Genomic DNA, 72,089 nt, shown 5'->3' on the forward strand with positions numbered 1-72,089 from the left:
CAGAAAGTAAGAAAGTCAAGTTGGCAGCAATAGAGTTTTCTGACTACGCAAGCATTTGGTGGGACCAACTCACTACCACCAGAAGAAGGAATGGTGAGCGCGCTATCAATAGTTGGGCCGAGATGAAAGCAGTTATGCGAAGGAAGTTTGTTCCTGCTCATTATCATAAGGACTTGTTCCAAGAGCTACAAAGCCTAACTCAAGGTAGCAAGAGTGTGGAGGACTACTATAAAGAGATGGAGATCGCAATGATCCGAGCTAACATAGAAGAAGATCGAGAGGCCACCATGGCTCGATTCTTAGCCGGGCTTAACCGAGAGATAGCCAATATAGTAGAATTACAACATTATGTGGAACTTGTGGACATGGTTCACATGGCTATCAAGATTGAGCGCCAGCTAAAGAAGAAGGTTCCTTTTCGGGGTATCCAATCAGGTCCTCCAACCAAGTGGGGGCAAACGTCAAACAAAAGGGAGCCTTTCGTATGCCCCAAGGAGACTCCCATCCAAACAAAAGCCAATACGCAAACTAGAGATTCTAGTAAAGGTAAAAATGAAGTTGTTCAAAATAGGGCACGGGATGTAAAGTGTTTTAAGTGCCTGGGAAGAGGTCACTTTGCTAATCAATGTCCAAATAAAAGAACTATTATGTTGATGGCCAATGGTGACATAGAATCTGAGTCAGAATCGGAAGGTGAACCAAACTTGCCAAAAGAGGATGATGAAGAAGAGTTAGAATTTGCTGTGGATGGAGAAGCACTTGTTGTTAAAAGAAGCTTGAGTGCTCAAATTACCCATGAAGAGCCACAACGTGAAAACCTTTTTCACACGCGTTGCCACATCCAAGGCAAGGTTTGCAGCCTTATTATTGATGGCGGTAGCTGTACCAACGTGGCAAGCACCTTGTTGGTGGAAAAACTTCAATTATCTACTATTAAACATCCACGTCCCTACAAGTTGCAGTGGCTAAATGACGGTGGAGAAATAAAGGTGGTCAAACAAGTGCGGATTCCTTTCTCCATAGGGAAGTATGAGGATGAAGTGATATGCGATGTTGTTCCCATGCATGCGAGCCATTTATTACTTGGAAGGCCGTGGCAGTTTGATCGCAAAGTCATTCATGATGGATACACCAATCGCCACACTTTCAAACACAACGGTCGAAATATCACCCTTGCTCCCTTAACCCCTAAACAAGTTTTTGAAGATCAAGTGAGGTTGAGAGATTCTTTTGAAAAAGAAAAATTGAGAGTTCAAGAGAAAAAGAAAGAGAATAAAAAAGAGCGAGAGAAAAAAAATGAGAGTGACAAAAGATTGCAAGAAAAAGTGGGTGACGAAAATTTGAGTGGAAAAACAAGTGTTTATGCGAGTATGAGAGATGTGAGGCAATCTGTTTTGATGCAACGTCCCATACTTGTACTTATGTACAAGGAAGTTTTGTTAAATTCTAACGAGCTTTATGAAGCTATTCCATCTGTTGTTGTTTCTCTTTTACAGGAATTTCAAGAAGTTTTTCCCGATGAGATGCCTAGTGGGCTGCCACCTTTTCGTGGGATTGAGCATCAAATCGATTTCATTCCTGGTGCCACTATTCCAAATCGGCCAGCTTACCGTAGCAATCCAGAAGAGACAAAGGAGCTTCAACTACAAATAGAGGAATTGATGTCAAAAGGATATATACGGGAAAGTATGAGTCCATGTGCTGTGCCAGTGTTACTAGTGCCCAAAAAGGATGGATCGTGGAGGATGTGTGTGGATTGTCGAGCCGTTAACAAAATAACCATCAAGTATCGACATCCTATACCTCGCCTCGATGACATGCTAGATGAGTTGAGTGGTGCACAAATCTTTTCAAAAATAGACTTAAAGAGTGGCTACCATCAGATTAGAATGAGAGAAGGGGATGAGTGGAAGACTGCGTTTAAAACTAAGTACGGGTTATATGAATGGTTGGTAATGCCATTCGGACTCACTAACGCCCCTAGCACTTTCATGCGACTTCTGAATCATGTGCTTCGAAATTTTATTGGGAAATGTTGTGTAGTTTACTTTGACGATATTTTGGTTTATAGTAAGTCATTGGAAGAGCATGTGAGTCATTTACGAATGATTTTGGAAGTGCTGAGAAAAGAGGTTCTTTATGCGAACTTAAAAAAATGTTCTTTTTGTACTAACCAAATTGTGTTTTTAGGTTTTGTGGTTAGCTCAACAGACTATCCGTGGACAAAGACAAGGTTAAGGCTATCCAAGAATGGCATGACCTCGAACATCGACCAAGTAAGGAGTTTTCATGGCATAGCAAGTTTCTACCGTAGGTTTGTACCTAACTTTAGTACCTTGGCCGCTCCACTTACAGGTATAATTAAGAAAAACTCCACTTTTATTCGGGGAACTGAACAAGAAAATGCTTTCCGTTTGATTAAGGAAAAGTTATCTAACGCACCTGTCTTGTCCTTACTTGATTTCTCAAAAACTTTTGAAATAGATTGTGATGCTTTAGGTATCGGAATTGGCGCGGTACTATCTCAAGAAGGCAAGCCGATTGCCTACTTTAGTGAAAAGCTTCATGGTGCTGTTTTGAATTACCCCACTTACGACAAAGAGATGTATGCATTGATTAGGGCCTTGGAAACATGGCAGCATTACCTCTGGCCTAAGGAGTTCATCATCAACACCGACCATGAGTCGTTAAAATACATTAAAGGCCAGCATAAGTTGAACAAACGGCATGCGAAATGGGTGGAATTTTTGGAATCATTTCCTTATAACATCCGATACAAGAAAGGTAAAGAAAACATTGTGGCTGATGCCTTGTCGCGAAGGTATGCACTTCTTAATATTTTAGACGTTAAATTGCTTGGTTTTGCTCAAATAAAGGAGTTGTATGGTAATGATGAAGATTTTGGCCAAGTTTACAAGGTTTGTGAGAAAGGGCCTTGTAACAACTTCTATATCCAAGATGGGTATCTTTTCAAGGAAAGAAAGCTTTGTATTCCCCAAGGATCAATTCGGGAATTGTTGACAAAGGAAGCTCATGGAGGTGGACTAATGGGTCATTTTGGAGTGGCAAAAACGATGAATACTCTATAGGAACATTTTTATTGGCCCAGGATGCGTAGAGATGTCGAAAGAGTTTGTGATAGGTGTATAGCATGTAAGAAGGCCAAATCACGCGTACAACTTCATGGCTTGTACACACCTTTACCTATACCTGAGACACCTTGGACTGACATCTCCATGGATTTTGTACTTGGTTTGCCTAGGACTAGGAGTGGAAAGGATTCAATTTTTGTTGTAGTCGATCGATTTTCGAAAATGGCACATTTCATACCATGCAATAAAACTGATGATGCGACTAACGTGGCTAATCTATTTTCGGGGAAGTTGTTAGACTACATGGAGTTCTCGAACAATTGTGTCGATCGTGACACCAAGTTCCTTAGCCATTTCGGAGAACATTATGGGGAAAGCTTGGGACTAAGTTATTGTTTTCAACAACTTGTCACCCTCAAACAGATGGACAAGCGGAGGTAGTTAATCGGGTTTTATCTACCTTGTTGCGTCATCATCAAAAGAACTTGAGGATATGGGAGGAGTGTTTGCCACACATTGAGTTTGCTTATAACCGATCGACACATTCAAGAATTAAGCACACTCCATTTGAAACGGTTTATGGTTTTAATCCTTCTTCTCCTTTAGATTTAATTCCATTACATTGATCGGTTTGTTCATATTGAAGGAAAGAAGAAAGTGAATTTGTTAAGGACTTACACAAGAAGGTTCGGGAGAATATTGAGAAGCAAACGGAGCGCTATGTGGCCAAAGCAAATAAAGGGCGTAAAAGAGTCGTATTCGAGCACGGAGAATGGGTTTGGGTACATATCACGAAAAGAGAGTTTCTGTCAAAGGACGTCAAAGCTTTTACCTCGAGGCGATGGCCCATTCCAAGTGCTTAAACAAATCAATGACAACTCTTATCAGCTAGCACTCTCAGGTGAGTATAATGTTAGTGCTACATTCAATGTTGCTGATCTTTCTCCATTTGATGCAGAAGACGATTTGAGGACAAATCGTTTCGAAGGGGGAGGGGATGATACGAGCCAGCTTAGCAAAGACATACAAGCTAGTGAGGATGCCGATTTGATGATTCCCTTGGGTCCAATTACTCGTTCACGGGCAAAGAAACTCAAGGAAGCCCTTTCGGCTGGTGAATCAAGCATGGAGCGAATGCTTGAATGTTACCCAAAATTCGTGCCCAATTCATCTTTTGGTCCAAGAACCTTGAGGGAGTTTAATATGATACCATTATTTATTTATTTATGTTTTCCCACACTCAATTTGGTGTTATTCAATTCTCTTAGTCCATATTTTAATTCGGATGTTCTTAGATTAGTTATTGGTTATATTAACTACTTTCTTGCATGATAATTATGTCTTAAAACTAGTCATTGAATATGTCTATTTTACTACAGCATTATTGGTATGTTTAATGTGTCCTAATAAGTCGTTTAATGTTTCCTAATAGGTGTCTTAAAGAAGCTGATTAAATACTTCCAGAATATTCAAGAGACAAGCCATGAATGCGATGCATGTAAACAACCTTTGAAGCTAACAAGGGGGCATGAAGGTGTCCATTCGTGAAGGATTAAATACCAAAGGATACATGCACGTTTTTGGGGCAATGGAGAGGATAAATCTTGCATTCATGGAGCCTTAAAGATTCATGCACACCAAGGGGGCTTAATGTGACCGTTAAGTAAGATGCATGTTTGTCCAAAATGCATGTACGTCCAAGGGGAGTTTAGTGATAAATTTGGCACAAAGAATCGCCAATGCAATGAACCAAGAGTTTTCTTCAAGGCTAAGTGTTCATGTACTCATCAAAGGACATTTTTGGCCATGCATGAATCCATCACATTCGTGCACCTAATTTAATGTTGTGTGTGAACAGTTTATGTCTAGTGTGACCAATTAGATTCCAAAACCGAATGGTCATTTTGTGTGCCTATATAAGGCTTTGTAATAGGACATTTTGAGGTTAATGAATTTTTATCTAAGTGAGATTATTAAAGAGTTTTCACTCTTCTTTCTTTTACAAATTCGAGTTGACTTATCAACACTGTTTGTGGCGTCAATCCGATTGTTAACTATCCCTTGATATTGCCGGTTCCTAACTCTTTGTTGGTTAGTGGGTCGCAATCCCGAATAGAACTATCCTCAGCCAATTTCGAATCTAACTCTGCCCAACTTAGTCCAGGTTTCTCATTTCCCTTAGCAACGATCAATTACTTATCGAACACCTTGTCCAGCCAACGGCCTTGTTCGTATCATCCGTACAAACTTCAATGGCTCAACGATGGAGGAGAGTTAAAAGTGACAAAGCAAGTTCTAGTATCCTTTTCCATTGGAAAATATTCCGATGAAGTGCTATGCGATGTTGTTCCAATGCACGCAGGTCACTTGTTATTGGGCCGTCCATGGCAATTCGATCGTCGAGTTATGCACGATGGTTACTCAAATCGATATTCATTCAAACATATGGGAAGAAATGTAACCTTAGCCCCATTGACGCCAAAGCAAGTCTATGAGGATCAACTTAAGCTGAAAATTTTCGTAGATCAAATGAGAGAAAAAGAAAAGAGCAAAAATACAAAAGAAAAGAAAAATGAAAAAAAGAAAGAAAATGAAAAAAAATAAAATGAAAAAAAAGCGAGAAAAGAAAAAGATGAAAAAGAAAAAGTGAGTCAAAAGTTGAATGTATTTGCAAAAGCAAGTGATGTTCGAAAAGCGTTTTTGGCAAGACAATCGATCCTTGTACTTATGTATAAGGAAAATTTGTTTAATACTAACGATATATCCGGAGATCCCCCTTCTTCTATTTTGTCTCTTTTGCAGGATTTCCAAGACGTTTTTCCGGATGAAGTGCCAAGTGGGTTGCCACCACTTCGTGGGATCGAGCACCAAATCAATTTTGTGCCTGGAGCCGTTATTCCAAACCGACCGGCATACTGAACCAATCCTGAAGAGACCAAAGAGCTTCAACGTCAAGTTAACAAACTCATGGAAAAGGGCTACATTCGAGAAAGTCTTAGTCCATGTGCCGTACCGGTTTTGTTGGTGCCTAAGAAGGACGGAACTTGGCGCATGTGTGTCGATTGTCGCGCCGTAAATAAAATAACTATTAAGTATAGGCATCCCATACCGCGATTGGATGACATGCTCGATGAGTTAAGTGGTGCAAAGTTGTTCTCGAAAATTGATCTCAAAAGCGGATACCACCAGATTCGTATGCGAGAAGGTGACGAGTGGAAAACTGCTTTTAAAACGAAACATGGTTTGTATTAATGGTTGGTAATGCCATTCGGCTTAACCAACGCCCCTAGTACTTTTATGAGACTTATGAACTATGTTTTACGAAATTTCATTGGCAAGTTTGCGTTATGTATTTCGATGATATCCTTATATATAGTAAATCGTTAGATGAGCATGTAATTCATTTGCGAACTGTTTTAGAAGTTCTTAGAAGAGAGACTTTGTATGCTAATCTTAAAAAGTGTACATTTTGTTCTAACAAAGTTATCTTTTTAGGTTTCATGGTTAGCTCGGAGGGCCTCGAAGTAGATAGCGAAAAGATTAAAGCGATTCAGGAATGGCCGAGACCGACAAGCATAAGCCAAATGCGAAGTTTCCATGGCTTGGCAAGCTTCTATAGGCGTTTTGTGCCTAATTTTAGCACGTTAGCCGCACCGTTGACAAGCACCATCAAGAAGAACTCAACCTTTTATTGGGGCGAAGACCATTTCTTAATTAAACCTAAATCGAACTTGATCATTCTAGTCATACCATTTCGACTTAAACCAAATCCACATCCAACTTTGCACGAACTTACTTTACTTATTTGAACACAAATATATTCTATCTTCTTCTTGTCTAATATACTTCTTCGTTTACGATCAGGAACTAAACGACTCGGGCTCAACTACTAAACCGAGGTCGTATCAAACTCAAGAGAAAATTCTTGGAGAAAAACTTAAGAGAATTTGCAAGCAATCAAAATCTGATTTCAAGTGTATTGTTGTGTGTATTGCCGGCCAAGCCTTACATATATATACGCCTATAATATTTTCCTAACCCTATTAGAAAACTAAAACTAAAAAACTCCTAATTATTTAATTTAAAGAGAAATTCGGCTAAGGGCTTTTAATTGGGCCTGTTGGACTGAATATTTACATAGTAATTAATTTATAAAGTCTAAAATTGAAACTAAGTATTTAAAGAATTAAATTTTTAAAAATTGGGCCACTTTGACAATTTGGCCTGATTTTCAACTAAGTCTCATTTAACTTTCTGGATTGGGCTTGGAACATCTTATTGGGCCTTGCCTTCAAGAACTTGGGCTTGTAGTCTGTTTCCTACCGATATTGGTTCGTTGATGCTCGTAACGGACATCCAATATTTGGTTTATTGGACCAAGACTTCCAAGATTTGAAATCTTGATTTTCTTGATTCTTGAAATCGCTCCAAAAGAGCAAAATTGGACCAAGATTTGATTTCTTGATTTTCTTGAAAACAAGAAAGTGAATCTTGATTTTCTTTTTCCTTCGTGTACACATCTAAGGCCTTGCTAATAAATTCTTGAATGGTTCCATTTAGTTTTGAACACATTTGTCTGGCCTTTGACCTCGTTATTGGGCCTTGTGGTAATTTGAGCCCATCACGTTCCTGAGCTTAAATTGGGCCTTTGTGACTCTTATCAAATTTGATCATTGACTATCATCCTGGAAAAGCTAATGTTGTTGTTGATGCATTGAGTAGAAAATTTTTATTTACTTTGTAAGCATTGAACACGCAATTGACGTTGATTGACGATGCTTCATTTTAGCCAAATTGAAAGCTAAACCGACGTTTTTGCAATAGATTTTTGAAGTTCAAAAATATGATGATGTGTTGATAACTAAACGAAAATAGATTGAGACGACTCCTAATTCAGATTTCCATGTTAGTTCCGATGATAGTTTGTACTTCAAAGACAGAATTTGTGTATCGAGAAATTCTGATCTTGTTCAAAAGATTTTACAAGTAGCTCACAATAGTAGCTTGTTTATTCATCCTGGTAGCAATAAAATGTACGGTGATTTGAAACAGATGTACTGGTGGCCAGGTATGAAACGAAAAATTTCAGAGTTCATATCAAGATGTTTGGTCTGTCAACAAGTTAAAGTTGAACATCAGGTACCTTCAAGTTTATTACAGCCAGTGATGATTCTAGAGTGGAAATGAGAACGTGTCACAACAGATTTTGTGTCAAGATTGACTCTATCTCTGAGAAAGAAAGATGTTGTGTGAGTCATTGTTGATTGTTTGACGAAATTCGAGCATTTCATTCCAGTGCGTACGGATTTTTCACTCGAGAGATTGGAAGACTTGTATGTTGCTGAGGTTGTTAGATTACATGGTGTGTCACTTTCTATTATTTCAAATAGAAATCCATAGTTTAAGTCTCGATTCTAGAGTAAATTACATGAAGCTCTAGGTACTTGATTGCATTTTAGCACAGCGTTTCATCCACAAACCAATGGTCAGTCTGAGCGAGTAATTTAGATACTCGACGATATGCTTCAATGTTGTGTTCTAGAGTTTGAAGGTAATTGGGAGAGATTTCTACCGTTGGTTGAATTTGTGTACAACAACAATTATCAATCAAGCATTAAAATGGCACCGTATGAGACTTTGTACGGTTGAAAGTTTCGAACTCCATTATACTAGACTGAACTCAGTGAGAACAAGTTATTTGGTGTTGATTTGATATGAGAAACCGAAGAAAAAGTTAAAGCGATACGTGATAGTTTGAAAGCGACTTCAGATCAATAGAAAATCTTACGCAGATTTGAAAAGAAAAGACATTGAATTTGAAATCGGTGACAAATTGTTTTTGAAAGTATCGCCTTGGAAGAAAGTCCTTCGGTTTGGCGGTAAAGGAAAGCTTGGTCTGCGATTTATCGGGTCGTATGAGATCATCGAGAGAATCGAGGCAGTAGTTTATAGATTAGCTTGCCGTCAGAGTTAGAAATGATTCATAATGAATTCCTTGTATATATGTTACGATGGTATCGATCAGACCCTTCACATGTGATTTCACCTGTTGACGTTAAGATTCAACCATATATGACTTATAGTGAAGAACCGATCAGAATTCTAGCTCGAGAGGTTAAAGAATTAAGAAATAAAAGCATAGCTTTAGTGAAAGTTCTCTAACAATGTCATGGTATAGAAGAAGCTACCTGGGAACTGGAAGAAGTTATGAAAGTGCAGTACCCGAACCTCTTTTCTTGTAAGATTTTTGGGGACAAAAATTTGTTTAGGGGAGAGTTGTAACTGCCCGTTTTCAATGAAATTGGAACATTGGTTTCAAGACAACAAATCTGACTAGTAAAATTATTATTTTGTTTTTATTTTATTATTTATGAGACGTTAGTAAGGTCGTATTAAAATTTTGTTAAGAAATTTTAATGTTTGCATGCTTAATTACGTAGAAAGGACTTATTTGAAAAAGTAGTAAAATTCATGGTAAATTTGTGAAATAATGGTTTATATGGGTGGATATAGGTCCCTAATGAATTCGGCTAGCATGAAATAAGGATGAAAATGCTTAGATTTTAAATTATGAGCTTAAGGACTAAATTGTGAAAAGTTAAAATATTAGGGGTAGAATTGTAATTATGCATAAAAATGGTTTGTGGATTGAATTAGATGTTCGATATTGATTGAAACACTTAATTGAATATACTTATTTATTTAGACCAAGATAAATCTCAATCGGATTTAAATCGAGGAAAGGCTAAAATCACGGATTAGCTCGATCGTATTTCTACGCTCTAGTTGTCAATGTAACTTCATAGTATTTCAATGTGTAATTGAATTTCTACTTGTATAGTTTTACATTATAGTTATGTACTGAAATGCTTATAGTTAATTATTCCCTGAATTCCACATATGTGCCCATGTTTGTACTTTGGTACCTTGAATTGCACATACGTGCCCCTGATTGTACTTTGATACCCCTGAACTACATATATGTGCCCCTATTTGTACTTTGGTACCCCTAAATTACACATATGTGCCCCTGTTTGTACTTCGATACCCTTGAATTGCACATACGTGCCCCTAATTATACTTCGGTACCTCTGAATTGCACATACATGCCCTTATTTATACTCCGATAACTTTGAATCGAGTACAATATAAGTTGTATTCAATTTTTGTTAAGTTTAATGATATACTATGTTCTTACTAAGCTCTATAACCTTATTCATTTTTGTGGATTATTTTGTAGATCGTTGTACCTGACTTTTAGACGGATCGAACCTTTGGTTCACTCTATCCATCGATGTTGGTAGTTCTTGTGTCCCTTAGGGTGGTGGCATGTATATGTGGCTATATAGCTTGTTTAGGTACAATATGACAATATACTAAACTAAGTTGTTAGGTACTTTATTAATATTGTAAATAGGTATCTTATTGGTACAATAAGAATGGTATGAAATTGAACACTTGTGATTTGTTTTGGCTTGTGAGTGAATTAAGTGCTATTAGAAATGGATCAATGGTTACATGTTTTAGTTGTTGATGTTGGATATAATTGTGCTGTCTATGATAGTCACATTGGTTGGTTGTTTCTAGGACATTAAAATGGTATGTTATGTTGAGTTACTTGTGGTCTCAATTGTGGTAATGCATATGTTAAGAAAAGTTTGTTTGATTAAGATTAAGGTGCCTTATACGACATATTGGTTGAATGGATTTGGTCATTTGAATTGGTTAATTTAAGTATGTTTTGGTATGTTTTTGATGCCTTGGTCATGGGGGTAAATTACTTGTAGGTACACATTTAGTTTAGTGATAGAAATGGCTTGATTTTGGCCAATATCATGTCCACACGGCCTAATACACGGGCGTGTGTCTTAGCCGTGTGTGACACATGGCCAGGTGAGATGGCTGGGTGTAACACACAGCCAGGTGACACGGGCATGTGTCCCCTATAGGTTTTAAAGGCATTCAAGTCAGGCAGTTACACGGCCTAGCACACGACCTGGCAAATGGACGTGTGAGGCCATTTCGAGTGTTACACGGCCTGGCACATGGGCGTGTGGCTTAGCCGTGTGGCCCAACTCAGAGAGTTACACGGGCATGGACATGGGCTAAGACACGGCCGTGTGTCCCTATTTTGATTGTTACACAACCAGAAACACGGACGTGTGTCTTAGCCGCGTGAGTCACTTGGCCGTGTGACCCCTGCAGTTTAATTTTTCTAATTTTTTTCTTAAATGTTCCAAATGTTTTCGATTTAGTCCCAAATCGTTTCTAAAGTGTTTCTAAGGCCTCGAGGGCTCAATTAAAGGACATTATGCATGTATATGTATGAATTATGCCATGTTTATGCAGAGGTACTAAACGTATGTTTTAAAGTTATGAATTTACGGTAATGCTTCATAACCCTATTTCAACGACAGATATGGGTCTGGGGTGTTACACCAGCAGTCAACAGAAAAATTTTGTCTACAATTATAGGGTTATCAACCTCATGTTCAACGTCAATCTCCTTAAACTTGACCCAAAAGTCTAACATAGCTATGGTGGAAGTGTCATCATAAATCACCCTTAGATTATTTTGTAACCATTATGTACCAGGCTCATGAAAATATATTAACATGACAGTGTTAAACCCTATCCCAATTTTCACTATTTTACATAATTCAAAATAAGATATTGTGTCTGGGTCCTCTTTAAGCCTAATCACTTCCCCACCTACATATCTAACATATGGGTCCTTTGCAAAATGCCCACCCACGTGCAAAATAATATAATATTCCTCATTTGATGACATCTGCGAAGCATAAACAAACAATTTTCTAAGAAAAAACATTAAAAGAAAACAAAACTCACTACCTACATTTGGGACAACTTATTTCAATACAATACAAAATAGTAACACATGTCTACAATTTTAACGATATCTTTTTGGTTGGGTAATAGAAATCAACAACATCGAGACCACTGCTAATCGACAAAACAAACCTTACATTGTGGCACTGAAATTGCAATAATAAATCACAAATAACCATTTACAATTTTAACAACAGCTTTATCAACAACATCAGGACCACTTTTGCATCACAAATCGACAAAACAAACCCTACATTGTGGCACTAAAATTGCAATAATAAATCACAAATAACCAACAAACCAAACCAAAAATGGAATTTATTTTCCCAACAAACCAAATAAGAAAGCATCTACCTTTCGATTTTGGGTTACAAAAAGCTTTTTTGTTCCTAAAAGTTTTAGGAATTCAACGATTTGGTTTGTAAAAGTTTTAGGGATTTCAAGAATATTTCAGAATGCTAATGATTTAGGGATTTCGGGATTTGAGGATTTCAAGATTTAGGGATTTTAAGATTTTAGGGATTCAATGAAGATTTCAAATGTTATGGATTTGGGAATTTCACGATTTGGGGAATTTGACGAGTTGGGGATTTTAGAATTTGGGAAAAAAGTTTCAAATTTGGGGGTTTGAGATGATTTAGGGGATTTAGGGTTTTTTTTGTTTTATGTTTATTAAAATTTTAAAATTTTTTTGCCACGTCAACGTTATTATTTAAATGTCTGCCACATTATCAATCAATTGGAGCACCATATACCAATTTTTTTTGACTTCTTGTTGACTAAAGAAAAGGTTAGGGGCATATATCCAAAAGCCCCCAAAGGTTGAGGGCTTTTTTGCAATTATGCCTTTCAATAAACTATATTCAATTAATATTTTGTATGAATCAAATTCATATATTAATTTTATCTATTTTCTCTATTTGTGTATAACAAGCTTGTACATATAATGTGTTCAGTATTTAACTATCAAATTAAATTAATTCAATAATTAATTTAATTCATGTGATAGCTAAATACAATACAAAAAGTATTTGGAATATGTTCGCTTCAAGTATAGGGTGTGATCTTGTAGGCTCTTGTAACTTGTAGGCTCTTGTAACGTTAGTAGTAATACTAGAACGTTTCTAATATTACAAGCAATTAAAGGCATCTAGCAATGCATCATTGCTAACCAAGTGACAAGAAGTCGTGATTAGACCTAACCTTTTTGTGATAATTTTTTTCATGTATTATATCCTTTTATCCTTAATATCTAGATTTGATACAAGTCATGGAATAGTCACACTTGTATTATCCAATATCATATTTCTAGATATTCTGAGTAGACTACTGATACGATCTGCCTCGGTGTTGAGTCGAGTCGTATTTGAGTTGCCCGATCGTCTACGATGAAGTAAGGAACAAATGAATAGCTAACAAATAAAATTGAAAAAAATAGCCTCAATATTGTGTTATAACAATAAAGGTTCAGAAAAAATGGCTAAAAATGGATGGGTTCGGTTATGATAAAATGAAGGAAAGAAAAATGGCTCAAGAAACAAGTAAGAACCAACACTAGTAAGTGTCGACCCAACACTTATACGTTTAATGAGATGGATAGAAAATTCAATCAAAACCTTGACCCACTATCTAGAAAGATAGGAACCTCAGTATAGGGTTCGAACGCCACACTTGCCAAAGTGATAAGTTCGGGATAAAGCAAAGAACGGGTTGACACCACTAGCTTTGTAGATAAGCCAACAAGTCTTTGTACAAAATCGGAGAATCCCTTGGCCAGCCGAATAGACACCAACTTATTAATCAACTCCTTAATGGTATCTGAATGCTTGAATTAACCTTTGAAATGGCAAAAACGGGCTGGTAGTTTAAAAGGTTGCTGCCAAAATTAAATAGATGATATAATGCTCCTTAAAACCTCTTTAAATGATGTATAAAGCTCCTTTGTAACAGCCCCTTTACTTTGTAACTGGAAATGACTTGAACAACCACTTTATTTAATTTGTAACAGCCTTGAATTGTAACGGTTATAAGCTGAAGAGACACCTGCAATAAACACATTAAAATGAACTTATTAAACATATTTAAACACTAATTAAACATATAAAAGATAAATACTTAACTTAAATAAATGAGCTAAACATATGCATCAATTATTCCAGCAATTAGTTAATTAAAGATGCATAAACTTAAACTCATGCATCAATAAATAATCCTAGTAACTAGATTAATTAAGAGCAACACTTATTCAAGTTCAACAATAAAAACACTTATTAATTAAACTAAAATGAGTTGAATAAATATCCAACAACTCAATTATTAATCCTTTCATGATGAATAGATTCGGCTTCTTGTTCATCCCAAACTCGATCCACATAGCTTGCCAATGCATCTTTAAAATTCTTAGCTCGTGACCTAGTTATAGGCCCTTGTGGCAGCTTAATGGATTCAATAGAAACATATCGGGCTGAGGTCGTATCATTCCCCCTTCTTGAAGGCAACTTGTCCTCAAGTCAGAACCTGTATCAAAAGGAGACAAATCAGCAACATTAAAACTTGCACTAATGTTATATTCACCCAGTAAGTCAAGTCGATATGAATTTTATTGATCCGTTCAATAACTTGGAATGGACCATCTCCTCGTGGTAATAGCTTAGATCGACGTTGGGCTGGAAATCGTTCTTTCCTCATATGAACCCAGACCCAATCACCGGGTTCAAAAATAACTCGTTTTCTTCCTTTGTTCGCTCTTTTAACATAGCTTTCGTTATGGGCTTCAATGTTAGCTCGCACTTTTTGATGGAGCTCCTTGACATATTCGGCCTTTTTCTTGGCATCTACATGTACAAATTGATCATTAGGCAATGGCAATAAATCAAGGGGGGTTAATGGATTAAAGCCATAAACTACTTCAAAAGGAGAAAACTTAGTAGCAAAATGGACAGAACGATTGTAAGCAAATTCGATGTGAGGTAAACATTGTTCCCACAACTTTAAATTTTTACGAACGATGTCATACAACAAAGTAGTCAATACTTGGTTTACCACCTCCGTTTGTCCATCCGTTTGTGGATGATAAGTAGTCAAAAACAACAGCTTCGTTCCAAGCTTTCCCCACAATGATCTCCAAAAATGGCTCAAAAACTTTGCATCACGATCGGATACAATCGTTCTTGGGATTTCATGTAAACGAACAACTTCCCTAAAGAAGAGATTAGCTACATGAAAGGCGTCATCAGTCTTAGCACATGCAATAAAGTGAGACATTTTTGAAAATCTATCAACTACGACATATATAGAGTCTTTTTTCGTTTTTTTCGTGGTAATCCAAGGACAAAGTCCATGGATACATCTCTCCAAGGGAATTCAGGTATGGGCAGCGGCATATACAGACCATGTGGTTGAATTTTGGACTTAGCTCTTTTGCAAGTCACACAACGCTCATAGACACATGCAACATCTCTTTGCATTCTCGGCCAATAAAAATGTTCTTGTAAGGTTGATAGTGTCTTACTTATACCAAAGTGGCCTATGAGACCTCCACTATGCACCTCTTGCGTAAGCAATTCTCGAATCGAGCCTTGTGTTATGCATAACTTGCTTTCCTTAAAAAGGAATCCCTCGTACCTATAAAACTTCTCAAAAGATACGTTTTCACAAGCAGCAAAAATATTACCAAAGTCATCATCAGCAACATACAATTCTTTCAAATAAGAAAACCCAAGTAGCTTAGAATCAAGATAAGATAATAAAGTGTACCTCCTTGATAGGGCATCAGCCATTATATTTTCTTAACCTTTCTTATACTTGATGAAATATGGGAAAGATTCAAGATATTCAATCCACTTTTCATGGCACTTGTTTAACTTATGTTGACCCTTGATCTATTTTAAGGCTTCGTGGTCGGAGTGAATCATGAACTCCTTCAACCACAAATAATGCTGCCACGTCTCAAGGGATCGAATTAAGGCATACATTTCCTTATCATACATGGGATAATTGAGAACAGTGCCACTTATCTTCTCGCTGAAATATGCCCCCGGTTTTCCATCTTGTGTTAGCACAATCCCAATTCCTACACTTGAAGCATCACATTTGATTTCAAAGGTTTTAGAAAAATTAGGAAGTGCTAATAAAGGTGCTTGAACAAGACATTGTTTAATTTTATTGAATGAATTTTCTTGCTCATCTGTCCAATAAAATGCTAAATTTTTCTTAATAACACTTGTCAATGGTGCAGCAATTGTACTAAAATTAGGTACGAAACATCAGTAGAAACTAGCCAGCCCATGAAAACTTCGAATTTGACTAATGCTAGTCAGGCGCAGCCATTCTTGAATTGCTCGAACTTTCTCTTGATCAACTTACAATCCTTCGGAACTCACGACAAAACCTAAAAACACAATTTTGTTAGTGCAAAATGAACACTTTTTAAAATTGGCATAGAGTACCTCTTGTTGCAACGTTTCTAACACCACCCGCAAATATTGAACATGTTCTTCTAATGACTTGCTGTATATCAAGATATCATCAAAATATATGACACAAAATTTTCCAATATAAGCACGCAACACATGGTTCATTAATCGCATAAAAGTACTAGGAGCATTTGTAAGACCAAATGGCATTACCAACCATTCATACAAACCGTGTTTGGTCTTGAAGGCAGTCTTCCATTCATCGCTTTCTTGCATTCAGATTTGATGGTAGCCACTCCTAAGATCGATCTTTGTGAATATTTTAGCACCACTTAATTCGTCGAGCATATCATCGACTCAAGGAATAGGATGTCTATATTTGACGGTGATCTTGTTGATGGCACGAAAATCAACACACATTCGCCACGAACCATCCTTTTTGGGCACAAGTAGAACCGGCACCACGCAAAGACTGAGACTCTCTCGGATGTAACCCTTATCCATAAGTTCAGCAACTTGCTTTTGCAACTCCTTGGTTTCTTCCGGGTTAGTTCGATAAGCAGGCCGATTAGGAAGTGCGGCTCCAGGCACTAGGTCAATTTGGTGCTCGATGCCTCGAATGGGAGGCAATCCACTATGCACTTCATCTGGGAAAACATCCTCAAATTCCTGTAAAAGAGACAATATAGAAGAAGGTAGATCTTTGGGTAACTCGTTAGTGTTTAACAAAATTTCTTTGTACATGAGTACAAATACAAGTTGCCTCAAAGTTAATGCTCTCCGAACATCACTCGCTCTTGCAAACACACTTATTTTCTCAATTTTTTTCTTCTCCATTTTTTTCTTCTTTTGCTTCCTTTTCACTTTCTTTTAAAATTTTACCTCAAGCTCTCTCATTTTTCTTCTTTTTTCCACTCGCATTCTTTTTCTCTTTTTCTTGCATTTGTCCAACAGAAGTTTTGAGTTTGAGTTGGTCCTCATATACTTGCTTCGAGGTTAATGGTGTAAGTGTGACTTTCTTGCCACAATGCTTGACAGTATACCTATTGGTATAGCCATCATGAACCACCCTCCGGTCGAATTGCCATGGTCGTCCTAACAGTAAATAGCCCGTATGCATAGGCACCACGTCGCATAAAACTTCGTCAAAATACTTTCCAATTTTGAAAGAAACAATGACTTGTTTCATGACTTTAAGCCACCACCATTGTTGAGCCATTGAAGCTTGTACGGGCTCGGATGTTTGGTGGCTGGCAGTCCTAACTTCTCCACCAAGAAAGTACTTGCCACATTCGTGCAACTTCCACCATCTATGATAATACTATAAATTTTACCTTGGATTTGGTATCTCGAATGGAAAATATTCTCTCGTTGTTGCCCGTTCTCCACTCCTTGAAGGCTTAAGCTTCGTTTGACTACAAGAAACTCTCCTTCAATAGGGTGTTCCAAATCCTCTTCTTCATTAGAATTCAATTCGGCCTCATCTTCCTCTTCATCCTCCGTTTCAATTTCACCATCGACACGCAATACCATGGTGTTCCGGTTTGGACACTGACTTGCGATATGCCCTCTTCCCAAACATTTGAAGCATTTGATATCTCTTGAATGGTTGGACGAACTCTCAATGGCTTTACCTTTACTTGATTCAGCCAAAGACTTATTTGTTTTGGGCAACACCATAGAATCCTTTGCTCGGTTTGATGGAAAACTTTTTGCTAACACCTTGTCCCCATCTTGAAAGATTTGTAGTGGAATAGCCTCGGGTAGCACCTTTTCTCTTTATTTATTTTTCCACTTTGATGGCCATGTGTACCATGTCCGTCACCACGATGTAATGTTGAAGTTCGACGACATTAGCAATATCACGATTGAGACCTGCTAGAAAATGAGCCATCATTGCCTCACGGTCTTCTTGCATATCCGCCCAAATCATCGCCACCTCCATCTCCTTGTAATAATCTTCTACACTCTTAGTTCTTTGAAAAATATTTTAGAGTTGTTAATGGAGTTCCCAATGATAATACGAAGGAATGAATCGTCGTCGCATTGCCGCTTTCATCTCAACCCAAGTGGTAATAGGCCTTTCTCCATTGCGTCTTCGACTAGTGGTGAACTGATCCCACCAGATCATCGCGTAATCAGAAAACTCGATTGCGACTAATTTGACCTTCTTATTCTTGGAATAGTTATGGCAATCAAATACCAACTCAATCTTTTTCTCCCACTCTAGATACGCCTCAAGGTCAGATTTGCCTTGAAAATGAGGTATTGATAGCTTTATATTCTTGAGATCATCATCTTCTTATCTTCGATCTCTTTGGCCACGATTCCATTGTTCCCTTCGTTGAACACTCACATTGGACCCTAGGTCACTTTCAGCCTCACTAAGATCAAACGGATCATCTTCGTTAAGTTGTTGTCGGCTATAATTTCTAGGGCAACTTTGAGGTGTTCTTTTCCGACGTGCTCTCTCTTCAACCAAGTCCAATGTTTCTTGTATAGGCTCAAGCTTCTGGTCAAAGAGTCGCTCCACCTCGCGTAGTATGGCTTGAAGATTAAGGTCCGGAACATTTTCGAACAGGTTGTCATTCTTGTCGCTCCTCTATATTTCGATCAGAATTTTGTGATAAAAAAATAAATGAATCAAATCAGAACTAAAGAAAGATAATAATTGAAACCTCACAACAAACCTTATGTTCACTCAGAAAGAAAGAAATTGATAACAATCACGCTCATGTTTGCACTCGTATGTTGGCTTTTACCTCCTCTCTATTGTGCTCACGCTCTCATGCCTTTTTCCACTCATTCTTTTCTCGTGACTTTGTAAGCAGACTTTACCAAGGCTTAATCGTAGGCTTAGGGGTCAGTCACAAATTTGGGAAACAAAGGAAATAATGAATAGGGATAGGGTAGACTGAACAAAATAAATAAATTAAATTCGGGTTGAGTGTGGCATTGGGGTAGAAGAGATGGGGGTAGAAATTCAATCTTTGTGGATTAGGAAATTTCCAACACTGTTTTTTTTTGAAGTTTCATTTTTTTTTGAATTTTCGTTTTTTTTCAATACTTCAAAATACAATGAGAACTTGCGAATACAACTTGAATTTTTTTTGCACTTCACGAACCTATTTCGGCTTGTCTTCATAAGTTCGTACTTCTCATTTTAATGGCTCTGATACCAAATAATACGATCCGCCTCGGTGTTGAGTCGAGTCGTATTTGAGTTGCCCGATCGTTTACGATGAAGTAAGAAACAAATGAATAGCTAACAAATAAAATTGAAAAAAAATAGGCTCAATATTGTTTTATAACAACAAAAGGTTCAGAAAAAAATGGAGAAAAATGGATGTGTTCGGTTATAATAAAATGAAGGAAAGAAAAATGGCCCAAGAAACAAGTAAGAACCAACACTAGTAAGTGTCGACCCAACATTTATACGTTTAATGAGATGGATAGAAAATTCAATCAAAACCTTGACCCACTATCTAGAAAGATAGAAAGCTCAGTATAGGGTTCGAACACCACACTTACTAAAGTGATAAGTTTGGGATAAAGCAAAGAACGGGTTGACGCCACTAGCTTTGTAGATAAGCCAACAAGTCTTTGTACAAAATCGGAGAAAAGTAATTCTTACCAAATGAACAGAGTTTCATTCAAAGAGGATCAAAACTCCATTACAAAATTTGATTTCATCTATTTATAGTGCTAAAATAGGATAGCCAAATAGTCACAAGCATTCATCTTAATGTGCTAATTAAAAGCTGAATTAAATTTCAAGTCTCTTGGCATTCTTGAAACAAATAACTCATTCATTGAATTTTCTTCAATTCAGCTGAATGAATGTCTTTAATTGCTTGAAAAATGACTCTTGAGTTAGCCCTTGGCCAGCCGAATAGACACCAACTTATTAATCAGCTCTTTAATGGTATCTGAATGCTTGAATTAACCTTTGAAATGGCAAAAACGGGCTGGTAGTTTAAAAGGTTGCTGCCAAAATTAAATAGATGATATAATGCTCCTTAAAACCTCCTTAAATGATGTATAAACCTCCTTTGTAACAGCCCATTTACTTTGTAACTGGAAATGACTTAACAACCACTTTATTTAATTTGTAACAGCCTTGAATTGTAACGGTTATAAGCTGAAGAGACACCTGCAGTAAACACATTAAAATGAACTAATTAAACATATTTAAACATTAATTAAACATATCAAAGATAAATACTTAACTTAAATAAATGAGCTAAACATATGCATCAATTATTCCAGCAATTAGTTAATTAAAGATGCATAAACTTAAACTCATGCATCAATAAATAATCCTAGTAACTAGATTAATTAAGAGCAACACTTATTCAAGTTCAACAATAAAAACACTTATTAATTAAACTAAAATGAGTTGAATAAATATCCAGCAACTCAATTATTAAACTAAAGATAAGTTTATTAAAATTTCAGTTCAATTTGCAATAAATTGCAAGTGACGCCTATTGGGTTAATCCTTTCATGATGAATAGATTCGGCTTCTTGTTCATCCCAAACTCGATCCACATAGCTTGCCAATGCATCTTTAAAATTCTTTGCTCGTGACCTAGTTATAGGCCCTTGTGGCAGGTTAATGGATTCAATAGAAACATCTCGGGCTGAGGTCATAGCAACTACAATAAACAAATAAGTATGATATCTCATATCAACTTATTTGAACATGGTTATGCATTTCTAGTCTCACTCCATCAAGAGGCCTAAGATATTGCTCCCATTATGTAGGAGGGAAAAATCCTATCTTAATCAATCATATCCTACTACATAGATTACGACATACCCAATATCAGTCTTTATAGTATAATCTATTATGGTAGACGTTTGACTATGTCAAAATATACAAGTCACTATACAATGATGATATCAAGTCTGAGGATCATATACAAAGTTATCATTATGAGTAATTTTGTGACTATTACATAATAATCTAAAAAACATACTCATAATGGGTTAGTCCAAGATGTTTTCTCTAATACATACTTATGTATCGATTTTGATATCTCCATGTCAATGATAACACTTTGTAATCAATCAATTACACATTAGTCTTAATGCATTATCATTGTCCAAGCCCACAATAATACTTGACTAAGGGCCTTTTAAGAATAATCATATTATTCTCGGGACTTTATTATTAACCAATTTATTTATACACGAAAAATAAACTGAAATAACAATGACAATACCTTATATTAATAAATAAGGTAAAACGAGTATGTGATTACGATAATATCATGATTAATTTTTGGGCATACTCTAACATCTAAGACATTTTAATGGCGGAGTGACGAAAAATGAAAATTAATCTAATGGGGTGACTAAATTAACAAAACAAAATCGGTGACCAAAATAGGAACATGTTAAAAGTTGGGTGACTATCTAAGCAGTTTACCCTTTAAATTTTTTAAAATTATTATTAAGAAAAATTTTAAAAGTATCAAATTGATATTTTAGTTATAGTTCAAGGGCTTAATTGGTTATTAACCCTTTGATTTAACGTGCCTTATCATCCTCGAAAGTTAACGAATAAGTGTTATATTTTGATAACTTTAGTGATAATTATGCAACTTTTGAATGTTGAGTTATTGAAATGTATTTTTAATAAAAGTTTTAAGGACCATTGGTGTTGCTTATCCCGAAGAGAATACAGAATGTCAATTCCGTCATTTCCAAGAGTCTCTAAGTAAACATTTTATAATTCATTGTTTTTTACAATTTTCTTTTCACGCTATGCTTTACCAAATTATTATTAAAAGAAAAAAAATTGGAAGTCCAAAACTTCAAACCCTTGGGATAAAATAAAACATAGGCAATCTCTGCAAGTAAAGATTTTGCTTTCTCTTTCTTCTAAAACAAAATTGCTTTCTCAATCAAAGCAACAAACTTTCTCTCTTGCTAAAGCATGGGGCTTTGGATTTAGTTGGCATTTCCATAAGTCTACTGAGATTCCAACAGATTTTGTGAAGAGTTGTCGTTTCAAACTCCCAAGGTTTGGGTCTTTTAACTTTGGCAACACTAACTTCTATTTTTCTTTTTTTTTTTTGGGTGGGGGGCTTGTTTCGTTATTGTTATTGGCTGTTCGGTGTCGCTGGAATTGGTCGATTGTTGAGTAAAAGATAGTTTCTTGCTTTAAGATTAATGGGTTCTGTTTAATTATATTAAATATGGCTCAGGGATGATATGTTTCATTAGGTAAATGGGTGTAGCTGTGAGTTTTTTGGTTGATAAAGTAAGGGTTTCTTTGGCGGGTGTTACGGCTAAGAATATTGATGAAGGTTGACTTGCTCTTTCTCGGGTTTATTTTCTGTTTTGTTAGTTTTTCTTAAGGTCTGAAATGCAAATTGATCACTACTGTATATGTATACTGGTCGATAGCTGTTAGCCATATATGCCTGTATGGAGTTCTGGAAGAATTTGGAACCGAAGTCTGAACTATATGAGCCAAACAGCTGGTTTGGTTGAATGAATTCATGTATGGATTATAATGTGGTCAATAATTTACTGTTTTTGTGCCGACGAACTGAAATTTAGTTGTCCAAAGGGATAAGAGTCAAGCTGGTTGATGGTTACATGCCAGCCTTTGCTTTGGTGAAGTTGACGTTTTTTGCTTTTGCTTATGATTCATCTGTATTACTAAAACCTACCTTTCTGCTTATGTGAGTTTTTTTTTTTTCCTCCTTAGAGTACTATGCATCTGACATCTTTCTTTGATGTTTGTATCTTTTCTAATACATAATCCATCATTCAAGTTCATGTCTTGATTGACCAAAATTTTCAGTTAACAGTTTAATTTTGACTTTCACATGTTTTCTCTTGATGTCTGTTTGTGTGTTTTTCTTGTTGCATGTATCGATATTTATTAATTTTTTCCAGTCTTTCTGGTTTTGAAATGTCTTAGCTTGCTTGCTCTGCAATTGATGTTATCGAGGAAACCTCATTTTATGAATTTTATTTCTTCTATGTAGTTGTTTGTGTTTAAATGAATCCTATATTAAAGTCATGACCTATAGATATAAGCTAATCATATTTCCTCATATACATAGAAGATCAAATCTGTTTTTGTATCTCATTTGAGATTTAGAAACCTATAAATGTGTTGTGCTAAGCCGGATGTCCTTTTGGTGTGAAATTGTCTCATAACAGTGACGCTTTGACAATATTGTCAACGTACTTGAAGACTGACCTTCTTAGATGTGCAGGTATATAAAAGTATTTAATTGTTTATTTGAAAGATACTACTTATCCTCTAAATGTTCAGTATTTTGGATTGATTAGTTGTTGAGCGGAGTAATAAAAAAAAAAAGTTGTGTAATTCTCACATCACAGATAATCAGCATTGAATTGATTAAAAACTTTGATAATTTTCTTAATTTTTTTTGTTGATTTTATATTCTTATATTTTATGGGTTTAACCCAAAAAAGAAAGGTTGTAGGTGCACTGGTCATGTGCCTTTCCTGAAAGAGTTTGAGGTACTTTTATTGTCTGGGTGCATGAGTTGAAGACAATGGTTTAGGCAAATGTAATGTAACAGTTAGATTTGCTTGTTTTCCATATATTAGGTCATAGTTTTATACAGTATTTTTGCTCCCCCTAAGGGCAACCCAGAACTTGAGACTCAAATTTCAAGTTCAAACGTAGTATTAGATTTACTTGTTTTCCTAATGTTATTGTGGAGCCTGTGAATTTGATAGCCCTACCCTATGTAGGAACAAAAGGAAACCAAAAAAAGCATTTTTTTCATTTCTGCTAAAAGGTTCTTACATATATTTGCTAATGCTTGAATTGTATATATATTAGATTCATATTTGAATCTCTCACTTATGTCAGAACCTTTAAGCTCATATGGTATCATTTTGATTACTTGTTTTTGTCACTTTTTCTGGCAATAAATGCAACATCTCATGCTTTACCATGAAAATGGTACCATTTTCATCATGTTCATACTTGTGAATGATTAGCAGTGAGTTCTAATAGTGACAAGGCATTGCATCCATGCGCATTCCAAGAGAATAATGTGATTCTTACTGTTATTAGGAAAACGAGGTCTTTGATGATCTTTCTCCATAGAACATGGCAACTGAGAGCCCGATGCGAATGATAGAAAGTAATGGGGCTACAAAGTGGCGCTCTTCAAAGGATGCTCTAGTATTTGATTCACAATTGAATGATATGGAAGTAGAGGAGTTGACAATGCTTTTGAAAGGACAAAAAATCCGTGGAGATCAAACAGATACAGTGCCAAATCGAAGTGGGAGTGCTCCACCAAGTATGGAAGGTTCATTTACAGCACTTGGAAACCTTTTGGCTCAAAAGAACACTAGCCTGACTTCAAGCCTGGCAAGTTTGAGCAGTGTCATTGACAAGTGTGAGTCTGAGGAGCAACTGCGTTCTCATCCAGCTTATTTTGCTTACTATTGCTCCAACATTAACTTAAATCCAAGGCTTCCACCGCCCCTTATTTCACATGAAAACCGACGCTTGGCACGCCATATTGGTGGTTTCGGTAGTAACTGGAGAGCAACATCTGTGGATGATAGTGGCAATGGGTCATTACCTTTTTATCGAACTTCACTCACTACACATAAGGAGGAAGTTGAGGATGATAGATCATCCCCTATACAAGCTTTAGACAAGTGGGCAGAAGATAGTAATGAGCCTTTGCTTGAACAAGACTTAGCATCTTTCCCTGGTCGCCACAAGAGTTTGGTTGATCTGATACAGGTATTCTTATCTTTTTTCTGTTTATTATTTTTTATTTATTTATTATATGTCCGCCATTTCCAGAGAGATGTTGGTGAGTTAACTCTCCTGTATGTTTGGGCAAAAGCTTTTTGGGGATGAAAAAGAACTCTCCAGTACAGTATTATTGGTGAGAGTCCAATATTTTATTTATTATATCGTCCGTCATGCTCCTACTAATACAGTATTTAGATATCAATGGGCTACTAGTACACATAACATATAGATGCTTGAACTAGTGAAAACTAATCATCTTGGTTTCTTCTTCTTCTTTTTCCCTTCAAAAATCTAACTGAAGAAATGGAAAGAGGAGATAAAGGGGAATATGTGGGTTTGGTGAAAATCTGATGCCAGTCGTTTGAGATTGGCGACAAGCACGGAAGTCCACTGCCAAATTCTGGGTTTTTTGGGTGCTGCTGTAGCATGAGTTTAGAGAGAACATAGAAATAAGAGGGGTAGGAGGAGAAAGAAAAAAATAAAGAAAAGAAGGAAAAGGAAAAGGAAGAAAAGAAGAAAACAGAAAAGGAGGAAATAAAGGAAGAAACAACTAATATTCTCTGGGTCAATAAGAAAAATAAGGGCCTTAGGCCTTTGATATTTTGGACTAGTAATTGATCATATAAAATCTAATATCAAGGATTTAAGGTTGACTAAAACACAAATATTTAATATTAACAGTAAATAAAATATTTGAATTTAAGCAAAATTGTTTTTTAATGGCAGTATTTTTTTACATAATAATATATTCATATATTTTTGTGATATTTTTAAATAAGTTTTCTCATATATGTATCCCTTAGATACATCCACATTGGACGCTTGAACCCAAGTCAAGCTACTTTTAAGACTGCTGTAGTTGCTTTTTTCACATCAAACTAGTTTCATAACCACATTGTTATAAGAGATAATTGGCATAAGATAACCCAGGAAACAAATGATGTCTCGTTTGTTGTTTTGTTTTTTTTTTCTCTTTTAATGCACTGCACATCAGCAGTTGGATAGATAGACACTGTAGAATGATGCCAATTTAAAATATTTCAACATTTTCCTTCTCAAATGTTACGAAGAAAACTACATGCAGCCCTATATTCTTGCCTGTGTGTTTGCATAGAGGCTGAGAAAGCAAAGTCACATACAATTTAAATGACTCTCAGGTGTTCTGATATACTGCTGCCTCTCATTTATTCTACAGTGCTGCAATGTATCTTAGCAGCTGCTTCTTTCTCACCAGAGTGGCACATCATATAAGTTAAAAGGCAAATATATTAAAATCATCATCAATTATTCTTAAATTGGCTTTTAATAGGAGTATATGGATTAAAATCATTGGAACTGGGATAAAGAAATAAAATAGTAGAGTAGAAACAGATGAAGGATCACATTCAGACTTCAACCTCTTATAAATCTACCCTTTGCAGCCATGGTGTTCCTATGAAGTTCAATTCAAAGCTGTCTGACGCGGAATTTACATGTATTGATATTATTGCCATTGTGTTTATTAAGTAGCTTTCGGCATTTTTGCGTTTGGATATTTTTTAGTTGTGTCGCCTTATATTGATGTTCTGCTTTTTTTCTTGGCAAATGTGTAGGAAGACTTCCCCCGCACCCCTTCACCTGTGTATAGTCAGTCACGTTCATCAGGCATCACCACAGCAGATGACCCAATAGATCATGATGTTAATGCCATCTCGTCAAATTTTTCTTCCATTAACTCTTCTTCAAAAGTACCTGAATCGATCGTGGGTTCTTCTGATGCTTGCATGGATAGAAATGCCCTGGATGCTCATGCTATTAGTTTGATACCCCACAAGGATTCTTCAGAGACCTCTATTCAGAGCTCGCAATGTCCTGAACAGGTGGTTAGATTATCAACATCTTCAAAAAATGATACAAATGTGAAAGATGCTAAGTCAGATGCGGATTCCCCTGGTGATGTTTCACAGTCTGTCATACTTTCCACTGTAGAGTCCAGAATGAGGAAAAAACAAGAAGCACAGCAGTCTCATGGAAGGAATATGCCTCAAGAATATTATTCATCTATTCAACCAGCTTCTCCACATCAGGCCCAAGGACTTCCAGCACAGGCCAGTTCTCAAGGATTGAGCCATCTGTATAGCCATTCTAGGTTCTCTTCTGTGGCATCACAACCATTATTGCATTCTTCTGGACTCACGCTTCCCATGTATGCAACAGCAGCACCATATATGACTTCTGCAAACCCACTTTATGCCAATTTTCAGCCATCTGGTCTGTATGCTTCACAATACAATATCGGTGGATATCCCATGAATCCTGCATTTCTTCCCCCATTTATGGGCGGATACCCTTCTCATGCTGCTATTTCTTTGCCATTTGACTCTACTGCTTCTGGTTCAAGCTTCAATAATCGAACTTATGGTGCTTCAACTGGGGAAAACACTCCACATACAAGTGATTTACAGCATCTTGGCCACTTCTATGGGCAGCATGGATTAGTGCTGCCACCTTCCTTAGTCGATCCACTTCATATGCAATACCTCCCAAATTCGTTTAGCAGCACATATGGTGCTTCTGTTCAGCATGGTCATTTGTCATCAACTGGTGCTTCTGGGGGCCAAATTGATTCTTTTGTGCAGAAAGAGTCAAGTGGTGCTGCTTATATTGGAGATCCAAAAGTTCAGCCTCCAATTAATGGGAGGCTAAGCATTCCAAATCCTGGGAAAGTTGGAAGTATTGGTGGTGGCTTTTATGGAGGTCACCACAGCATGGGTGTTATTGCCCAATACCCTACATCACCAGTTGCTAGTCCGCTGATGCCATCATCACCGGTAGGTGGAATGACTCCTCTAGGTCGCAGAAATGAAACTAGATTTCCTCCAAAAGCAGGACCTCATTCTGCATGGCAAGGACAGAGAGTCAGCAGCTTTGAGGACTCCAAAAGGCATTCCTTTCTTGAAGAACTGAAATCCAGCAATGCCCGAAAATTTGAGCTCTCTGATATATTTGGTCGTATAGTTGAATTCAGGCAGTTTTCTCTATCAAGTTTGTTTTCATTCTCTATATATAATGTGATCATTATTGCTAGCGGGAGAAATAATTTAATACCTGTTTGACTTCAGTGTTGATCAACATGGGAGTCGATTTATCCAGCAGAAGCTGGAGCATTGCTGTATTGAGGACAAGGAGTCTGTTTACAAAGAAGTCCTTCCGCATGCTTCAAGATTAATGACTGATGTTTTTGGTAATTACGTCATTCAAAAGGTATGGTTTTAAATGTGTTTTATGAATGCTTCAAGTAATTTACTTTTAGTGGGAATTGTAAGCAATTTGAATAACATTTTTGGATTGCTGAATTTTGCTGCTGTGTGGCAGTTCTTTGAGCATGGGAGTTGCGAGCAGCGAAATGAACTTGCTGATCAACTGGTTGGAAATATGTTAAACTTTAGTCTGCAAATGTATGGTTGTCGTGTGATACAGAAGGTATATGGAACCTTTTATAAGTATGATATTCACAGTGGTGTGGCTTGAATATTTCTGTGGATGAGACTCACTTTTATCATTTTAAAAATTTGACCCCAGAAAAGAAAGAATGATTGAAACAAATACTATCATCAAATGTTATGATTAGTTTAAATCATTTTTAAAAAAAAATTACTGGTATTCATCTTCTTAGCTTGGACTTATATATAAATATATGCAATCTTTAATTTGTTTTTATGTAATTTTCAGTGAGAGTCAAGGATTGCTGTGCCCTTTTTGAGCCATATGTTCTTTCATAAGCTATTCAAATATCAATGTATTGAACAGTAGAGCCTTACAACGGCAGGACTCTCAACAAAGCCATAAATTGTTATTTACTTTCTTAGAATGACAATGATATGATCATGTCCCCAGTAATGAGATCTTAGCTTCTTTTCTTGAAGAATGTCCATCTGCATCCGGTCATTGTATTATATGATCATATAAATTTGTTGATATGATCATTATGTTGGACTAATAACTGGTTATTCTCATAGATATGCACATAAAAATATATTCTGACATATTTATGTATTTATACATGTATGTGGAGATTAGTTATTATTTTATTGTTTGATGCACCCTAGCTGATATTGGGCCTTCGGGTCATAAAATGGATGAGCATCTCTTGAACTGTATAAAAGTGGTAAATAGTTGCTGTCATGTTTTTCAATTTCTATCTCTTTTGTGAAAGGTACTTATATTTTCAAATTGGTTTCAGTCATGGATTATGACAAAGCATTTCTTCATCAATTTAGTGTGGTTTCCGGAGATTCTTTATGTGAAATTTGTTTTTCCAGGCGTTGGAAGTGATTGATCTGGATAAAAAAACCCGACTTGTTCAGGAGCTTGATGGTCATGTTATGAAATGTGTACGTGATCAAAATGGGAATCACGTCATACAAAAGTGTATAGAGTGTATCCCTACTGATAGAATTGGGTTTATTATTTCGGCATTTCGTGGTCAAGTTGCCACCCTTTCTACTCATCCCTATGGTTGTCGTGTCATTCAGGTAATATTACATTTTGTTGGTCCCTACAAGAGGGCTGAACATAAGAAGTCTTATTTTATATTCCCTTTATTCCATGTTCTTATCATTTGCTATTATTCTGGATTTGTGATAGAGAGTTTTGGAGCATTGTTCAAACAAACTGCAAAGTAAGTGCATCATTGATGAAATTTTGGATGCTGCTTACGACCTTTCTCAAGATCAGTATGGAAATTATGTTACCCAGGTTTGCTTTTTACCTTCTGATTGTCAGTTTTATTGATGGCTAATTGGATAACTTCTATGAACACTATTTGCTTCTCAAAAAAAGCATCGTCTTTAGAGAGCTTAGAACAGCTTATTTGTTTTGCCAATTCGTTGATCTGCCGTCTAGGAATGCGAACAGCTAAGTTACTAGGACTTGGGTTTGTCGATATGGGTATGTATACAACTTGGGTGTCTCACATGGTATTCCAAAAGATGAAGATTTGGAGAAACATAGGCTTATGACATATCTGCTAATGTTTTCTTATTCCTTTTTCACTTTTAGTTTCTTTTGTTAGTTTCCATTTTCGGTGGCTGATATATTGGTTGTATATGCTGTGGAAATTGGTGGTAGTGCAAATCTATCCTTATTTGATAATATTGACTATAGGGAAAATCAAATCAAGGCCTCTTTATTGGTTCTTAATTATTTTTCTTTAGTACTTTCCCACTCACCTTAATTTCTGATATCTCGATTGAAATCAATCTGTTGGATTTTACTACTTGCAGCATGTTTTGGAGAGGGGAAAGCCGCATGAAAGGAGCCACATTATTAGCAAGTTGACTGGGAAAATTGTACAAATGAGTCAACATAAATATGCATCAAATGTTGTTGAGAAGTGCTTGGAGTATGGTGATGGTGCTGAACGAGAGCATTTGGTTGAGGAGATAATCGGACAGTCTGATGAAAATGACTCTTTATTGGTAAGTTGAGTAAAAAGCATTTATTGCAACCAATTATCACTGTTAGCTTTAGTTTTCGACAAGATCTAGAACTCTTTTCTTATTGGGGTTTTTTCTTTTTAAGTGATTGACCATTATTTTCTCAGTTTTTCCAACTTCATCCATTTTCTTTGTTCATTTAAACCTTATTGCTTTCACCTTTATATAATTCTGAAGATCTAACCAATTTCGTATGATAAATGAATAGCTGGGTTTGGATATAATGCATTGCTTAAATTATGAATCATCGAGGGAACCTGACTGTTTATATGATGCGAGTGAGATATCCAAATACTTTTGTTCTGGTGTTCTACTGTCACAGTTCTCTTTGCCCCAAACGAAAATGTACTAAACTTGGAATTCGGCATCTTTACTTTCTTTTCCTTTAGTTTGTCCCTAATGTGAAACTTTACTGACCAACTGTAGAGATTATGATGCCTTGACGAGCATGAAGATTCAGGGATTGTTACTAGTTTTGTGATGTTTTATAAATGTATTATTTTGCAAATTGAACATATCTTTTTCTCGTAGTATTATGTTCTGACTTTTCTTTGTTAGACTATGATGAAGGACCAATTTGCAAATTATGTGGTCCAGAAGGTTCTTGAAGTAAGCAATGATAGACAACGGGAACTATTACTGGATCGTGTAAGAGTTCATCTTAATGCTTTGAAGAAATATACTTACGGGAAACACATTGCTGCTAGGTTTGAGCAACTGCTTGGTGAAGGTGCGTTAATTTTCTATTCATTGACATAAAATTTAAAGATCATTTGAGAAGAAATTATAATAATTTTTTTTTTTACATGATGAAAAGTAGATTGTTCTCTTGTTTATTTGGTTACATGATGAAGTATTGATATAAACAATGGACTGCTGCATGTCACATGTCGTGTGCATTATTGTTAATTCATATTACTTTGTGGGAACATTTGTACCAAAAAACAAACACCTTCCATTTAGCCTGAAAAACGAAAAGAAAAAGTAAAGGATTGTTGGAAAATACTTTTTTTATGTTTGTTAAAAGCAGGTTTAGAGAAATTGTCATTTACTGGTATGTTATGAGGATTCTAAGGGAAATATCGCCTAAGAATAAGATAAGGTGTTTTTTTTATTGCTAAAATAAACCCGGTCTTTTGTCTTTGCTCTGCTTTTAGTATTTTCCTGATTTTATAGAAACTTGAAGTAAGGATGGTTTATGCTTGATTGCTCAATGCAGAAAGCGATGCCTCAGCGTCGGGGCATTAGCAGTCTTTCGAGTATGCGCGACTTGGGAAAACTGTTGATCATTCTTAGGGAAGACAACAGCCTGGAACTGTTCCAGGCCTGCTAGATAAATAGTTAAAAGTCGGGGAATAAATGTATTACTGTATGTTTTAAACCGTGTTTATGTATATCTATGTATAGAATCAAACAACTTAAAAAGCTTGCAGTGATTGCTTGGAAATTGATTGAAATTTAGCTTGACAAATGCTTGCAGGTTTTCATCATATATTTATGTTTTCTAGTGAACGAGTAATGCATGTGTATATCTGCGTGTGCTCGTCTTTCTTGCTAAAGCTCTTGGGCTTATAAGATTTTTTGGGATTGAGATTTGTTTCAAAGTCCATACCAGTAAATCAATTAATTGTTTATTTATTTAATTCAAATCTCTAATGGGTTAACTTTTCCTTGGACTGAAACGGTTAAAACCAGTAGCCCAATACTGAATTTATTTTAGAAATCAACATTAGAAAAGCAATTCACTTAATTGTCCACCAAATTATGGGTGAACTATACGAAGTTAACATCTTATCATTTTGAACATTTAATCTCAAAAAGCGGTCATTAAATTATTTTGAAATTAAATCATTGAATTAATAACAAATTTTTATTCAAGTTACTAAGTTGTTATATATTTAAAAATCTAGCTAGTAGGTTTGAAGTCGTGATTTAATAATCGGTACGATCAAATATTCAAGTTAGTCTAACTATTAAATGTCAAAGATCAAAGAAGAGAGTTATATGGATTTTTGTTTGTAGATTAGTGAGGTTCAAGAAAGTTTCATAAAAAAATAAGAACTATAGAAGAGAACGATGAGAGCTTTCGGTTGGTGCAGCTAGTGCAAATAAAAAAGACCATAAAACAGTGATTTTAGCAACCGGTGACTTGAATGAAATTTTTTGAATAGTTTAATAACTATTTTGTAATTTTTTGAAGTTAAAATTGACATTAGGTGTAGTTTTGACAGCACTACATCAAGTTAAAATATATTTAAAAGAATAAAAAAATCAATTAATGTTTTGATGAAAATTTACACAGATTGACCCTACTAAATATTTGTCATGAGTAAATATTAAAGTTAAAAATCTTTAAGATGTTCTTAAAAAATAAAAATTTAAACTCAAATCGATTAGTGTTTTTCACTGCTTTAGAAGAGATAACTGGATGTTAGCATCTCCTTCCCTAACTGAAAGCTTAACTCCAGCGACTAATTCACATGCTTCACTTTTCACTTCCGCTACACTGCAACTTACTCTTTCAGCTTTGTTCTTTCCTAATGATCTTTGCCAATTCAAATTGCATTTTCTCTGAACGTAAACTGAAGCTTTAAAGTCAAGATTTGCAGGTACTTTTATGTGATCAATCTGGAAAATAACCGTCACCATAGTCATTTGGATGTTAAAGCATAAAACAATGTAAAGGGTTTCTCATGTTTGATGAAGAATATGCAATCCCTTAGCTTTAACCCCTTGTGTCTAGTACACCTTTTCTTTATGTTACTCATATTACAAGAAAAGTTGAACAACTTTCTTGCCAAACAAAAGTTGATTTTCAACTTTGGTCGGACATGAAAGTTTGATACAATTAAGTAATATAAGAGAGTTGAAACGGATAAATGAATCGTGAAAGAACAAAATTGATAATTGCAAGCAATTTGAGCAGTTCTACAAGCAGTGCCAACTCCTTAAGGTACTGGTGAAGAACAATGATGAACACAATGATATGTTTATTTAGTTTGGTTTTCTATGTTTGTGAGTCTTGCCCAAACAGAAAATTCACTATCTTAACACCTTGAGCAACAAGTAATTACAACCACTAACACTCACTAGATTAACAACCTGACTTTTGTAGCTAAGAAGATCTAGACGACTCTCCTTTAAATTTTCTCCCTGAAAAACTTAGATAAAAACCAAGTGACTCACTTGGTTACTTACAAAATGCACTCTTAAAAACTAGTTCAAAATAACAGAGTAAGTGCTAAAATTCTCCACCCTTTTTTACCTACACAAGCCTTTCAAATATATAAGAGTTTAAAGATTGTTAACATAAAGATAAATTACGTTCAATCTTCCCATCAAATAACAAGATAATCAACATCAATAATATCTGTAATATGATTCGGATAAATCTTTAAATCTTTAGGATATGTTACCAAGTTACTTGATCTAATCTAATATCTTTTGTAACACCCCACATCTAATCCAATCGTTAGATCCGAATGTGAGCACATTCGTTGCTGAAGCAACTCAATCTATTATCGGTTATTCCATAAGAACTTTGATTTAATTTTAATTTTTTTAAAAAAAATATTTGAAAATAAGTAGATTCAATTTTATAACTTAAAAATCATGTTGAAAATATTAAAAAAAATTAGTTTCTAGGTGTTTGGAGGTGTTCGGGGTCGAATGTGAAACTCAAGAGGTAAAGAGGTTTCAAAATAGTACAGGGATATGTGTCAAAAACTGTGGTATCAATAAAAGTCCATAGTTCTACCGATACAAGTGCCTTGTATTATAGCTATTTGCATTCTAACTTGTTTCGATACAACTAACCCCCTTTATCGAATCAAGTTTGCCCGGACAAAAAATTTACCTAATTTGACTAAAACATTACCATATCAAAACCAATACTTGTAGTACTCAAAATTTATGTTTTCAACACCATTTACACTCACACAAACACAATTAAACATCATGGGATCAATTATGTTCATTAGTTACCAAACTTAAATATCAAGTTAACATATTTAACAATCAATTAACCTATCATCCACAAGCATAACATATTCAATTTTTAGAAATATAAAAACATTATGAACAACTAACAATTTCTTGTATTTAAGGTACCATCATTTGCTCATATAAAAGACTCCTTAATTATCTAGACCTACATGCCATTACTGAAGAAACTTTAGTGAAACATTAAAGGGACTTTGATGAGTTGAGTTGCACCTTTGGATGCCTTCAAACTAAACGACCATGACCTATCTTCTCTTATACCTACATATAGAAACACTGAGCATTAAATGCTTAATGATGCTGAAAAAAATTGAATTAAAAATGATAAAGCATTTAAATAATCAAGCATACTAATAGATCACTTTGGTAAATTAACAACTTAACATCAATTCTCAACACATTTTTTATAAGGAATTACATCATGTTAGTTTAAAGCCATATCCAATGTTTCAAATGATCATATAGACATGAAAATTTCATATGATATTCCTTATTCCATTTAATAACATTTCTTTTGTAAATTACATATATCTATTGACTGCCGCCAGACGTATGAACGCTTGGACTGAAAATACTACAACAAAAAGATAAATAATAAAACAACGGTGTTTGCAAGTGTACAAGTCATTGTAATATAGTGAAGTGTTACAACGAAACACTCCGGGAAGTATTTCGAGGATCATACCCTAAAGAGGTTGAATTAAACTAAAATTCTTTTTTCTACACTAGCAGTGCTAAATAGTAATAATCTAAAATTATAGTACGAAAAACCAAATTAAAATTAAATAATGGAAATATCATAAATTAAATAAAAATTAAGAAAGACAAACTAACAATCGAAATTAACTCAGTTAAACAAATAGAAGATTAACTCATGTCAATGTTCCTAATTAACTTTAGAATTCAGGTTTTATCGAATTAACTATTAACCAACTAGTTATTACTTTTCGACATCCAACTAATGAATTAATCGAAAAAAATAACTTATCTTTCGACCTCACTGTTTAAACTGAGATAAAGTATGTAACACCCCTCACTCATCTCTATCATCGAATTAGGGTTACGAGATGTTACAATATATAGCAAAACAAGAGCAAACAGTTTTAATTAAAAATTCATTAAAACATTCATTAATTGTCACACATTAAATTAAAACATGTTATAAATGCAAGATCGGGCTTAAATCGAGATTACAAAAGCTCTAAAAATAATTCAAAACAAACCATGAACTAATTTGAAACTTTTTAGAAAAGTATGGAAAACATGCAAAACAGGGATCACACGGCCGTGTGATAGACTGAGGCCTAATTTAAAGCCCATAGATGTGATGGGCTTACACTACCTTAAGGCCCAACAACAAGGTCAAAGGTCAAAGGTCAAGCAAATCAAACAAAGATTCGATCAAAACCAGTATGTGATGATGAATCATTTTAAAAAATGAGGACTGATACATGCATGGAATGAGTGAAATGTATTAAAGTAAATTCAACCAAGCTATCAATTTTCAAGTTTAAAAGATTAGTCAACTTGTGAAAAATATTTGGATGGTATTTAGAAATTTCTAGATTAAGATGTCTTCATAGAGTTAAAAAACCTACCTCTTAGCTTTGAAACGCGCTTTGAATCACTTGGTTTTGAGTTCGGGAACTCAAGTTATGACTGTTTTAGTGAAGAATGCGAAAGTAGAATTTCTAGACAGAATTATTATGGAAATTACAAGTTTCGGGCTTTTAATTCGAGTTTAAATCATATTGGGTTCAATTTTTAGGCTTAATTTTTATTATATATGAGCCCAATATTGTATTTATCACATATTATTATTATTATTATTATTATTATTATTATTATTATTATCAATTTTTATTCCAAATTCTTGATAATTATTAAGTATTTTAAGTTATTTAGAGTTTTATATCAACAAGAAAGTTTAGTTTAAAACTACTTCTTGTTTAGGTTAATTAGAGTTTTAGAATACTTAATAGTTTTATTTAGCTAGCCTATGTAAAGGTGTTTTCATTGTACACAAAACAATCAATTGATTGTTTACTTTGAGTTAATAAAATTATCTTTGAGTTTTTTCTTTTCAAGAATTTTTCTTGAGTTTCTTGTAGAAGAGTTTTAACAATATCTTCAGATTATGAGGATTATGTCCAAACTTTTTCTTGCCAAGTTTTCTTTCTTGGAGGGGAAATTAGGACTGCTTGAAGGGGATTATGAATTCTTCTTATTTCCAAGGCTCCTTAGGACTTCTACATGCCACATGCGACATGCCACATTTCATCTTTTCCATCTATCTTCTTTATTGTTCTAATCTTTGATTTATCGTTATATTTTATTTATCTTAGTTATTTATTTTAATTACTTTCTTTAATTTTTTTTACTTTGATTCGTTCGTGTTTCAGGTTGTGCCAAAATCCAAGTTTCTTTCTGAACGTCTAGAGCCCTAAGTTAAATTCGCGATTTAGACAAACTTACAATCCTTTTTTGCACTAATTTTCTCTCATCTTTATCATTTAGTATCAGTTTCTTGGGAATTTTAGGTGTTCTTTGTGTTCTTACAAACTGATTCCCAGCAAAGAGCTTCAAAATAATTTTTTTACCCATAAAAGTATTGGGGAAAAATATTTTTCAGTGGGTAAACGTTTTCCAAATGATATGAAATTTTACATATTAATTCTTGGCACGCTTTTAGAATATTAAAAAAGTGAAAAATAAAGAAGTTTAAAATTAAAAAAAAAGTGGAAAAAAACAAAAAAATGAAAAATAAAGAAAAATTAAAAAAAATTCAACGGGTTAAATTTTGTGCCAAAACTTTTCAAATCAAATCTAAATTATTTGAGGAGACTCCAGTTTAAAATTCGTGATTTTTGCAAATTGAGAACACCTCGAATGAAGTTTGTCATGTTGCTTCTCAATTTTTCAGGTTTTCGGGTTTCAATGATTTTCATTGACTCTTAGACTTAGGTTTTCATTTGTTTTTGGTTTTTATTTTTCTTTACGTATGCTAACACTTTATTGTTTCTTATGTTAGTAGGTTAAAGATCGTTCCACATTTCTTCCTCCATGCAATACAATTCGTTGGTGTCTAGTTGATTTTGGACTCCTTGTACCACTAGGTTTGCTTTGCTGATACGACCACGCCCCGGGCACATTTTTGGACCAGCTCCATAAGTATTGCTTGCACACCCATGCGAGCTAAATTAGCTCAATTGCATCTCACTGAGCTTCGTTTAGCTCGTTTCCAGCTCAATGGGATCATTTTGCTCAATTTGAGTTTATTTTAATTCTTATAATTTTATTTCTTTGAAACAAATTGAATAAGTTAGTTTATTTATTTATTCCACTCAAATAAGTGTTAGTATTAAATTTATTAAAATTGGACATTTTAATTAGGTGTTTTAAATATGTTTTATTTTTATGTTTTGTTAATGTGTCCTATTTTCATACATAGCATAAATATGTCTAGGCTATTACATCTATTTAATATGTCGAATTTAATGCTGCCACTACATGTTATAAATGTGTCTGGACGAATTTAATGCTGCCACTACATGTTATAAATATGCCTGGACGAATTTAATGCTGCTACTACATGTTTGGCCGAATTTAATGTATGTTTTTAAGGTGTCCAGCTGAATTTAATTGTCATTACATCATTTAAGTTGTTTTGCTACAACCGAATTTAATGAGGTTTAATTTATGTCTTGACCGAATTTATTTTGTGTCTGCAGGTAATTAATTCAGCTGGAAACAACTACTTAATGGCAAAGGAGACATGCATTTAAGTTGCTGTTCTACATGCAAGGAACGGCATTAATTAGTTGCTGGTGCTTTTTCATGTGGCCATTTAATGGACATATTTAATGGGTGCATGCTTGCGAATTTAATGTGCAAGAAAGACAAGCATTCAATGAGATGTTGAAGAAAGCATGTTGGAATTCATTAAAGAAGCTACTGCCAATTTATGGGCCATATTGCATGTATTTATTTTGTCTTAAAACAAGAATTAAAGGTTTGTTTTAATTTGGTGCAGAATTTGGGCATGGACGGCATTTATTTGTTCTTGATTGCTCTCCTCCATGCATTCCTTCATGAACAAGAAGGCCCTTTTGGGAGTTTCTTTTCACTTTCCAAGCGACTCAATTCACTCTTTAATTACCTTGGAGGATGCCCCGGTGATAAATAAATTTTGCTATCTTTTGGCCATTCGGTTTGTGAGTTCACACACACAAGGTCGTTCCTATTTGATGTTCACACCATGGGTGTTGGAGATCCCCAAAACGTCATTAAAAATGGGCAAGTCATTCACTCACAAGGAGGCTTCATTAAGGTGCATTCAACTTCATTGGCCAAACCAAGACCTCTTATTCACTCACCAATACTTCCATTAATGTCCAAATGAATGGACTCCATCTAGAAGTCGCCCAATTGAATTCTTCATGCATGAAGCTTCCCAAAACGTCCTAGGAAGGTTGCTGGAAAATTCCACCTCTTTTGTTTTAATTTTGGTGACCATTCAAGATCTTATTAGTCCATTCACTACCTTAGGAATTTATATTATAAATAGTTGTTTTGTAATCATTTTGGGGTTAGACAAGATATTTTTAAAACTTATATGAAATTTGTTTACTTTGTGAGTTCGTGTTCAACTCTCATTGTTCTTCAAGGACTGGTTAGACTTATCAAGTAACCCTTGTGGCGTCAACCCGTTTTTGTATTTCGAACTTATCACTTTGCACCCAAAGTGTAGCGTTCAAGTTATACCGAGGTTCCTATCAATATTGATAGTGGGTCGAGGTTGCGTTTCTATTACCTACCTTCCTAACCGTTACCATCTCAACCTAAGCATTCGTCTATGTTTGGGGATAACACACTTATATTGTGTTAGATCAACTTGAATACTTGGTTTTATGTTCACCTAACAATTTCCATTCATTCCATAACCTCTTTGAACCAAATTGAGCCTTTATCTCTTCTTTCTTAACCTATTTTCAACAAACCTTAATATTACTCCAATTCACGATCGGGCACAACAACGACTCGGATTCAACTACTAAACCGGGGTCGTATCATTTGCTAGGTTGATTCTAATACATTCTGGTTAATTGATATAAACCCTTTTAAAAGACTCACAAGATTAATTCTTACCTCATTGAGAATTTAATTTTTTTAGTGCATAAAGTTGAGGTTTGCTTAATTTTTTACTTCTTGAATGTTGTGTTCATTTCAAGCTTTCACAATGACTCGTGATACTTATTGATGCGAACCGGCCCGGGGTAATCGAGTCGTTTCACGTAATTGCCTAATCGTCGACGAGGAGTAGTGGAGTCGTCGGGAAATAGGAGAATTTTGGTTAAGTATGCAGAAGTTTACAAAGGGATTTTTGAAAGGGATGGAAGGTTTAGAAAGATGTAGGTTCGGCTAAGAGAAGAATGAGGAAGATGAATAATTGTTTGGCTCAATTTCGTAGAAGATAATAAAGATAGATAAAATATTGGATATTCGGTGGGGATGGATAAGTGAGCTTAAACACCAAAAACGATTCAACACTAAGGAGTGTCACCCGGTTTCTATTCGGTTTAAGGTGAGTTTGTGAAATTGTAGAAGGGTTGAACACCACACCAAAATAAGGTGATAAGTTCAAAAAGAGAATGATTGAAGCCACTAGCACGCTAGATAAGTCAGATCAAAACTCGTACGAATTTAGAGAGGAGAAAACTCACTCTTTGAACAAAGTTCATTCAACAAATGGGCAAAAGTTCAAAATTTCTTTTTACAAACTGAAATAGCAAACTATTTATAGCCTAAAGAGAGCCTAGCCTATTGGTCACAAATAATCAGATTAATTGAGCTAATTAATAAGCTGAAATAACTTAATAACTAAGCTCAATCCTTTGAAGTATTCTAGGCATTGGGGACGACAATAAACAGCAGGTTAATTGCTCCAATTCAGCTGATTAATAAGTTGATTACTTAACCTGGAAGAATCCATTGATTGATCAACCAAAAGCTTTAACTTTCTTCATTAATTCGGCCTTGAGAAGCCAAATGAGTAGCAACAGCATTAGCAACGTCTTGGGGCACACAAACAGCCTCTTAGGTATGAAAACACCCAACCGAATGGTCATCCATGTGGACAAAATTCTTCCAGCAATGTGAAAGCTTTCAATGATGTTTGGAAAGCTAAATGGCCGGCTTTGGGAAGAAGGAAAAACAGCAGCACTTCATGTGTCTTTTTCTGTACACGAGAAAGGTGTTTGGAAAAATAAACCAAGAGCACACCATATTTATGTCGTCCAATGCATGTACACTCCCTCAATGGGTGACATTTTGATGGCAATTGTGTTGACCGAATGGTCACATGGAGAAGAGAAAAAACAACAGCTTCTTTAATGCTGTCCATGCTTGCTTCTTTAATGCCGTCCAGGCTTGCTTTAGCAAAGACCGAAAGGTTGCTTACGAAAAGGCAACCAGCAACTCATCCTCCTTAAATGCCGTCCAAGCACAAGGCTGCACAATTAATTTGGTTTAGACACAATTTAGACTTCATTAATTTGTATAAAATTTGGACATAATTAAAACGTCTGAATCTAGGACACATTAAAAAGTTGTACTAATTAGAACATATTTAATAGACTTAAGACATATTAAACACTCATAATTAATTAAAAACATAATTTAAACACTTAACTTAATTATTATGTCCAAATTATGACAAATTAATTATTTAAACTAAATAACTAATTTAACTAAAAACAAATTAATTTCTTATTCCAGCATATTAAGCACAAGCTAAAATAAACTAAAAACGAGCTCATTGAGCTTAAAATTGAGCTGAATTAAGCTCAACCAGCTGGAATCGAGCTAAGTCATATCGCAAAGGACTGCGAGCAACACTTAGTGAGCTGGTCCAAAAGGGTGCTTGAGGAGTGGCATAATCCAAGTGATAAGCCACCAATTACCATAGAGATTCTTGTTAGTTTCGCGAAGGAGCTCAATAAGGCCTTTTTCAGGTCAATGATAAATTTAAAAAGTTTGCAAATTTGCAAAAAGATCTAGAGGCTTGAGATGTTGAAGATCAACAATGAGACACTAACCTAGACACAATCAACAAAAAATTAGCTCACCTAAGTACCCAAATTGAGCATCAAAATCGTAATTGGGAAGATGAGGTTGACCAGCCTCTTCTTCATGCAAATAATGCTCGACGTGTCCCTCGTGCAAATGATGAGACTTTGGTTAATAATTACCGTGAGCAATATTCTTTTACTAAATCAAAGTTCTTAATTCCATAATTTCATTAAAAGAATGATCAAGAGACTTATTGTGATGGAAAAGGTTGCCATAAATTAGTTTGTCAATTCAAGGGGAGTTGGCCAAACAAAAGGAGGAGTACGATTGATTTCTCACTTTTCGTGAAATGTTATTAGTGTAGTTGAAAAGATGATGAGGGTTTCCAATGTCCAATTAAATATCTAATTAGAAAGAAATTAAGAATATTCTTGTATATATTGTTAAATGTTATTGGTGTGGTAGCAAAGGTCATAGAAGTCTTGAATGTCCAATTCGATACTCACCCAAAGAAGAAAGTAAATATGATGTTGTAACAACCCGTTTTTCAGTGGTGTCGAAAACAGTGGTTTTGGGCCACCAAATCTGACAAGTAAGTTCGTAAATATTATTATTTAATATTTACATGTCAATTATGGTCTTAAAAAGGTTTTTGATATAGTGATAAGCGATTTATTAAGTTCAAGTGGTAAGACCCTAAGGTTGAGTGGTTTTAGAAATTGAGGTATCCGGACCTTGTTTCTATAAACCGAGCCGTAAATATTTTTATAAATATTTACGGAGTGTCATTAAGGTGGTATTAAAGTTTCATTGAAAAATTTTAACGTTTCGATAATTAATTAATTAGAAAGGACTAAATTGTAAAAGATGTAAAATTTGATCTCTATTAGTTTAAAGGTGTTAATTGCTTAAAGAATTATAGTTGGATGGCTTTAATGGGTAATTTACCCATATCTAAGATAGTGGGATGGTTTAGTGCTTTAATTTCTCTTTAAGTTTTAATGTTTATTATGTTATTATATTATGAAAATAATGAATAAAAAGTTAAAAAAAAACATAAAAGACAAAAGCTATTTTCTTCTCTCCCATAGAATGTCACCATGTAAATGGAAATTTAAAAGCTTCAAGCTTCGGTTCTATTTTGAATGAGGCATGGTAAGCCATTTTTCACCAATTTCTAATAATTTTTATGTTTTTGAGATCGTTGCAATTAGGTCCAACTAGTTCGTACCTTCGATTTTGAAAATGTTAAAGGTTTTGAATGTTACCATTGATGAATCTTGTGATATTTGATGTTAAGTGATAAATTTGTAATGTTGGTTGATATTTAAAAGTATTTTGTTAAGTGATTTTTGATGAATTCGTCGATTAGGGATTAAATTGTTTAAATGTAAAAGTATAAGGGTTGGATAACATAAGTGTTCAGCTGGGCTCAATTTTGGGTAAAAATGGTTAATTTACATGTTTTAGGCTTAGGGTCTAAATTGAATAAAAGTAAAACTTTAGGGGCAATTTTGTAAAAATGTAAAAATAACTATATTGCATAAAATGAATTTTTTTCCTATCTCTATTAATATATTGAATGAAATTATTAATTTAGATCAAGATCGGGTGGAAAATCGAGAATGGAAAATTACCAAAATGCCCCTATACATTAACATTTCTGCAAAATAGCCAGGTAAGTTTGTATGAACTGTACTGTGTATAATGTTGACTATATTTATCGAGTAAAGAAACGATGAAAATTCAACGACGTACTACAACTACCAAACCTCGTTTGAACCTTAAGAATATATAGGATACAAATGGCATGACATTTGGGTTAACATGTTTTGGGTGCTGGTCCTGAACGTCTACCGGTGATTGAGTTCCGGCATGTGTTGCGGATACTTGACAGCTTGTGTGAGCAGCACCGTGTAGCTAGGTTCCAACTGATAGCTTGTGTGAGCAGACCCATTTATGGCTCAAGAGAGAGCATCTATGTAAAAGAAAAGGAAAGAAATGGTTTTGAACATATGTTAGTACATAGTGTGTGAGATTCCTACGTATCTGATATTATTCTAAGTGGTTCAACGGGCATACAAAGGGAAGGAACGGTAAGTTTTTCGATTGGCAATGTCTTGAAGTATGGAAAGGTATGATTTGCTAGTTATTAAAGTGTGTATAGCCATGTTCATGCAAAGTATGAATGCTTATATGCTATATTCATGAAAGTTATTTTATCGTGTGGTGATTTATGCTAAATTATGTGTTTATTCACTAACTTGTGAATATGGTTAATGATATATTTATGGCATATGTGTTGTGCAAATGAAATGGTAAATGTTCAATATGAATTAAGATGGGTATGCATGAAATTCATTGAAATGGTGATATATGAAAAACATGATATGTTATGAGATGGATGATAAATCCAATTGAATTGTGTTCAAGTATAATGGTTATCCATGTCAAATTCATATGATTCATGTTTAAATGAACTAACATATGTTATTGATGTGCTTAGACTTATGCCAAGCTTGTGGATATGATTGATGTTTATGATTATGCTTGTACTATGCATATGTAACGGGTAAGAAAAGGGAACGAAACAATAAGTATGTAATTGGGATGTATTATGATGTTATAAAAAGTTTAATGCGATAAATGATGTATTTATATGTGAACAAATTGCGTATGCTATTGATGAATATATCTAGATCAGGGATAAATACACTAAGTCGGAATTGATAATGTCGTTTAGGCTTATTATAAGCATTAAGTACGGAATGGAAAGTAACTAAATTGAAAGGTGTACAATCTTATAGAAAGGTTGATGGTTATACATTATGCCCATAAAATCCTATCACATTATGAATGGTAGATATATACGACATTAATGAATTTACTCATTTGTGAGTCGATGATCATATAGAATTATGAATTTTGGAATTGGCATATGTTTATATCTATTCTAATAAGTTTATTACCGAAATGGAATTTTTATGCTTAAAGTTTATACGAGCTTACTAAGCATACAATGCTTACGTAGTTATTTTCCTTTACTTTACAGATTATTAAAAGCTCGATCGGGTTGGAAGCTAGTCGGATATTCATCACACTATCCATCAATTTTATCAGTAGATTTTAATGCTTTGGTCGTGGTTATAATGGCATGTATAGGTGGACTATGTCTAATGTTTAATTGATGAGTTTGGTATGTATATGTCATTTTGGTTAATGATTATGGCATAAAATATTGCCTTGGATTTGAGGTACTTAAGGTGCTAATGATAGCTTGTTGGTTGTGGTTAATATGGTTAAATTGGTGTATGTTTTGAAATGACCAAAATTGGTATTGTTTCTATGTATTAATTATGTTATGTTTTGGCATGAAAACAAGTTAAGTGATAATTGGTTAAATATGCACATGTATAGGTGTTTTGGTTAATGATGTCATTTGAATTGGCTTGTAATTATGGTCTCTTTTTGAGGATGGAATAGTTGTTATGTTGATATATGTATCTGGCTTTATGATGGTTGATATTATAGTCTTTATGGAGCTTAATTGATGGAAGTTGAAATGATATTAAAAAATGTACGTGATGGAATGTTCTTTAATATGGTTGAATGTGGTCATTATGGTTTAGGTAATGTAGCTGACATATATGGCTAATGATGCTAATTTTTAAATGGTCAATTTGGTATGTCAAGTGTGATTTTGATATGTGAACCTAGTGATAAGTTGGTTGAGTTTTGACTAAGCTTTGCAAATATGAACATATGTATGATTGTTGTGATTTGAGGTGCCCATTTGGCGTATTGGTTGTGTGAAGATATACCTTATTGATTTAGCTTGTTGATACATTATTTGATGCATTTTGAATACATAATTACATGTGGAAAATTCGTTGTAGGTGTGTGCATGATTGGGTGAGAAAAATGGCTTGATAATGACCTATTTTTCGTCCCCACGACCAGAGACACGGGCATGTGTCTCAGCCGTATGTGACACACAGCCAAGCAACACGATCGTGCATCCCTTTTAGCTTACTAAGGGTTGTAAGTCAGGTAGTTACATGGCCTAGCACACGACCTGGCACACGGGCGTGTGGCTTGCCTGTGTGACCCAAGTTAGAGTGTTACACGAGCACAAACACGGGATGGGACATGGCCGTGTGTCCCTACTTTGAATGCCCACACAACCTGAGACATGGGCGTGTGTCTCAGTCGTGTGAGTCAGATGGCCTAGCCACACGGCGGTTGACCCCTACAGTTTGAAAATTTTCATATTTTTCTTAAAAGTTCTATATGTTTCTGATTTAGTCTCGATTTGTTTCAAATGTGTTTTAAGGGCTTCAAGGGCTCGTATAAGGGACAATATGCATGTGTTTGAATGTAATATGATGTATTTTATAAATGATTGTTTTAAGTTAAAAATTTTCAGTAATGCTTCGTAACTCTATTTCGGCGACGGATACGGGTTACGGGTGTTACAGGACTTGTATTAGTGATCTAGTTGTTATGCTTGGTTTGTAAATGTGGTGTTGTGGTTTGTAAACTTTTGGCATTTTGATGCTTTGATGGCTAATGTTGAAATGGTCAAGTGATGGTATATTTTGAATGAACAATTTGGTATGTTTGAGTGTGGTTTGGCATGTGGTTATTGTAGTATGACTTGGTATGGAAATAGGTAGATATGTATGGTTGATTCATGGATAAGTATGTTTTTGTTTAGGTTGACTTGATGATTTGTGATTGAGGTGCCTTTTGGCATATTGGTTGTATTGATTGATACCATATTGTATTAGTCCTATCATGCAAGTTTTAGGTATGTTTTGTAGCTTGATGATATGTGCAAATGGCTTTTAGGTGTCAACTTGATTTGGGTGAAAGAAATGGCTTGAAAATGACATATTTCTTGTCCATACGGCTAAAGACATGGGCATGTGTCGCAGTCGTGTGTGACACACGACCATGCGACACAGCCGTGTGTCCCCTATAGGTTTCAAAGGATTACAAGTTACGTAACGGCTTGACACACGGACGTGCGAGGCCATTTCAAGAGTTACACGGGCGTGTAACTTGGCTTTGTGACCCAAGTCAGAGAGTTACACGGGCACGGATACGGGCATGTTGATACGGTATGTATGCAGGAATCTAGTTTCAAGTAAGAATTTACCTGTTGAGTCCACTGAATTTGTGGTTAAAGTAACGAAACCGTTAAACAGTATGTGCTAGTTGATAAGGTTTGTAAAAACTGTCCTTTGATGATTCGGGATTGTAACTTTTCGGCTGATTTGATGCTATTACCATTTGATAAGTTTGACGTGATTCTAGGTATGGATTGGTTGACTCTGCATGATGTCGTTGTGAACTGTAGGCGAAAGCTTATTGTGTTAAAGTCTCAGAACGGTGAAAAGCTTCAGATTGAATCAAATAGACTGGATAGTATGGCTAATGTTATTTAGACTATGTTAGCACATAGATATGTTAGAAAAGGTTGTAATATGTATCTTGCTTATATATTTGATTCTAGAGTTTCTGAGTTGAAGCTAGAATTGGTTCCAGTGGTATGTGAATATCTAGATGTGTTTCCAAAGGAATTACCCGGGCTATTGCCGACCCGAGAGGTCGAGTTTGCTATTGAGTTAGTACCGGGAACATCTTTGATATCAATAGCTCCTTACTGAATGACACCTACAGAGTTGAAAGCGTAGTTGCAAGAGTTGACAGATAGGGGTTTTGCTCGACCCAGTTTCTCACCTTGGGGTGCACCAGTTCTATTTGTTAAGAAAAAGGACAGATTTATGTGATTATGTATTGACTATCGCCAGCACAACAAAGTTATGATCAAGAACAACTTATTCCAAAACAACTTCAATCAAAACAAGCTATAATTCCACATTTTAAGCAGAAAACCTATTCAATTTAGCTACTTAAAGACATCACTTTAACCATTCACATTTCACCACAAGCATACCAAAATGACCATATATTACAAATACCTAAAAGTGACCAACAGACTTAAACTTGCCTAAGCATTATAAGTATAACATACAAAATACAGATTCATACCAAAATGTTCATTAACACATTCAAGACATTTATTATAAAAAGGTCCTATACATTCCATTTATAACCTTGGCCAAAATATCTCAAAAACTACAGAAGTGAGTTTTTGATAATCTACGAAACAAAGGAAAGTAACTACGTAAGCAAAGGAAAGTAACTACATAAGTAGCTCGTGCTTAGTAAGCTCGTATAAACTCAAACATAACTTACCATTCTTAAGCTTAATTTATAAATTATGCATAACATCATTACCATGCTCATAAGCTAAATAAACTCCTATAAACACCACCAAACTCACAAGTTAGTAAGTTCATACATGCTACATATGAGTTCAACCATATCGCAAGTAGATTTTCACGTACACATCATTTATCCCATTAACCTTTTCATAAGATCATGAACCATTATCCAATTATATACATACCTTGCCATTAACCTTTGCATACACATTGAACCATCTAGAATTACATTGGATACTCGGGAATGCTCACACATAGTGTGCTTGATACGATCCCGCCCGAGAACACCCTTGGATCAGTTTTCCAAGAGAGGCTTGTCGTCTTTTGCAAGCTGAACTAGCTTGTTCCAGCTCCATGGAGCTCAATTTGAGCTAATTTCTGTTCATTGAGCTTGAATTCCAATTTAATTTAATTTTATGCTTTTAGTTTGCATTAATTTGCTGGAATAAAACATTTAATTATTTTTAGTTAAATTAATTAATTTGTTTAAAAAAATCTGGACAACTAATTAATTAAGCATTTTAATTATGACCTAATTAAGTACTTAATTAATTAAGTGTTTAATTATGTCTCAAACTATTACATGTTATAAATATGTTTCGACGAATTTAATGCTGCTAATTAATGTGTTTTGCTGCTATTGTTTAATGTTGTTGTTTAATGCAGAATATTAAATATGTCTTAGCCAGCCGAAATTTAAAGAACAAATTTAATGAGCAGGTTATTAATATGCATTGACCGAATTTAATTGTTCTCTGCAGGTCATTAAATTCGGCTAACTTAATGGCAAGGTAGAACATTAAAGAAGATCATGCGTGGGTGCAATAAAGGAGCTGCCAAATTCTCCTTTTCATGCTGGGACGAGATTTAAGTTGTTGTTGCATTTTCTCCCCATGCAAAGGACGACATTAAATGATCTGATGACTTAGTTTTTCCCAAATACCTTTTTCATGCACAGCAAAGGACACATGAATGTGAAGTTGTATTCAAGATGAATTTAGGCTGCTGATTGCTATTCTCCAAGCACCTTTTTTGTGGAGACAAAGAACTTGACTGCTCATAATAATTCGGCCGCCCATTCCATTTTCCCAAGTAAAACATGCATTCAGTCATGCATGTATTTTGAAGATTGATTAAGGAGGCTGCTGGACATGCATTTGTCGATCCAATGAACGCATTTAATGAGGAGCATGCATCCGGCCATGCATGTATTTTGAAGGTGACCTTTCGGCTATGGCTATACACACACAAAGGTTGTTCACTATTGAATTTTTCACACATAAACTACTCAAATTTTACAGCAAGATGTGCATGCATGCGGCAACAACTAGGAGCTTTAATTTCCAGCCTTAATTTCATTCAGTCGAACCTTGCTATGGTAGTTTAGTGATTTTTATCTACTTAGTTTTTAAGTTTGATGTTGACTATTCAACTAGCCTAAGCTTTGGCTATAAATAGTTGATTAATTTCATTGTAAAAGAACTTTTTGTCAAAATTCTGAATGAACTATTGTTCTTGTGAGGTTTCTCCCTCTCATATTTCGTGTGAGTCTCGATTTGGCTTATCTAGCGTGCTAGTGACGTCAACCGAACTCTTTCCGAACTTATCACCAATCCTGGTGTGGCGTTCATCCATTTCAATATACCTTTGGTTCTTACTTTGCTAAGTAACGGGTCGAGGTCCATATTCCTATTTCCATCTTTTCACCTTAAACCATATAAGATTTGGGGCGATACTCTTTATAGTATTGAAACTTCCTTGACGTTTAAGTTCTATTTTCCATCTCCATCAATTACCATTTTCTATCCCACCTTGTTTCTATCCTAAACCGAACCTACCAACACCAAACCACTCATCAACACCCTTTATAAGCTTCCGCATCCTTAGCCTGAATCACCCAATTTTCGAAAACTCCAACTACTCCTTGTTGACGATCGGGCAACTACGTGAAACGACTCGATAAACTCGGGCCAGATCACATCATTTGGTATCAGAGCTACTAAAACGTGGAACTCTGATGTTCGTATCAAGCTCGGAGTAGGTTCGTAGCGTGAAAAAAAATTAGGTTCTAATTTTTTTTCTTTGTATTTCACCATATTGTAATTGAACAAAAAAAATCAAAAAAAGAAGAAGAGGAAATTCGAAAAGAAAATCGAAAAAAATCGAAAAAAAAGATTCAAAAAAAATTCGAAGTATAAAAAAAAGTGAAAAGTCTTGTGAGTTTTATTTTGTTATCATTTCTTGTTACTTCCGAACATCCATTCATTCTACCATTCCTTCTACCCCCCAAAATGCCACACATACTTTGATTTTTATTTTCCTTGTTTCAGCCTACCCTATACACCCTAAGGTTATCCTTTGCACCCATTTGAAGCCGACCCTCTAAGCCGTAATAAGTCTTCTTGAAATAAAATACGAATTCACGAGAGTGAGACGAGCAAAAAAAGGCACGAGTGGTGAGTACATTAGAGCGAGCAAATGCCATTAAACGAGTGTAAACACGAGTGGAGTGCTATCCAATTTTCTTTGCGAGTGAAACGTGAGATTTTTTTGTGGTAAGGTATTTAATTGTTGTTTTGTTTTAATCACTATTCTTTTTCAGCAATAAAATCATGTCTCGAGAAGAATTCTCTACCGATGAATTTCAATACTTGGTGGACGAGATGGGCCGAATATTGGAGGAAGAACTAAGCCCATTAAAAAGAAGGTTGGACCGAGTGGAGGAAAAGATCTGACGAAAACAAAATCCACCAAGTTGAGAAATGGAGTCGAGATCATCACGGCGATACGTGTCCAAAGACTACTCGCTAAGAGATTCTTATCAGGATTCTTATTCGTCAAGGAATTCAAGACACAACAGCTTAAAGCTTGCGACTTTTCGATATGACAAACAAGAAAGGACGAGTTATTCCTCGTACGCTTGAAAGACGTCCTTCCCGAAGGATTATTCCCGAAGAAATGAACGAGAAGCCTAGGAAAATACTGTCTCTTTCTTTGAGCCAAACGATTATCTTTTTGATTCTTTTGTATCGTCTTCACATTGTAATAAAAACAAAAAAGAAGAAAAAGAAAAAGAAAGTGAAAAAGAAAAAGAGTGCGAGCGAGAAAATGAAAAAGAAATTGCAAAAGAAAAAGAAATCGAAAAAGTGAGAGAAAAAGAAAATGAAGAAAAGAAAATTGAAAAAGAAATTGAGATTGAGAAAAAAATTGAAAAAGAAAAAAATGTTGAAAAAGAAACGAAAGAAAATGAAGATAGTGAGCAAGAAACGAGTGGAAAAGACGAGAGAGAACAAGAAGAAGCGAGTGTTGTTTTAACTAACCCCCATATGAGTTGTCCTTGTTCTATTTCTTCCTTTCAGGTTTTTAATGATCCATGTGACGAGTTTCAACTACTTTACCTCCCAAAGGAGCGACGGTTCATCTTGGGTGGAGAAGGTTGCATTCTGGGTGGCCCTCGTCCACCTATGCCTAAAGGTGAGCAAGGTGAGGTTTCTATATCCTTTAATCAACCCTATTTGATTCATAGTAATGACATTGCTTATGATGTGGGTTTTGGAAAAGAACTATACCTTGATGTGGTTGATCTTAATGATGGCAAGGAAAATTTTGTTAATGATAATTGTTTCATCGATCAGTATGTGGATGAAGTGAGATTCAATCATCATGGAAATATTTCGAGCTTGTGTAATAAAAGGTTGCTATGCAAAGTGCTTAGTTCAAATGAACATGGTGATGGTGTGACGGATCTACCTTGTTGTATAAATTTTGCATGTTTGAAAAAGCCTTTGCTGTTTTTAACAAAGAATGATCAAAACCGTGTGTTTAAGCCCGGAGCAAGTTATCTTAAGTTGTTTTTAAATAAAGGTGAGTACTCTAATTTTGTTTGGAATAAATATGTTGAACCTTCTCATCTTTTCTAAATTTTATCGCTATGTGTGAAGACAAAGCATGTGAATATTGTTGGCTTCCAAAGTCAAAATTCAATTTATGATTCTAGAAATTGCTCCATATTGTGGTTTAAGGGATTCGAACATGAATTGCATACTTATAACTGTAGTTTGCTTCGTGTTCCTACCAAGCTGCCAGCTAAGAAATATTCAAGTCAATGTGAGATGGTAAGCAAAAACTTCATTTTTGATCCAGGTGCTTATTATTCTTTATTATTGATCGAGGGATTTGAACCAATGGATTTTGATTTTTGAGACCATAACTATCGAACATTTTGTTATTTTGGATCATCATTGAATGCAATCAAGCACTCTGAATTTCGTGTGAATAGATGTGTGAACCATTTGTGCTTGCTTGATGTTATGACTTTAAATCTGAAAACGAAGTTGTTGAACTATGACAAGTTGCAAATGCTAAATCAAAGCTTTGGTTCTACATCATTGTTCAAAGGTTTTAAGTCATGGACTTTTGTTGTCCAAAATTATAATGCTTCTTGATTCTGGTATATCTCCAACGAAGAAATTCTTAACTCATTGCGGAAAGGTAAAATCAACTTTTACTTTTCATCCTGGCATTGGTTCATTTGTTCAATTTTTGCATAAGATCTTAAGAAGTCCTTTTGAACCATGGAGTCACCAATCTACTTAATTTTTGTGTAGGTGACACTTCAAAGTGGTTCCCTCCTAAAGAGGGAGGGCATAAACATAACTTGTGTCCTACACAAGGCATGTCTGATTTGCAGGTTTTTGGAAGCAACTATGCCAATTCCATTGACCAAAGGGCTAGTGACGATATAAAATTTTTTTCGAGAAAGTGGCCCGATTTGGGGACAAATCGCTTCAAAGAGGGAGGGAATGATACGATCCCGCCCGAGAACACCCCTGGATCAATTTTCCAAGAGAGGCTTGTCATCTTTTGGAAACTGAACTAGCTTGTTCCAGCTCCATGGAGCTCAATTTGAGCTAATTTCTGTTCATTGAGCTTGAATTCCAATTTATTTTAATTTTATGCTTTTAGTTTGCATTAATTTGCTGGAATAAAACATTTAATTGTTTTTAGTTAAATTAATTAATTTGTTTAAAAAACATGTGGACAACTAATTAATTAAGTATTTTAATTATGACCTAATTAAGTACTTAATTAATTAAGTGTTTAATTATGTCTCAAACTATTACATGTTATAAATATGTTTCGACGAATTTAATGCTGCTAATTAATGTGTTTTGCTGTTGTTGTTTCATGCTGTTGTTTAATGCAGTATATTAAATATGTCTTAGCCAGCCGAAATTTAAAGAACAAATTTGATGAGTGGGTTATTAATATGCATTGACCGAATTTAATTGTTCTCTGCAGGTCATTAAATTCGGCTAACTTAACGACAAGGTAGAACATTAAAGAAGATCATGCGTGGGTGCAATAAAGGAGCTGTCGAATTCTCCTTTTCATGCTGGGAAGACATTTAAGTTGCTGTTGCATTTTCTCCCCATGCAAAGGACGACATTAAATGATCTGATGACTTAGTTTTTCCCAAATGCCTTTTTCGTGCACAACAAAGGACACATGAATGTGAAGTTGTATTTAAGATGAATTTAGGCTGCTGATTGCTATTCTCCAAGCACCTTTTTCGTGGAGACAAAGAACTTGACTGCTCACAATAATTCAGCCGCCCATTCTATTTTTTCCTAGTAAAACATGCATTCAGTCACGCATGTATTTTGAAGATTGATTAAGGAGGTTGCTGGACATGCTTTTGTTGATCCAATGAACGCATTTAATGAGGAGCATGCATCCGACCATGCATGTATTTTGAAGGTGACCTTTAAGCTATGGCTGTACACACACAAAGGCTGTTCACTATTGAATTTTTCACACACAAACTACTCAAATTTTACAGCAAGATGTGCATGCATACGGCAATAACTAGGAGCTTTAATTTCCAGCCTTAATTTCATCCAACCGAACCTTGCTATGGTAGTTTAGTGATTTTTATTTACTTAGTTTTTAAGTTTGATGTTGACGATTCAGCTAGCCTAAGCTTTGGCTATAAATAGTTGATTAATTTCATTGTAAAAGAACTTTTTGTCAAAATTCTGAATGAACTATTGTTCTTGTGAGGTTTCTCCCTCTCATATTTTGTGTGAGTCTCGATTTGGCTTATCTAGCGTTCTAGTGGCGTCAACCGAACTCTTTCCGAACTTATCACCAATCCTGGTGTGGCGTTCATCCATTTCAATATACCTTTGGTTCTTACTTTGCTAAGTAATGGCCGAGGTCCATATTCCTATTTCCATCTTTTCACCTTAAACCATATAAGATTTGGGGCGATACTATTTATAGTATTGAAACTTTCTTGACGTTTAAGTTCTATTTTCCATCTCCATCAATTACCATTTTCTATCCCACCTTGTTTCTATCCTAAACCGAACCTACCAACACCAAGCTACTCATCTAACACCCTTTATAAGCTTCTGCATCCTTAGCCTGAATCACCCAATTTTCGAAAACTCCAACTACTTCTCGCTGACGATCGGACAACTACGTGAAACGACTCGATTAACCCGGGCCGGATCGCATCAGTGCCTATCCATATAATCGTATCCTTTCCTTTTCAATAGTGCTTACACAAGCTGTGAAATGGGCCTGCTCACACGAGTTATGGGTCGAAATGTTAGCTACACGATGCTGCTCACACGAGCTATGGAGAATCCACGACAAATGCAGGACCTCAGCCATCGGTAGGACATTCAAGACTAGCACCAAAAATATTATATCCCTATTGACATGTCATTCCTATCCTAAGAATTTTTAAGGTTCAAACAGGACTATTTATCCGTCAATTGCTCAAAGCATCGCTATACATGCATTTTCAAGTCATTTTATAACTAATACAACATAACCAATAATCAATCAAATTGTCATTAAAAATATTATAATTTATATGACCTTACCTCGATAACTATAGTCGTAGAATTAAATTTGGAGACTAATCCAAAGCTTTCGCCTTTCCTCGATTTAAGTTCGGTTGTTGTTTATCTTGATCTAAATAAATAGTTTCATTTAATTAAGTACTTCACATAACTTCAAGTATTCAATTCCATCAATAATTCACATTATCATAAAATTATGAGTTTACCCCTCCTATCATAAAATTTTCACAAATTAGTCATTAAGCTCGAAACTTGCAAAGAAACTATTTTTAACCCTCCATACATGCTAACCATGCTTCTAAGGAACCCATATCAACCCAATTAAACCATTATTTCATAATGTTACCATGAAATTTTACGATTTTTCTAACAAATACCTTCTAACCGATTTTACTAGGGATCTTGAATAGCCCATAGTTACCAATATTTCACATTAAAACCAATAATTTTACATTTTCTACAATTTAACCCCTAATCCTACATTCATCAAAAATCACTTAATAAAATACTCATAATCAACAACTAACAACTCAAATTTATTATTTAACATCATGAACATCAAGAACTCCTCAATGGTATCATCTAAAATTTTCAACAGTTTCAAAAACGAAGCTATAGGTTAGCTAGACCTAATTGCAATGGTCTCAAAAACATAAAAATTACTAGGAATAAACTCAAAAAGCATACCATGAAAGCTCCAAAGAGATGACTGAATGCTCAAACCCCTTCCATGGCTTCTTCTTTCTCAATTTTAGCAAAACATCAAAGAGAAGATGATTGCCTTAATTGTTTTATTTAATTTCACACTAATTAGTTAACTACAAATTTTCCATTAATTAAACATTCAATTTACACAACCAACACTCATAACCGTCCACTATATATAAGCACATGGTATATTTACCATTTAAATCCATAATTTTTATTCCCTTAACTATTTAATACCTATTACTAATAAAACTAACTTTTGCATCTTTCACAATTTGGTCCTTTTTACCTAGTTAACCATTTAAACTTCGAAATTTCTTAACGAAACTTCAATATGACCCTAATATAATCCTATAGACTTTAAATAAATATTAAAATAATAACTCACTTGTCAAATTCATGGTCTCAAAACCACTATTTTTGACACCATTAAAATTGGGCTATTACAAGGAGGAGACCCGCAGTGGTTCGCGGCGACAGCTCACGGCGGTGGAAGGGAAGAGGAGTGGAAAGGGGCAGCATTTATGGTGGTGGAAGGCTCGATTTTTGTGGTTGGAAAAAAAGTTAATAGGAGGTGGTGGTGGTTCTATTTTGATTTGGAGGAAAAAGAAGATGAAGAAAATTTTCAAAAAAATAGAGATTAGGGTGCAAATGAAGGCGGTGGATGACACAAGGGGTGTGTGTAGCTTAGTCAACCATGACCAGGTTCGTTGCATCACTATCTTATGGGAAGAGAGGAGGTTGTGGCAAGGGAGTGAAACAAGGAGTGAAAAGGGGGATGTGTCTCACAACATAAGGCAAGTTTTGACTTGCTAAAGAAGGAATAAAATCCTCCACATATGGCAACAAGGGGGTGGAAGGAAAGGTTGGAATGCACATGCTAATTGTGTACAAAAATTTAATTAAAAAAATATGAGAACATGGGGGTTCAAACTAGAGACTTCTAAGATAGCTAATGACCTTCCTTCCACTAAGCCACAACACTTCCTTGTGTTTATTTTTGCGCAAATAAAAAAATATAGGATGACATTTGTTAATGGTTTGAAACAAATTTGCACCAAATAGAAATTATTGAGAGCGAATGGATTCGAACTCAGATCATCAAGGACAACTCCACCACTACTAAATACATAATTGATATTTATTTATTATCAAATGAGAAAAAGATTATCTAAATAAAACTTCAATCGTGACGATTTTTGGTTCATTAACTTAATGTTTACTAACCCAGTTTTTGGGATATGACATAATCTCCTCAATCAAAGTTGCTCGCACTTGTAACTCTACAAGTAAACCATGATTATTAGATAAACTCAACTTACCAAACATTTCCCACAACTCTAACATAGACTTCCTACTCAGCACATCCGCCACAACATTAGCCCTACCCGGACGGTACTCAATGGTACAGTCATAATCTTTCAGAAGCTCGACCCAATGTCTCTATCTTAAGTTCAACTCCTTTTGGGTGAGGAGATACTTAAGACTCTTATGATTTGTATAAATGACACATCTCTCCCCATAAAGATAGTGTCTCCAAATCTTAAGAGCGAAAACCACAACAACCAATTCCAAATCATGTACCAGATAGTTGCACTCATATGGCTTGACTTATCTCGAAGCGTAAGCTACAACCTTCCTGTCTTGCATCAACACGCATCCAAGACCTGAATGGGATGCATCACTATAGACCATGAAATCTTTCCCAGACTCAGGTTGAATCAACACTAGTGCTAGAGTCAAAATTGCCTTAAGTTTCTAAAAGCTAGCTTGCTACTCATCGATCCACTTATGCAGTCTTTCTCCATAACTTAGTCATCGGAGCCGCAATCAACGAAAATCCTTCCACAAACCTCTTATAATAGCCAGCAAGTTCGAGAAAACTCTAAATTTCACTAACATTCTTGGGCTGCTTCCAATCCAAGATAGCTTTGATTTTCTTTGGATCCATGAGAATGCCCTCAACAAATACTACGTGTCCCAAAAACATCGCCTCTCGGAGCCAAAACTCCCACTTACTAAGCTTCGCATACAACTTTTTCTCTTGTAAGGTTTGAGGGACCAACCTTAAGTGCTCATCATGCTCCAACTCAGAGTTGGAGTAGGTCAAGATATCGTCGATAAAGACTACAATGAATCAATAAAGATAGGGGTGAAAGACCATATTCACTGAGTCCATGAACACGACAGAAGCATTCGTAAGCTCAAAGGACATCACTAAGAACTTGTAGTGCCCATATCGAGTCTTGAAAGTAATCTTCAGCACATCAACCTCCTTCACTTGCAACTGTATCCCAACTTCAGATCGATCTTATAGAAAACTGTAGCACATCAGAATTGGTCAAATAGGTCATTGATACCCAATAATGGGTACTTATTTTTCATAGTCAACTTGTTTAGCTGACGGTATCGATGCATAGCCTCATAGATCCATCCTTCTTTTTCACAAAAAAGGGACCAGAGCTCGCCATAGCAACACACTTGGCCTCATGAAGCCACGATCCAATAATTCTTGTAACTGAGCCTTAAGCTCCTTGAGTTCTTTAGGTGCCATGTGATAGGGTGCAATAGAAACCGATGCTGTCCTAAGCAGCAAATCAGTTCCAAACTTGACCTCACGTTCAGGAGGTAGACCAAGTAGCTCCTCAAGAAAAATGTCAGGAAATTTCTTCACTACTCGAATGTTATGCAATGTAACACTATCCACATTTGTGTCCAAGATGTATGCGAGATATGCATCACACCCCTTATGAACCAACTTCTCTGCTACCAAGGTGGAAATCACATTTGTAAGATAATTCGAATGCTCTCCAACCACAATAATCTCATTCCTGAAAGTAGTCCACAAAGTAATTCATTTAGTGTCGCAGTCTAAGATAACTCGGTGCTCGCTCAACCAATCTATTCCCAATATGAGATCGAATTCTCCAAAGGGTAGTTCCATAAGGTCGGCACGAAACACCTCCCCTTGCACTTATAATGGGCATCGCTTATAGATTTTGTTCACTTGTATAGATTGTCCTGAGGGACTAAGTACTGTCACATCACTAACTGTTTCCTTTACTCAGATATTTAGTTTCTCAGCCATCATACAACATACATACGAATGGGTAGAACCATTATCTATCAATGCAAAATAAGGAATGTCATTAATAGTAAAGGTACAAGTTATCACATCAGCAACATCACAATCCCCTCGGTGCCAGGCCATATACACAAGTGTTGGCTACCTCGTATAAACTCAATTAGCACCCTGTTCCGATGCTCGCTGTCTCTGACCCATATTACCTCCTCTATTTTGTCCTTGAGCTATTTGTGATTGCTGACCAACTCTCTTATTCAGTGCATGATTTTGGCCTTGTACTTGCACCTGCTCATTCAACTAAGGACATTCTCGAATCTTATGGTCCAGCAACCCACATTTTAGGCATGCATGCCTCTCCAACATTCACTCGGAAGTCTGTTGCCACAGGTGGCACAATTCTGGATCTTATCCCCTACTACAACAAATTTCTGGTGGGGTTGATCATCTCTGGCTCACTTTACTAGACACTGAGCCTGTCCACTAGGACCAGGATCCCTCTTGCCTAGAGCCCTCACTTGCTCCTTCCGTTTGCGATCAATGCACGTAACCTTCTCACGAATCTTGGTCTTCTCTACCAAAACTTTGAAGACTCTTTCTTGTAGTGGTGCCAATTGCATCATCAAATCATATCTAAGCCTAAATCAAATCGAGCACACACTTATCTTGCTCATCAGCTACCATTCCTGGAGTATAGCGGTTGACCCTTAGGAACTCTGCCTCGTAATTGACCACAAACATATTACCTTACTTTAGCTCAATGAACTCAAGCTTCCTAGCCTCAATATATCTCACTCCCGCATATTTCTTCTAGAATGCCTCTAGAAAGTAATCCAAAGGTTAAGCGATCAGCTTGGGTGCCTCTCACAATAGCTTGGGTGCCCCTCAAGCTTTTGTTCAGGGGTGCACTCTATATCGTCGAGAATCCTCTCTATAGCCTCCAACCAATACTCAGCTACAATGGGGTTGTCCTAACAATGCCTCTAAACAGTTTGGCCCTACTCGATCGGAACCTCTCAACAATAGTGCCATGGCTGTTAGCACCAGATTAGGCACCCGCACTCATTCCAAAACTCATAGCATGGCCTGCGATACAGCCTTGTTCGCAGGCTCTTGTTGACTCTCATCAATAGTAGGTGCTCACTCCACATTCTTCGCAACAAGCTCAGGGGTTCACCCCCAAGACGTAGATGAGTCGATTTGGGTTCTTTGACTCATTTCCCCACGTGCTCTCAATCCCCTAGTTCTAACACTGCGAGTACTCTTTTTAAATTTTTATGTTGTCAAAAGAGATAAGTTTTATCGTTATTACTCGAATTTTTTTTCAATTAAAATTTTTGTTTTATCGCTTTTATATGAGTTTCACTATTTATCGTTCGTATAATCTAAAGTTTGTCTTAGTCAAAAGTTTTCATTAGTTTCTTATAGTCTTATAATCTATAGTTTTCATAATTCTATACTTTCAAATTCTATAGTTTCACATCTAAACAACACTTACCTTGGATTGGCTTCGAGAGGTCTCAGATTTCTTTATAAAAAATCACATGTAGCATGTTTTTTTCCAAAATACCCTTTTATGATGCATGAAGTTTTTCGAAAACATTTTTACCAAAAGTCTGAGTTTTAAACCGGCTCTAATACCACTAAATGTAACCCTTAAAACTAAGCCTTGATGCTGTGGCCCAGTCTAAATGATTACATGGGCCTTGAAGATGGCCAAAATGATTTTTTTTAAAAAGAAAATTCACTTACCTTTTGAAAACATTTGCTTTTTGCAAAACATCTTGTTGCAACACCCCAAAATCGGCCTAGAAGTTAGGCTCGAATCTGGCGTGTCACATTAAAGTGTTTTTTGAAAGCCATGTTTTCATTAAAAACCCTTGTAACACCCCAAACCCAGTCTAAACGTTATGACCGAATCTGGCGATGTCACATTGTAACATCCCTTACCCGTATTCGACGCCAGAATAGGGTACGAGGCATTACTAGAAGACATACATTTGCATACGTATTAAACCAAGTTACAAAATTTTATCCAAATTAAAACTTTTAAATTATTAACGTGCTTTTATAATTCTTTACAGCATATCCTCGAAATATTATATTCATAACAAATAGGGCCTACGAGACCCGATATTTACTCATGTAATTCAAAGCTTCATTTTCATTTCATTCAATTCACAATTTCTCATGTTCACAATTCAAATCAATTTCTCAATCCAATATATATTTCAATCATCTAAGAATATAATTCAAGTTACACGAACTTACCGAGCTAAATTGCGAAATACCAAAATTGTGGATATTTTGGTAATTTTCTATTTTCCTTCAAATTTCCACTCAATCTTGATATAAATTAATATTTCATTCAATTTATTAATTTAAATAATAAAACTATTCATTTCATGCAATTTGGTCACTTTTTGACATTTTACAATTTTATCCTTAAAATATTACTTTTATTCAATTTAGTCCTTAAACCTAAAACATGCAAATTAGCCATTTTAATGAAAACTCATGCTAGTTGAATAATCATATATTTTCCTCCTCCTCCTCTCCATTCCACATCCTTAATGTATATAAAATGCTTACATGTAACATTATCTATAATTTCACTATTTATTTATTTGTTCATTCAAAGTCGTCCACTTGCGTCATTGTCACAAAATTATTTATATCTTGAGCTATGTAACTCCGAATTGAGATCCGTTAATTTTTTCTGAAACTAGACTCACATGTATTCTTACTATAAAAGTTTCAAAAATTTTGGTTTAGCCAATAAGTAAAGTTTATTCTTTAAAGTCATCCCTATTCTGACCCTTCTTCACTAAAAATTAATTATATCCTCGTACATGATTTGGATGATGTTTCTGTTTGTTTCTCTTGAAAATATACTCATTCACGATTTTAAACATTTAAATTTAAGCCCATAATTATTTTTCTCCAATTTTTGATGATTTTACAAAATCAGAACAGGGGAACCCGAATTCAATCAGAACATGATTTTAAACATATAAATTTAAGCCCATAATTATGTTTTTGTTTGTTTCTCTTGAATTGTATATCTCACGATTTACAATTCCATTACTTACATCATTTCTTCTATGAGAAACTATACTTAATAAGATTTAATTTCATATTTTTTTCATCCTATAATTCGATTTCCATAATTTATGGCGATTTTTCGAAGTTAGCCTACTGGTGCTGTCCAAAACTGTTTTAGTGCAAAATGTTGATTACTAAGTTTATAACTGCCTTATTCATTTTCTCTATAATATTTTCCATCACTTTCTCTTATTTACCTTCACTAATATATCAAGAACATAACACTTCATTTAAGAAAACTCTACTATAACATCATTTACATGCTTTTTCAATAATAACAAACTTAAAAATATATTGAAATCTTGATGTTCTTAACTTGTCCTATTGATTTCAATCTTTAACTTGATTTTCTCTCTCCTTCAGCTTCTATTTCTTGAATCTAACTTGATATTCTAGCTCCCCATTGTCTCCTTGTTATCTTTCTCTCTTGATGGATATGAAAATTCTTTTGATTTCTAAGTGAAAATGGTGATTTTTTTGGTGAAAGGACCAAATTGTAATGAAAAGAAAGTTTCTTTCTTTCTTTTCTCTTCATACGTTGGATGCATGGGAAGAAGATGAAGATTCTTCATCTTTCCTTCCATATATATACTAAATAGAATAATAATAAAATAATAAAATATCATTTAAAAATCAAATTAAAATATTAATAAACTAATATTTATTTAATTAATTAATCTAAAATATCACCAACATCATCATTGCCTTCTAGATTTCTCTCTCTTCTAATTGACTATTTTTCCCTTTATAATCTTTAAAAATTCTATCCTTGAGTCATCACTTAATTTGGTAAAATTATGATTTAGTCCCTCAAAATTCTTCACCTTTTCAATTTGGTCCTAATTCATCCATTTTCCTTAGTTTCTACATTATTCCACCCTTAAAATATTTACACTATTGGTCCTTCAACTTTTTCGTATTTACACTTTAACCCCTCAAATTTCGAGTACTACCTCTTGGGCAACAAAACTTTTCTCACTTTTGCGATTTAATCCTTTCTTGAATTAATATGTCATAATATAATTCCCAATGTTGCCATAACTCAAAATTTCCCTTTTTATCACTTTATTTCCTTATTTTACTATCAAGGATACCTACTTTCTTACTGTAGTAATTTTTGGGGTATTACAGTAGTAATTTTCGAGATATTACAACCCTGCTTGTAAATTTTAAACTTCTTGAAACCTTAATTTGTGCTTGTTTATTTTCAATCGAGGTTTATTAAAAAGTTATTACCTTCAAAACCTTATTGTTGCAGAAGCTTAATTTAAAGCAAATGATTTACGAAATCGTGATATTTAAAAATTGAGGTGCGAAAACGTAATGTTAGAAAACAGTTATTAATTTGGAAAATCGTGTTCTACTTCTAGCGGATATAAATCACAATCACATCAAATCCCAGATTTAAAATCCAGAAATTATAGAGGCCTTATTACAACCTGAATCAAAATCAAATTGCTTAAGTAAATGAGCAAAATAGAATAAAACAAATGTAGTTGTGTGACCCTCTCTGAGTCTCTTGCAGCTCCGAACCGTCTAACGTTGGGGATTACCTAGAAGGTTAAAAACGGGGGTGAGTTTACAAAAACTCAGTGTGCAATCCCCTTATTAAAGAAACATAATCAATCTAGGCCTGAGCCCTTAACAGTAACAATATTAGGGTGGGCCTTAGCCCATTACGGTAACGGTGGCAAATGGCCTTAGCCCTCATTAGCCTTGGTTGGGCCTGAGCCCATATCAACTGGTACATATCACATATATTTGGGCCTAAGCCCATCTCAATATCAGAATCAGTATATACAATGCATAACTACCCATACCAACCCAGCACTCCATCTCCTGTCCAACCCTACACTCTTGTGAGGATTAAATTGACCCACCCATCCCTACACTCCTTATGTAGCACCGGTTGCGGCACTAACCAATATTGCAGCAGAGCTGCCAATCACATAATCGGCTTATAGCCATCGGTGGGTCCACAGTCGTCTTATGCGACCCGTGCGACCTTTACGTATCAATCACTTCCTTCAAACCATGATCCCAACCCCATGCAGTATGTCATATATGCAGTATGCCATGCTTAGAATAAGTCATATCGTTAACAGTTAAGTCATTCAAACTATAGCACAATTCAGTCATTTACCCTCGAGGGGCAAAATAGTCATTTCACATTTTGGGGGTATATTGGTCAATTTACCAAACAGAGGTATTACAGTCATTTTACCTACAGGGGCATCATGATCATTTTACCCTACAAGGGTATTTCAGTAATTTTACCCTACAGGGGTATTTCAGTAATTTTACCCATCGGGGGTATTTCGATAATTTTACCCATCGAAGGTATTTCGATAATTTTACCCATTGAGGGTATTTCGGTAATTTTACCCATCAACGGTATTTTAGTAATTTTACCCATCAGGGGTATTTCGATAAATTTAACGACCTTTCTGAAGGTCTACAGTCACCTTGAGCGACACAGATGATCCATTTGGTCGAAGCCACGCAATTGGGCTCAAGCCCACTATTCGACCCAATTGGGCCCACCCGCTCTTGTGGCCCGTTTGGCCCAAATCCAATCTCGGTTATGCAATCTACATAGCCCAATACATTTTCTTCTACTTTTCGTAATTTATCTCCGTGTGGGGTCCACGAGCCCATTGGTCCCAAACGTCCCATTTCGGCCCAACAAGGCTCATAACGGCCCAAGTGCACGAGAACACTCGTAGTGGTCTCTTCGACCTACCGCTCTCAATTGTGGGCTCAGTTTTTCCACACGAGTGATCGCACGCTCGTGAGGCCTCAGACGCTGAAGTTTCAGCTTTTCAGCTTTTGTCGATTCTTAGCGAAGATAGTGTGATTACACACCTGTTGGGAAAATTTGCTAAGATCCACGAGAACTCCAAACCTAAACAACCACGATACACCATCAGTTATTTAATCAATAGGATTTAGATAACTCCTTTTAGTACTACTATCCAAAATGATTTAATACTTGCCTTGATCGACAGCACTTAGATCACTGGTTAGGATTGATTACCCATTGCTTGTCGACTATCTGCGTTACAAGTGCACTCTTATTAGACACGACTGCATAAACCCAAAGGTTGATCATACACAAAACTCCTAGGTAAAATTAGTATTCGGCCATAAAGTATACAACCAACACACTTTAGATTGAGCACAATAATAGCAAAAGGGTTACCTTTAGTGAATGACAATAGGAACGTTTCGAAATGCTTCAATATTTCTTAAGTACTCCTTCACTCCTTGCAGAATTCTAGAACCCGAAGAACACAATCGACAACAAGAGAGTCAAGAGGAGAAAGAAGAATTCGGCTTTTAGAAAGGTTTAAAGGAACCAGGTTTGAGTGAAAAGAGTGAACACAACCACTTACCGACTTATCAGAATCTTTGCAGAAGAATGACGCAAGGATGGCTTAACAGTAGTGATATTCAGCTAGCCTAGAATAGGAGATGAACAGAAGACAAAAGAGAGAGAAAGGAAAGGTTCGGCCTAGAAGAGAGAAAGTGAATGGAAAAGATGTAGAAAAAGAATGACCCGAATGGTCAGTTTTAGTTTCGGCACTAGAGAAAAAGAAAGAAAAATGCAAAACCCCCAAATGCTAGAGAGACAATTCGGCACCTATACACTCACTAATTGCCAAAATGCATACTCTAAAGTCCCCCTTAGCAGATTCGGCAACAACCTTCTACAACTCAAACTCCCTTTTTCCTCCTACAATCACTCCTCCAATCCTCTCCCTGAAATCCTCCATGATCCACTCCTTAAATCACTCATTTGACCCATTCAAACCCTCCAACACAGAGTTCAAATCCAACACCAACTCTTGCCTCCACATGAGCAAAATAAATAATCCCATTTGTATGCAGTTCAGACCTCACAGTTACACAACACGCCACCTTGCCAGTAGACCACAAGCTCTTTTTGTGTCATAAAATAAATACCATTATTGATAAGGCCTATAAAACATCGTCCAGATTCATTTTAGGGAAAATCTAAAAATTTTACCAAGGCCAAGACATGAACACAGGCTCCCTTGTAACCTTAATGATGCCATAACCACTAGAACACATGCTTCCTTATGACATTTTTTTTACACAATAATTGAAAAGGCCTACAGCCAAGCATCCAGGGTTTTATCCACTTAAAACCAAAATTTTTTCTAAAGTTCAGGTTTGAACCCAGGACTTTTCCAACTCCTCTCAGGACCCTTAACCACTAAAGCAGACATACTTTTGTGCATAGTTTCCTCACCGTTCCCTTGCTCAAGGCCCAATACTTCTAGGCCAAAATCTGGGATGTTACATTTGGACTTTTCGTTATAGAGTTATGTGTTCCTTTATATTTACAAATCATTTTAAATGTAACTTAGTTTTTAAAACACATTTCTTTGATCTTTTAGAAATCACATAAAAACAACTCATGCATAAAACCTTATTATATCAAAATAGTGTCCCATACCACAGTTTATAATATAAAATTTAAAGTCCCAAAATCATTTAAACAAACCCAATTTAAAGTCCATAGTAAAAGTCCAAAAGAAGTTCAAAAAGTCCATAAAAACACCAAGCTATTTCCAAAATCCATAACCACAAAAATATATTATACCAAGAGCCTCTCCAAAGATCCAAATCTTAGCCTTAAGTACAAGGATTACTTGAGACACACAAAAACCATGGGTGAGCTTTAAAAGACTAAGTGTGAGATCAATACAAACACTTATTTTAACACATAACATAACACATCAAAATATCACAAAGAAGCTTTCACAGGATTCACATATAACCGCATTTATTGAATCAAAACATGGCATGCTTATGAACAATACACAATTATAAGATTTCCTACCCATCTCTGGTACACACCAATATCGAGTTCCAAAACTCGTCCATCAAATAACACACCAGTTTATGGACAAGCCACCACACAGATACCGATGAATGGTCACATAGCACATCGTGGACAAGCCACCACATAATAGCAGTTAAACTGCCACATAGCTTCCTCCTTTCACAAACCCACCTCATGCATGTGATATGGCCATTTTTACACATATTTATCACTTATCACATTTTTCGCATTTTCATGCTCATAACTCATGTATCTCGATTTTCACATATGCATACATCATGCTCATATTTTTACATATCACATAGTTTCACTTTAGCACGCTTTAACATACATAATTTGTGTTAAAACATGGATCTTATCATATGCATTCAAATATCACGTTTTAGATCATTGTATATTAATCTAGCCATAAATCATATAACATATAGTTGAGATCATCATTTCACACATCAAATATCACAAATCACGGATTTTTCACGACACTTAATAGTTTAGGTCACTTATTTGATTTCCTTTTTGATTGAGTTTTTCAACTCCACATGAGTACTTAATATACTCCCACATTAATTCATTAAATAAAATTTTTATTAAATAGTAATATTAAACTTCACTTAAAACGAGAGTTAGATCCCACACATTAATATAGATCTAAACTATTTGCTCCATTGTAGAAGTTTCGTTTAGGTCTAGTTTTGATCGCAAATCTAAACACATGATTAACCTATTTTAGTCATGATCTATTCGAATAACATGGCTTTTAATATGAGATTTAATGTAAAAATCTTACCAATACTTACCCTCAATTCGAATGCTTGAATTCGTCACTCTCGTGATTTTCACTATTGATTTCTCGGAGGATTGTTAATCGGTCCTTCATGTTAACACAATATCATATTATTACCAATAATTTTTGAAATAATAAAAATAAGATACAAATTATTTAGGCCTTATACCATTCGACCATGTCACAAAGGTTTAAGACAGGATTTTAATCCCAAAACTTCACTTACACTTGTTTCGTTATGAGATGATCGAAGGAACGAAAATGGAGCGAAATCGATTGTTGGATAATCTAAAATAATCGAATAAAAGAAAAGAAAATATGTGTTTTAGTCACTAAGGTAATCGATAAAAGAAAGAGAAAACAAAATGGAAGAAATCAGTCACCGGCGACGGCGGTGGCTCGGCAACAGCAGTGTAGCTTAGTAGTGGTCCAACTATGAGGGGTGCAATTTTTTGATGGTGGTGCAAAATAAAAGTAAAGAGAAGGGTTCAGTTACTTTTAAATTGAAAGAGAGGAGAAAAAAAGAGAATAGAAGAAAATTGATGGAGGAGAAGGTGACCCGCTGTGGTTCGGTGGAGGACACGGCAGCGCACGATGGAAAAGGGGAGGGAAAATTGAAAGGAAAATAAAAGAAATGTTAGTTGTGGACGGTGGTGAGGTGGTGGTGCAAATAAACTCACAGTGGTGGAAAGAAAAGGGTGGTGGTTGTGGTGGCCAAAAAGAAAGAAAAGAAAGTGGAGAGGAGAGGAGAAGAGGCAAACAAGTAGATAAATAGTCATTTTGTTTCAGCTTTTAATGAGCTGAAAATTCCAGAATAACTCATGAAAGTGTCAAGAGGTTTCTTCAGCCTTGAGAACGTCATTGGACAACTTCTAGATGATGTATAATCAGGTAAAATGAACTTGAAGTTATTGGTAGCTGATTGGCCATTTCTATGTTCGACTATGGTGCTTTAATAGGCTTAAATACACTGCCTTGTTCAGCTGAATGGTTGGTGAATTTAATGGGCAGCTTAGGGAACATAAAGAAGCAACTCTTTTAACCATCAGCACACCTTCATTCAAGCCGTTCATGTATGTAGCTGCATCTAATAAAGCAGCAAAATTAATTAGTCTTAAGACAAACTAATTTTAGCAGTAGCTAGGACATATTAAACCTGCACATTAATTCGACTGGAGCTAAAACATATGAAAATTATGTAAAACACCTTTAAAAATATTTAAGATGCCCAGATTTTGACACATTAAACACATAATAATTATTTGAGCTGGTTTAACTAATGTTAACTAAACACATTTAATTTTATTCCAGCAACTAATAAAATGCATAAATTAAACTGAGCTAGGTTTGAGCTTATTGAGCTAAGTTTGAGCTTAGTTCAGCTCACAAAAGATTGCAAGGTGAACTCGTAGGGCTGGCCCAAGCCTCCTCGATGTGTCCAGCGAAGTTCTCACCGCACACTTGTTCTACTAAGGTCGAATAGCCTCTTTGAAGTGCTTGGCTCGTGCTCGAGTGATAGGACCTTGAGGCAGCTCCAAAGGTTCTTTGCTCGAGCTAGGTGTGACTCGGGCCGAGGCCGTATTAATGAGGAAGAAAAAGAAGAAAATGATGGACAATAGGGTGAATGGCCAGCCAAGGGGTGTTTTGGTGATCAACACAAGCACTTTTGGTAAGGATGAGGTATGGGAAAGATGAGGGAACATAGGAGCAATAAGGGGGATATGTTTCTCTTAAAAAGGCAAGTTTGACTTGTTAATGAAGGAAAGGAATCCTCCCTATATGGCCACGTAGGTGGATGGAAAGGATAGCTAGCACATGCAAAAAATGTGCAAAAATTAAATAAAAAATGTACACATAGGGGTTCGAACTAGGGACCTCAAAGATAGCTAAGAAGCTTCCTACCACTCAACCATAACATTTCATTGTTTTCAAATTGTGTGGTCATTTTTAAAACATAGGAGATAACAGATTAACCCTCTTAACTAAATTAATTTAATTAAGAAAATAGGATGTGACAATTTAGAGCTGGCAGCAGTGGTTTTGGCGTTAAAGATTTGGAGACACTACCTTTATGGGGAAAGCTGTTGTGAGTTTCTAGGTCATAAGAGTTTAAAGTATCTGATGACCTTAAAGGATTTAAATTTGTGCCTGTATTTCTTTCACAGGGTCTCCTTTAGGTCAAGTTTCCGTCGGTACTGGTGGTGCAGGTGGCGCTGGGCGAACTACTTCTAGTTAAGGTTTTGAGGATTGGGCTCTGAAGTATTCCCCATAAGTTGATCAAATGTTTCTGAAAGCATTTCTGGAATAGAGGCACATGACTTTCAATTTCCTCACCGGACACTTCTCTGGATCCTTCAGACATTGCTATCACACTACAAGAAAGTTCAGGTTAGTTTAAAACACAGGGACTATGTCAAAGGCATATCATGCATGTTGGGGCATGACATAGCCTTTGGTTTTTTCAAGAATCGGCTTAAACTTGACCCTGATACCAAACTTGTAACATGCCAAACTTGACCCTATGATAGTATCCGAGTTTGATATGTCACTACTCATAATCAGACTAGCTTATAGCAAAACAATTTGGCGGAAGTTTTATAAATTTTTTTAAAAAGTTATTTATATAATCATATGATAGTTGTGGTTTTACTGAATTTTGAATAAAATCATTAACAATTTGAAATAACGTTCAATTCATTTAACATATAAGTTCAAATATCATAACTTCATTAAACTTATTGCAATTATTCAAATCCAAACATTGATACCTAATAGAAATATTGTAAAAACAGTCAATTCCAAAATACAATTTATACGCCAACCCCAAGAGTCATTCACGATACGAAACAAAATAGTCAGCTCACAATAACAGCATCACTCTGGCGTAAAGTCTTCCTTCAGTCAGCAAGCCTGAGAAGGAAAGATAACGAAGTAAGTTCATATGAACTTAGTGAGTTCCAAGAAGACATCACACATAACATTACTTACAACACAACCGAACCTTTCAGGGACACTTACACACAATGAACATAGTACGCCCAATGGCATATACAAAACACAGACAAGCTGAGTATTCCAACTTACTTAACTAGACCGTACACCAACTTAACATAACTTATACAACCCATCTTCATGCCAACCACGTACCTAGAATTCAGAATCAGAAGCATATCATACATTCTTATTTTCGTACATCCACCCCTTTAACACCTTATATCATTTTCATTCAAAATAGCATGTTTTATCATGATTTTCCAATCCAGTTTGCAATATAGTTTCCCTACCGGAGGCTACACAAACATATCTCCTCTTCTCCATCACCACAGATCAGATCATATCATACATGTCAAAAGCAAATGGTAGTGGCTTAAGCATAAAGAATGGTGCTTACTTTATATCACAGACTAACTAAACTCAGACTGATGACTTTGGATATCCATTATCCACATATACACCTTTCATCCATTATAGAGAACGATTACTTACCTTACATGTAACACCCCTAACCTGTATCCAACGTCAAAACAGGGTTACGGAGCATTACCAGACTTATAGAATCAAACAACCATACATTTCATATTCATTTCTCATTCAAATTAAAAACCATTCAAATTCATTCATATAGTCCCTAATACGAGCCCTCGAGGCCCCAAAAAGACATTAAAAGTGGTTTGAGACTAAACCGAGTACTCAAAGGATTTTTAGAAAAATATTGAATTTTTTCAAAGTGCAGGGGACACACGCCCGTGTCTCAGGCCGTGTGGGCATTCGAAATGGGGACACACGGTCGTGTCTCAGCTCGTGTCTAACCCCGTGTGACTCACTGACTTGGGTCACACGGCTAATAGCCACGCGCCCGTGTGCCAGGCCGTGTACCTTTTGAAATGGCCTTACACACCCGTGTGCCAGGCCATGTCCTAGGCCGTGTGAAAATTGGAGGGTATACTAACTTGTGCCATACGGCCAAGCCGCATGCCCATGTGCTAGGCCGTGTGAAGCTATTGACTTATTTTCTATAGAATTATTAGGGGACATACGACCGTTTGACCTGGCCATGTGTCACATACGGCTGAGACACACACCCGTGTCTCTGCCCATGTGGACAAAATAGGTCATTTTCCAAGCCATATTTCGCACCCAACTTGGCACCAACCTAAACATAACCATTTGCATATAACCATGGCATAATTAGAGGTTCAAAACCAACCAATATCAAGTTCATAACATGTTATAATATCACATACAATCATGAGTCTCATAGGCACGTCAAAAGACCATTTATAACATGCCAAAATTTGCTTCCAAAATATACCTAAATGGTCAAACACATATATGAGACATTGTGCCTAAAACTTAGCATGCATACCACATCTCAATTTCAACCATTTGCTACCCTAAATACTAATTCACAACAAGTCATTCACATAGCAACCATACACCACATAACATAAGGCCGTTTACACATATACATAACAAAATATACCAAAACAAACCGAATCAAATGGCTAAATACATGACCACAACATATAGGCTACCATTAGCCAAAATGACCTATATATTCCATTTAACCAAAATATATATTATCAAAAGTACCAAAATAAGCGTTTGATAGTGTGATGAGATCCCCGACAACTTCCAATCCGAATGAGCTTCGATACACTATAAAGCACAAAAAAATAAACA

At 35.5% G+C, this 72,089-nt stretch overlaps 2 protein-coding genes across 2 annotated transcripts in view; both read left to right on the forward strand.

Moving 5' to 3' along the window:
* The window catches only part of LOC105795806 (uncharacterized), a 3,522-nt gene extending 433 nt beyond the window's left edge, over nt 1–3,089 (forward strand). The window contains exons 1-3 of the mRNA XM_052628873.1: nt 1–1,211; nt 1,497–2,070; nt 2,191–3,089. The exon at nt 1–1,211 is cut by the window's left edge and continues 433 nt beyond it. Coding sequence (XP_052484833.1) covers nt 1–1,211; nt 1,497–2,070; nt 2,191–3,089 — 2,684 coding nt within the window. The remainder of the gene's footprint in view (nt 1,212–1,496; nt 2,071–2,190) is intronic.
* A 19,054-nt stretch (nt 3,090–22,143) lies between these two features.
* Nucleotides 22,144–32,084, forward strand: LOC105794034 (pumilio homolog 5). Its single transcript, XM_012622997.2, has 10 exons — nt 22,144–22,388; nt 24,435–25,121; nt 26,729–28,143; nt 28,238–28,379; nt 28,491–28,598; nt 29,438–29,650; nt 29,763–29,873; nt 30,401–30,595; nt 31,172–31,343; nt 31,833–32,084. The coding sequence occupies exons 2-10, from the start codon at nt 24,471–24,473 to the stop codon at nt 31,859–31,861; spliced, it is 3,036 nt and encodes a 1,011-aa protein (XP_012478451.1). The 5' UTR covers nt 22,144–22,388; nt 24,435–24,470; the 3' UTR covers nt 31,862–32,084.
* Nucleotides 32,085–72,089: the final 40,005 nt, after the last annotated feature.

This window comes from Gossypium raimondii, chromosome 3 (genome assembly GCF_025698545.1).
Source record: "Gossypium raimondii isolate GPD5lz chromosome 3, ASM2569854v1, whole genome shotgun sequence".
In the NCBI taxonomy this organism is placed as follows: Eukaryota; Viridiplantae; Streptophyta; class Magnoliopsida; order Malvales; family Malvaceae; genus Gossypium; species Gossypium raimondii.

What these genes read in the sequence shown, in the direction of transcription:
- LOC105794034 (XM_012622997.2), top strand. Translation starts at nt 24,471, where the DNA reads ATGGCAACTGAGAGCCCGATGCGAATGATAGAAAGTAATGGGGCTACA. An exon ending in GTTGTCGTGTGATACAGAAG is followed by an intron (nt 28,599 to 29,437) that starts GTATATGGAACC and finishes TTGTTTTTCCAG; the next exon opens with GCGTTGGAAGTGATTGATCT. An exon ending in ATGGTTGTCGTGTCATTCAG is followed by an intron (nt 29,651 to 29,762) that starts GTAATATTACAT and finishes GATTTGTGATAG; the next exon opens with AGAGTTTTGGAGCATTGTTC.